The following is a 71,543-nucleotide window of genomic DNA, read 5'->3' as shown; positions in this document are numbered from 1 at the left end:
AGATTTTAATGTCATTGTTTATTAAAAATGGCTAGAAGAGAGAAGTTTAAAATTTTGCATTTTGTTTTATAATAGACCAAGCTTATTATATTTAAATATATATAATATATATATGCATTGATTTTGACATGGTTGTGTTTGTTCAGTAATGCCTCGTAACCCTAATTCGGTGACGGATATGGGTTAACGGTGTTACAGATTCATTAAGTCCATAAAAACAGCGGGAGCATTGGTAAGTCCAAAAGGCATAACCAGAAATTTATAGTGTCCGTACCTCGTTCAGAAAGTAGTCTTTGGCATATCAGAATCTTTAACTCGCAACTGATAGTAGCCTGATCTCAGATCTATCTTCGAAAACGCAGTAGCCCCTTTCAACTGATCTAACAAATCATCAATCCGTGGCAACAGATACTTATTCTTTATAGTCACTTTATTGAGCTGTCTTTAGTCGATACACATTCTCATAGTTCCATCTTTCTTTTTCACAAACAAAACTGGTGCGCCCCAGGGAGAGAAACTCGGTCGCGCGAAACCTCTATCTATCAACTCCTGCAACTGAGCTTTCAATTCTTTTAATTCTGTAGGTGTCATTCTGTACAGAGCTGTCGGTATCAGAGTCGTCCCCAACACTAATTCAATTCCAAATTCAATTTCTAGAATAGGTGGCAAACCTGGTAATTCTTCAGGAAACACATCCGGATACTCGCACACAATAGGTACTAATTCAATCTTTCTTTCGATTACTTTACTATCAAGCACATATGTAAAGTAAGCTTCACGACCTTTTCTTACGTATTTCTGAGCTAACATCGAAGATATCACTACTGGTAAACCATTCAGATCATTAGATTCAATCTGAATAATCTCATCATTCTGACACCGTAAATCAATAGTCTTCCATTTGCAGTTCATAATATCATCATGCAGAGTTAACCAATCCATACCCAGAATTATATCAAACTCGTCAAATGGCAACAACATCAAATAAGCCGAAAAACATGAATATCGAATCATCAACACACAATTCTTGCACACTTTATCAACCAAAACACACTGGCCTAAGGGGTTCGATACTTTAATCACAAACTCAGTAGACTCTACAGGCAAAGTCTTACTGGATACTAAAGTCTCACACACATAAGAACGAGTCAAACCAGGATCAATCAATGCAACAACACTAGTATCATAGAGAGTGAAAAATACCAGTAATAACATCTAGGGATGAGGCCTCCTCGCGTGCGCGAATAGCATTGGCTCTGGCAGGTGCATGAGCCTCAGATCTAACAGCTATATTTTTGGCCCCTCTCTGACTGCCACTTACATTACCCGTATTTTTAGGCGGTCTACCTCGAGCTGTAGTGTTACCCGATCTCGTATTCTGTACTAAATTTTGCTCCACAAACTCTGGACACTCATGAATATAATGATCTGTCGATCCACATTTAAAGCAAGCTTGATCATGCAATCTGCAACTGTCGAGATGTCGTTTACCACAATGTTTACACTCGGGTTAATTTGATCTATCATCACCCATACTAGCTACCGAGGTAGCTCTAGAACTCACAGGTCGTCTATCCTGATCTCGTCTAAAATACCCCGCAGTAGCCTTTAAACGGCTACCATCATCTCAAAACTTCTTTGATGTCGACTGGAATGACTTACTAAATGGTCTCTTACGTGAATTTCTAGCTTCAGAGTCAACTTTTCTTTTTTCTTTCCTAAGCTATTCAGCTTTGCAAGCACTCAACAAGTACCACGAACTCTTTTATCTCAAGTATGCCAACTAATAGTTTAATGTCTTCGTTCAGCCCATCTTCAAATCTTTTACACATAATAGCTTCGGTTGAAACACATTCTTGAGCATACCGATTGAGTCTCACAAATTTTCACTCATACTCTGTCACTGTCATCTGACCCTATTTCAACTCAAGAAATTCCTTACGTTTCTGGTCGATAAATCTCTGGCTAATGTATTTCTTACAGAACTCAGTCTGAAATAATTCTCAGGTTACTCGCTCTTTCAGAACCACCGATACTAGTGTATTCCACCAGTGTTATGCAGTGCCCCATAGCAAAGATATGGCACATTTTAAGCATTCGTTAGGTGTGCAAGATAACTCGTCAAACACTCGAATAGTATTAGCTCAGCATCATCATCATCAGTGGCTCTGAACTCTTCAGCCCCGTATTTTCTGATTTTATCAACAGGAGGCTTAAGAAATCTTAACGGATCACTCACTTAAGGTATAACAGATATCCAAGATGGATTAGTCGGGGTGGAGGTTGTTGTGCAGCCAGATTAGTCTGAATATATTGAGTAAACCAGTCATTCATCATTAGGTAAAAGGCTTATTTAGCCTCTCCCTCCTGGTTACCCGAGATCGATCTAGAATCAACCGGCGCTGTCCCTTAAGAGGGAGCAGACGCTATACTCTCAACATCATCAGCTACGACTCTATCGGGATCCATTACTATACGAAAACACATTTTTAGATGTCAGAAGTCATCGCACTATCGCAGTATATATAAAAAAATATATGACATGTATAGCTAGACTCACGCGCGCTACGTTAGTCCTAGAATCTATTAAACCGCAGCTCTGATACCAATCAAATGTAATACCCCTAACTCATATTTTTCACCAGATTGGGGTTACGAGGCATTACCAAATGAGATACAACTTTCAAACAATTCCGAATGCACATAAGTCATATTCGCATAAATAAAACTAATGGCTGATTAAAATTTAACATACACTATTAATCATAAAAAAAACAGATACATTTCACTTGCATATATTCATAATTATACTTAAAAAAACATGTCACAAAGCCATACAAAAAAATCTACATTAAAAATATTAAGCATGAATTATACACTATCACATTTGTTTTTTAAATCATTCAACCAAAATATACTCATACATTGCCATTTACCAAGTACTCAATTAGGCTAACCCATTTAAGTCTATAAAAGTTAGATCTAAACATGCATCTCTTAATTAACTAACTTTACCCAAATTTATCATGTACATTATTTCCTAACCTTAAGCTCATTTACAAGTCAACTACACATCATTATATAAGACCAAAACATACTTATTTGCCTATTACAAGCTTGCGCATATGTGTATTCCAAATGAGCCATTTTCAAACATCCATATTTCACTATCACTACAAAGCTAAATAATACATATTCGGTCATTGTAACACTCAAACCATAGCATATTTATGATTTCATGATATTCACCAAAACACATACTTATCAATATAAATATGAACACTAAAACCGAATCATATAATCACTTACATTTTCAAATCAAACATATTTTAAATACACCACATGTATATACAATATTTCTAAAAACCAAATTAACACATACTTATCACCTTAATATTCAACTAACATCCAATATTAATCTTATTGCCGAAACACATAACTAAATATCACATTTTTATTCAACTCATATCTCAAGACTTTAATACTTAGCATAAACCAAATTTATCACATACATGTAACTTGAATATCTCATTCGAATGCAAGCTCAAATCATGATCAAATGTAGTCAAATTCAAGCATAAAAACTAAACACCTCGAGCACCCATTCAAAAACACATAAAACCCAACTAAAAGAAAATGATCATGGACAAGCAATTCTGGTAATTCTAAGAAAAATTTGTAAAATTCATTAATTAATAAAAAGAAAAAACGAAACCATACTCTTATTGTCTCTCGACAGTAAACCCTTCCACAGTCGAAGATGCTACTTCCGAAGCATCCACGCTACTTCGTTAGAAACCTGGGCCGAAAGGAGCTCCACCATCGCCTTCATAGACTCTGTTAAGGGAACCCGGGTATTCCCAGAGGATTTGAATCGATTTTCATGACCCCGTAGTGCAATAGACGGTTTCCAACAACCACGTCCACTGCTTTTTCTACCTCTAATTATTATTTTTTATCCTTAGAGCTTGAAGTACCAACACCCACTCCCATAACTTTCTGATTTGAACGCAAATTGTCTTTAAAAGTTACCGCAGAGTGCTTTCTGGGATCAAGAATACCGTCAGTCATCTGAACCTCTACTCTCTCAGGTCCTTCAAACACTGGATTTAAGCACACTTTATTATTTTCCAAAATTCCTGGTGACCTAGAGACCTTACTCCTTGCGTCAAAATTTTCTGAAACAGGAGAAGAAAGACTAGGGTCAAAATTAGGGAAATTAGCAAGGGTATTTAACCGAACCTAGGATATGTGAGTTGTTATCCCATTTTCCACCTTATACGTATGCTCAGAAAGGGCTTGTTCTCCAGTAGAAAAGGTCCCAGTTCACTGTTCGAAACAGTGTTTAAGGATGGGTCCCTTAAATTAATAGTGGCATAAACAACCTAGGCACTGAATTTCGTAGGCCTGGCTTGCATATTTCCCAAGCCATTTTTGCGCTGTTGTGTATGGCCCATATGCTCCCCAAGAATAGGCTTACCATTTCCTATTAATCTGGGCCTTCGGGACACCCTTTTTCCAGACAAAATAGGCTGACCTAAATTTCCCAAACTGGGTCTTAAATTTTTTGTAAAAGTGGACCCACTAGGGACCCCATTTTCAATCGAAATACCCTGACCCAATCCTTCCTTATTTCCTTGCTCTGTTCCAGGCCCGAGAAGACCTTTATTTCCCCCGATTCGATGAGCCATTCCTCTTTCCTTCAAAAATTCACCCTTTTGAAAGGTAACCCTCATGATTGCCCCTCTACAACTGTCGTCTTATGCTCTCTTCCCCTACCCGAAATTAAAGCCTTAAATCGTGACCCTTCCCCCATTAACACCGATTTATTTGGGATTTGTCTCTGATTTACCCGTAAATTTTGCCTTGATTTCCTCTCAACTATCATCCAGGGACCATAAGCTTCCGATGGCTCGTCCAACGTCTTCTTTTCCGATCTGTCCCCCGATGGTGAAGGGATTGTCTCCCCATTAATGGATCTGGGCCCAGCAATCTGGCAACCTTCTTGTATATGTCCAAACCTTCCACATGAAAAGCAAACAGTTGGTAACGATTCAAACTCAAATTTTTGTAACTTACCATCAACAATAATCTTAAATACGAGAGGTTTTTCCATGTCGATGAACACTGCCATTCTAGCAAACTTCCCTCTAGAAATCAAGTTTGACAACTTTGCAGATTAACTTGTCGATTTCCTCCAGAATTTTTCCCCAAACCATAACGTTTTTCGGGAAAAGTTAGAGTAGATTAAACTCTGGCATCCATGGTTGAACTGTGAGATAATGCCCCAAGACAATCCATGGCCCCTGAGTAAGAGCCATTTCATAATCATCCCGGCATTTAAATCTAATCAGATGACCATTTACGACGTCCATGAGACTAAATTATTGTGAGGGCTTCCAAAGACTAGTGATCCTATTGTGAAGAAGCATATACGACACATTCTTACCAGATAACTTCACCACAACAGTGTTCGCCATCTCTCACACCAAAATATTTTAAATCCTTTCGGAAAAAAAGTGATCATCGATATGCCATTGGCGGTAGATTTCGTAATATCACCATCTAAAAACTCTAGATCTTCATCTCGTACACGAACAGAAGAGCCACTCCCCACCACTTTGTCTTTCCAATACATCACCGGAGTTAGAGAGGGATCAATAGCCACTTCACCACTCGAATTGCTGACCGCTTCTCTATTCATATCCACATCCATCCCCTTGAATCGAACTTTTTTGGTAGAACTATCCCTATTCGAGGATATGCCACCACCATCATCAACCACCGTTATCATATGAATTTTAATTTATTGTGAAATATAATATACAATGTAACAACCTGAATTTGGGGCTAGTCTGAACAGTGGTTTTGGGACCACAAAATTCGACTAGAAAAAAATTATTTTCATTATATTTTTATGGTCTATGATTTCACAAAATAATTTTGTGAAAATTTTGTTTGAAAATTTTGACGTTGGAGCACTCAATTTAGTCAAAAGGACTAAATTGTAAAAAATTTAAAAGTTGAGTTCTATATGTTAGAGGTGTCCAATTGTTATGAAATTTTAAATTGGAGGTCTTTATATGGTAATTAGACCATTGGTTAAGTTGGTAGACAAAATGGGCATGGTTAGGCATGTTTCCAAAGTTTTTCATTAAGGGTATTTTGGTCATTTAGTTATTAAAATGAATTAAAAACAAAATTAAAAGTCAATTTTTGCCCATCTTCTCCATAAGGCTGAAAATATCATGGAGAAACCATGGCTAGGGTTTTTCAAGCTTCCAAGCTCGATTGTAAGTCTGTTCTAGCCCCTTTTTAATGATTTTTACATTTTTGAAATCCTCGTAACAAGATTTACCTATTTTTACCATTATTTTGAACTAGGGTTTGTGTTTAAAAATGTACCCATGAATGGTATGCATGTATTTTGATATTTTATAAAAGAATATGAATGTTTGGAGTGTGATGAACGTCTTTTACTAAGTGATTTTCAATACAAATGCCTAAAAGGATTAATTTGTAAAAGTTATAAAATATGTCACAAGTGTGTGAATAAGTGAGAATTGTGGACTGCTATAGTTATGAAAATGGTTCGGCTAGGCCTAAAATACAAGGAAATTGAATAAAAATTATTTACGAGCCTAGGAGCAAAATCATAATTTTGTGAAACTTTAGGGGCAAAAATATAATTTTACCAAAGTATGATTTTTGGACTGGAATAAATAGTGTGAATGTTATATAAGTTAAATGTATTGTTATAAATCAAGAAAGACGAGAAATTAAAATTGATCGATAAAAAGAAAAGTGAGAAAAAGTAAAAAATTCTCGAATGAACCTTTAAAATAAAAAGGGATACGAATGAAGTGACAGAAATGATCACATGTGTGGCATGGACTATGTGTAGGCCATTATGTAATGTGTACTATGTGCGTAGTACTATGTGCAGGCTACTACGTGTACCGGAATTGTAATGTAATGTAATGTGTAGTATTATGTAATGTGTAGGCCATTATGAAGTGAAAGTAATGGTCATGTGTGTAGTACTATGTGCAGGCTACTACGTGTACCAGAATGATAGGTCGCATGTGTAGTACTATGTGCAGGCTACTATGCGTACCGGATAGTTTCGATCACGTGTGTAGTACTATGTGCAAGCTACTACGTGTATCGGATGGTAATGGTCACATGTGTAGTACTATGTGCAGGCTACTATGTGAACCGAACATCATTGATTAGTAAGGTGGTTGCTATGTGCTGAATCCACCGAGTATCTGTTATTATTTTGAAGTGTTCATCAGGAAATTGACTAAGTGTAATTGAATAATGAATATAGATGTGAAATTGAATTGAATATCGAATTAGAAATAGAAAAGTGAATTTTGAATTGAATTGTGATTGAAAGTGAAAAAGTGAAAAAGTGAAATTATGAAAGAGTACATTTAGCAACAAAACAGTTTAGACAGCAACAGTTGTGTGACTTTGAAAAATCACCAAAAAATGGTGGAAATTGAATTAAAGGCTGAATAATATATGAAATTGAAGCTAAATGAGTCTATTTTCACATTCTATTTTCACATAAATGAAATAGAGCAAGCAAAAGAGTTATATATTTTGAGATATTTGAAGTTTAGTTAGACAGAGTCAGAATGAGTTCGGAATCCCCTATTCTGACTTTGGAAAATTTTCAAAAATTGTACAAAAATAATTATGGGATAAAGTTTATATTTTAGAATCCTCAGTGAATCCATTTTCAAGAGAAACAAACGAAAATAATATCCAAATTCTGTACAATGAGATAATTAATTTTTAGAGAAGAGAGGTCAGAACTGTCGAGTAGTGAAACAGGGGAAACTTTAAAAAGTAAACTGTACTATTTGGCTAAATCAAAAATTCTAAAAATTTTATGGTAAGAATATATGTGATTCTAGTTTCGGGGAAAATTAACGGTTTTTAATTTGGAGCTCTGTAGCTCCGGGTAAAAATAATTAAGTTACTCTGACTCGGAGAGACAATTTTAAGTATACATGTAAGTGAATAGTGAAACTATAGAAAATGTTATTTCTAAGAGTGTTATGTACATTAAGGATGTGGAATGGAGAGGAGGAGGAGGAAAATTAGAAGAACATATGAATGATTTGTGTATAATTGGCCATATGCTCGATTATAATCGATAAACGATTGAAAAGAAATGATGTTTATAATTGTGCATTATTAGTTATGGTTAAAGTTCATGTGAGAAAATAAAGTTTCATAGTATGTGTATGTGGTATACTCGGTATATGATTTGGTATGTAGCAATGTCAGAAATGGTTTATGAATTAACTCATGTTGGTAAGTTTGATACATAAATAAATGTGGTGCTTATTCATGCTTATAATGCTTATACTATATGTTTATTTGGCTAGCATGTTTGGTGTGCATGCTTAGGCTTTGGTCAAGTTGTGGCTAGATTACGCCGCATTAAATTTATAAAATTATGCATTGAGATGGTCAATGCCTAGATGGAAATATGCTTGTGATCATAAAAGGGTGGTAAGGTTTAAAGTTTATAATCTTCATTAAAATGGTTTATCATGTGGTTAGTCTTCAAAAAGGACTAGTTTGCGACTATGGTTGAGTGTAATGTTTATATCTTGTGTGATATGCATAGGAAACGGGAGTGGAAAGGAAATGAAATACTAAGTTCATGCTTGAAGTGTAAAATGACGTAAAAAGGGAACGTTAAGTTAAACGATAAATATGTATTAGTATTGAACTTAATGAAATTTATCTGTACGTGAATTAAATGAAAATTGCAAATGATATGATTTGAATTAAATGAATTATCGTGGTATTGAAATGTATATTGGTTTGAGAAATTGAATTGAATCGTGAACTTGAGAATCGTGAATTAAATGAAATGGAAATGAAGTATTGAATTGCATGAGTATGTATTGGGTCTCAGAAGCCCTATTTGTTACAAATATAGTATTTTGAAGTTATAACGTGAAGATTTATAAAAGCATGTTAAAAATTTGAAGAGTTTAAATTTGAATGAAATTTTATAACTCGGTTTAACATGTTTATAAGTGTATGTGTTCTGGTAATGCCTCGTACCCTATTCCGGTGTCGAATACGGGTAAGGGGTGTTACATATAAACTTTGAATCTATGCAATTATATACATGTAATTTTATACTTATTTAATTTTCAAAAAAAAATTAGCAACGGAATCAATATAACATATTGAATCAAAATCTATGTATAAATTTGAGTTTTATCTCTATTTATAACTTTATGTGTTTACTTAGTATTTAAATTATTTGTCAATTAAATATGATATAACGACAAACGGCTTGCATTGTTATTAAGTCATTTGTTGAAGCTTAATCCCAAATTTAAAACCTACTCTCTCCTCTTACTAAAAAAATAAATTTATTTAAATTTAAATCAAATAATTCAACTAATTGAATCGATTAAATTAACATTAAGAGAACTACTTGATTCTTAGTTCGATTGGTATCATTTTTTATGCAATATATTGAAGGCCTAGAATTCAAATGATATCCTCTACTTTAAAAATTAAAGAAATAAAATAATTTATGCACACTACTAGTAAAAGTAAATCACTTATACACATATCACTAACAAGAAATTCTTGCAGTTAGATGAAAATGGGATCATGACTTTTGAGCACTTAGAGTTCAATAAATGTTGAATGATCATGAGGTGGGCTATTTGCTCCTGCTTGAAGACCCTTATGAAAAGTAGGAAGGTTTAGGCAAAATATAGATTTAAAAAATGGGATCAAACAAGAAATAATGTTTGTTTTCTAAACAAGCCAAGCTTCAGGTAGGATCATTTTGCCCAAGCCCGACTTGGCATGAATCAACTATTTTATTGTTACTTCATTGTTGTTTTGCTACCATTTCGCTATTATACTACTACTATTTTGTTGTTATTATTTGGATATTGTATAACTTGTTATAAAATAAAGAGACAAATAATAAAGAACAAAGAAAATAGAAAATGGGAGAACAAAAGAGAGCGTATTTTATTGATCCATGGAATATTTACAAAATTTCTCCAAAGTCTCTATTTATAGGCATAAGAAGTATAAATGAAATAGAGGTCTACTTCTAATGACTATTAGAATTTAAAGTATATCAAAACTTATATTGATTTTTATGGACATCCAGTTAATAAGATATTCATAACATAACTCTTGTTTTATTGTTAATTTTGCGACTATTGTAGAGCATTTGGTTGCTAAATTGTAACTATCTTAGTGTTATCTAAGAATCAAGACTTTTTTTAATATATTTTCAATTTATTAGAAAATATTTATTTTAATATTTTTAGCGTATTTGATGTATTATATTTTTTAATTTTGTTTTTATATAAAAATAATAACCTAAAACAAATTTAATACCGGCGAGTCAAATTGGTCTCAAGTTTAACATTTTTAATCTAAATTGGACTTGGGTAGAATTTTAAATCCATTTTCAACCCAACCTGAAATAACATACTTAGAATTTTGCATTAGACCCTGCCTAACCTTACCCATTATTAGTTCTAAATCCACCCCCACCAACCTTCAATTCATGCAATTAATCTATAGTCAGGAAACTCTGATTATTTCAAGTCTTAAACAATATGATAGATGTCAATAACAAGAAGTGGCCATTTACCTTATTTCTTATTTGTAGACATGTCAAATCTTACAACCTGTTTTCAGCATTTTCTTACATCTAAATTAGACTTTCTTGGACTTTTATTTTGTTTCCGTGATGATAGGATGAATGCAACCCAAGGATAATCCAGTACTTCATGTAGTATGATAATCAAACTAATAAAGATGTCTTTGCTTAAACCTATATGTCCTGAGCTAGACTTGCAGCACAAAAAATTTGATTTTTCAACAAGTCAACTTAGACTTCTAAAGATGATTCTTTTCATTATTCAAATTTAAGGTAAATGTTGAATAAGATATGCATTCAATATACTTAAAATTTTGAAGGTTATTTTTTTCGTTTATTTAAAGGATCATTAAATATATTCAAACATGTTCAATAGAAAAATGAAGATTCTGGGTTTTGAGGAATGTCTGAAAGGGGACGGTGATGGTGGGAACCAGACAATAGTATTTTTCGCCGTATATAAGGTCTGAAAGCAGTCAAGCATTAATGAGAGAACGTCTTATACCAGCCAACTGAAATTCAAAAAACTCTTCGAATAGATTATGTTGAGTTGAACCAAAAGAAAAAAGGACAATGGCTTGGTGATGTTACATCAATTCCTAAGATCTGTCTGCACTCCATTAATTTCAGGACAAGACAATGAGACAAACAGTGAGTCTTTAGTATGAAGTTTCATTGAAGATCACAAGTTGAGAAAGATCTTAAATACCAAAGAGACAATACATCAAATTCCAAACAACTATGCCTGAAAAAATAATCGACTCAGATGTGAGTACCTAATATAGATATGAATTTTGAAACAAAATCAAGCATGAGCCTAATTTGAAACAAGTCTATACAAATCTCTGCCAAAAAGAGCTCCAGGTTTAAACTTCTGTATTAATATTCACAACATATACAAATACCTATTGTTGAAAGGAATCAAGAACTGTAAAGGGGAAAAAAATAACTTCAAGAACCCCCTTTACTGATCAAATGGAAAAACCCCAAAAAATTTGCTCATCAAATAACCAAAAGCAGCTATCAATTATGCCTGATTTCTACATAATCCTGCTCATCATTCTTTTTAAAAGCAATCACATCCGACATATATTCGAATACCCCATTCATATCCGATTATATATTCGAACATGAGTATAAAACAGAGATATGCTCCCCCAAGTATACTCCACATATAAGGAAAAATTCGAAAAAGAATAGCGCATATCCGTATCTGACACTCAAATCAGGTATAATATTTACCTTGGAGCTATTGAGACAGATATATCAGTAGGCAAACCAATATTATCAGCCCAATTCTTAGACTCCAAATACAACTTTGAAACTTGCCCTGCAACTTTGTCCATATCAGGCCTTTTCTTTGGATCTTCCTCAACACATTCCAATGCCACCAACACCATCTTCTCAGCTACATCCACAGGAAAAGAGTCCTTCAACCTCCTATCTATCCAAGTCCTCACCCCTGCACTGCCACCGGCCGCAGCCTCCCTAGCAGTGTCTATAACACTCACTCTTTGGTACCCTCCACTCTCTTCATCAACCAAGAACTTCAAAGCTTCCTTTCCACTCAACAGCTCCAAAATCACAACCCCAAATGCGTAAACATCACATTTCTGAGTCACTAAACCAGTGAATTGAAGCTCAGGTGCCATGTAACCCCTTGTTCCTTCAATTTTCATAACTTTACTCTTTGATCTTCCTAGAGTTTTTGATGATTCCTCATCTGTTGTCACCTCCCCACATAATTCAGCAGTGCCAAAATGGCAAATTTTTGCCATTAATGAACCTTCAGCGACTATGATACTTGTGATCTTTATATGGTTATGAGTGAAGCTAGTTTCAAGACCTGAACAATGGTGAATATAATCCAATCCAGAAGCAATATCAGCAGCAATTTGCATACGAGAAATCCAAGAAGAAAGTACAGTAAAACTTGGGTTCTTGGGGTTTCTCAAACAATCCCTAAGGTTAACTCCATGTACATATTCATAGACAAGATAAACATAATTCCCTGATAAGGAAACACCCAAAAGCTTGATCAAACTACTATGGTGGCTCCTACAAATCACAGATAACTTGTGAACCAAGTCAGCTAACTCAATCGGACGTCTCATTTTCCTTTGGAAAATGACAACTTGTTTACCTTGAAGGTTACAAAGCCATGAGGACGAAGCCGAAGAAGATGAAAACCGGTTCGACCGGAAGTTATCGGTGGCCAAGCAGATGTCTGAGAAATCATAGATATGGGGATTTTCAGGGAGAGAATCTCTGATAGATGAGAGATTTTTGGAGGCTTGGGTTGAAAATGAGTTGTAATATGAAGAGTTGTTATCGAAGTAGCCCGAAGAAAGGACTGAATTGTTGGTTATGGAAGTGGAGGAAGATGGTTGAGACAAAGAAGATGAAGATTTCGAGGTTTTGGGTTTTCGAGATGAAGGTGAAAAAGATGGTCCTTTTGAATTTGATGATCTTGGTCGGATTACATCTGTGCTTTTTTTAGATCTGCACATCAGGAAGCAAAAAATATATATATATATAATTTTTCAAAGGTGGGTTGCATAAGAACTTTAGTGGGTTATAACTTATAAGGTGGGAATTGGTTGTTTGCGGTGGTTGTGACGGTGGCGCTGACGGCGCTGGTTAGGATAAAAAAGGGAAAGTAATCTGTGTTTTTGTTTAAAATGATTTGTTGGGTTTGCAGTGTTGTCTTTATCAAATGAGGTACTGTTTCACGATTGAAAGTGTTGTTATTTGAAATTAGTGTTAGATTTGTCAGCACTCAGCACACATCCAAAATAGAATTTCAATTTTATTTTATTTTATTTTATTGGAAATTTTCTTCATAACCAGAAAACAGAACAATATTTGGTTTTGCCTCATTTTTTAAATTGAATAAAATAAAATTCAAATTTAATTTCAATATTTTTATTTTTAAAATAAAATTTCATGTATAATTATATGTAAAATCATAAATAATAAATCTCTCAATAATTACAACAACAATAAAAGAATAGTTATAACAATAATCAAATTAGAGTATAGATATTCTATTAATTATAACTAAATTATTGAGTAGTGGATTGAGTCTCAGTTCGATTGGTATTAGTATTGTTGTCAATACAAGAGGACGTGAGTTCAAATATGCTGAAGCGTATTATCCTTCCATTTATGGGTTAGGAATGGCCTATAGGTAATTTTAGATATTGTCTCAAAAATAACATAAATGATCAAAACTTATAATGATATTGTTCAATAAAAAAACTAAATTATTGAGCCATATTGAAAAGAAGGTATATACCTAAGCCTAAATTAAAATAATTTTGAATATTATGGTAAAAAAATCACTCTTAATTTTAATATTGAACAAATTGTTTTTAAAAAAGTCAAACAATTTAGTTTCCGTCAATTTCAAAAGTGAGCTTTTAAAGATAATTAATTACAATTTTACCTTTTTTTGTCAATTTATCCTTTTTTATGGATATAATAACAAATTTAACCTTGAATGCTTATAAATTGTCATTTTGGTATTGATTCAGAATAATTCAACAAATTTAGCCTTTATTGGATATAAAAAAAATTACAATTAGAACTAAATTGATAAAATGTATAAATATTTAGGTCTAAATTAGTTGAATTTTTTTAGAATCGGGACAAATTTGACAAAATGTATAAACATTGAGGGTTATTATAGCAATCAAAAGTAGGATAAATTGTTAAAAAAAGTGAACGCTATGATTATTTGTCTTTAGTTGTTCAAATTTAAAATTGAGAGAGACTAAATTGTTCTTTTTTTTTAAGATGGACCAATTTACTCAATATCAAAATTAAAAGAGATAGAAGAGGCATTTTTATCAAACAGCACTTTCCCATAGTGGGATTTAAACCCAAATTAAATATGAAAAGTTTACACAACCGTGAGACTCAAATTTAAGATCTCAATATTTCCAAATATTAACATTATCATTAAGCCAATGTCTCATTCATATGTAATTTTTAAATTTAAATAAAATTATTTTTTTATTATATAATAATTCATAGTCATAGGTTGACATTTTTTTTTTGGTTTTCCAAGAATTCAATGCATTAAGACTAAAGCCTAGAGGTGTCCGTGAGTCGGATTTGAGTTAAACTTATATATGATTACATAAGCTTGGCTCGTCTTAAAATATGAGTTTCAAATTTAGCATAATTTTATTTTTAAACTTATATTATTTTAAAAAAATGTTATTTTAAATTTAATATTTCCTTTTTTTCAATTCTTAAACACAAATAATTTATATGTATTTTTAACATTTACATTATAGTATTATATATCATTATTTATTAAATGTTAATAGTTTTTGCATAATTGTAACTTGCAATAATTCGAATCTACATATCATATTTTATATTAACAGTTTTGTCCGTCCAATATAAAAATATCATTTTACTCTAATACATGAATATATATAATTTTTGAGTTAATATAACAGTTTGTACCTGAGTTTAATTTTAATGTTCAATTTAGTATTTAGATTAAATAATCAATGAATGTTTGATACATGTACTATAATAAATAAATAAATAAATAACAGATACTTAATTGGGAAAAAGAAAATACTGAAGTACTAAATTCAAATGGATTATGAAATAGAAAATTTAAGAAAATATACATGATTTTTTAAATTTAATAAATGGTTTAAGATGTTATCATATTGTATATATTTATTTACTATATCTTTTTATGAGAATTTTTGTGTCTAAAGCATAATTGACAGGTTGGTGCATCACCTATCTTGTCCAATCTTTATTTATTTATTTATTTATTTTTCAAGGTGTTGAATCTTTATTTCTTTTATTTTAAATATTCACGTCGCATAGATATGAATTAAAAAATATACGGATAAATTATATTAGTAGTCACTCAATTATAGTAAATTTCTTTTTTAGTCATCTAACTATGAAAAATTACTAAATAATCATTCGATTATTCAATCATATCTTTTTTTTCTAGTTGGTTAATTGTGTAGAATTAACATAATTGAACATTTAACCCTCAATTTTATAAATTATGTCAATTAAGTCTTGATTCGAAAAGAATTAACCATCAACATTTACACATTGTGTAATTTGATCTTTTTTTTACAGTTTTATTTTTTTTTGTGACATTGAGGGTTAATTTTAAAAGAATGAGAAATGATGAAATTTAGTATCTTGGATTTTGAAGTGTTTCTATTTTTTTTTTGTATATTTTCAATCAAATTTAGATTATAAATTTATTTTTTTTAGCTTTCTAGGTGAAATGATCATAAAAAAGAGAGCAAAATTTCAAAAAAAAAAGCAATGTGTATATGTTAAGGGTTAGTGTAACAATCCGATTTTGGGCCTAGTCGGAACATTGGTTTAGGGACAACAAATCTGACGAGGATAAAATTTATTTTTATTATATTTTTATGGTCTAAAATTTTACAAAATGATTTCATGAAAATTTCGTTCGAAAATTTCGACGTTTGGGCACTCAATTTAGTCAAAAGGACTAAATTGTAAAAAGTGCAAAAGTTGAGATCTACATGTTATAGGTGTCCAACTGTTATGAAATTTTAAATTAGAGGTCCTTATATGGTAATTAGACCATTGGTTAAGTTGGTGGACAAAAATGGACATGGTTAGCCATGTTTCCAAAGTTTTTCATTAAGGGTATTTTGGTTATTTAGTTATTAAAATGAATTAAAAACAAAATTAAAAGCCAATTTTTGTCCATCTTCAACCATTGGGCCGAAAATTGCATGGAGAAACCATGGCTAGGGTTTTTCAAGCTTCCAGGCTCGATTGTAAGTCCGTTCTAGCCCCGTTTTTAATGATTTTCACGTTTTTGAAATCCTCGTAACAAGATTTACCTATTTTTACCATTATTTTGAACTAGGGTTTGTGTTTAAAATTTACCCATGAATTATATGCATGTATTTTGATGTTTTATGGAAGAATATGAATGTTTGGAGTGTGATGAACGTCTTTTACTAAGTGATTTTCGATGAAAATGCCTAAAAGGATTAATTTGTAAAAGTTATAAAATATGTCACAAGTGTGTGAATAAGTGAGAATTGTGGACTGCTATAGTTATGAAAATGGTTCGGCTAGGCCTAAAATACAAGAAAAATGAATAAAAATTATTTTACGAGCCTAGGGGCAAAATCATAATTTTGTGAAACTTAGGGGAAAAATGTAAATTTTCCAAAGTGAGGTTTTTGGACTAAATTGAATAATTTAAATGTTAAACAAGTTAAATGTGTTATTATAAATCAATAAAGATGAGAAATTAACTTTAATCAATAACAAAAGAAAAGTGAGAAAAAGTGAAATTATGAAAAAATACATTTAGCAACAAAACAGTTTAAACAACAACAGTTGTGTGACTTTGAAAAATCACCAAAAATGATGGAAATTGAATTAGAGGCTAAATAATATATGAAACTAAATTTGAATGAGTCTATTTTCACATAAAAGAGACAGAGCAAGCAAAAGAATTTTATATTATGAGATATTTAAATTTTAGTGAGACAAAGCTAGAATGATTTTGAAATCCCTTGTTTTGACTTTGGAAAATCATTAAAAATTGTAAAAAAATAATTATGAGATAAACTTTATATTTTTAGAATCCTGAATGAGTCTATTTTCAAAAGAAACAAATGATAACATTATTCGAATTTTGTACTATGAAATAATTAATTTTTAGTGAAGAAAGGTCAGAACTATCGAGCAGTGAAATAGGAAACTTTAAAGAATAAACAGTACTTATTGACTAAGAAAAAAATTCTAGAAATTTTATGGTAAGAAGATATGTGAGTATAGTTTCGGGGAAAATTAACGGATCTTAATTTGGAGCTCGGTAGCTCGAGATATAAATAAATTAGTGACTCTGACTCAGACAGACAGTTTGAATTTACATATAGGAAAATAGTGAAAGTATGGATAATGTTGTTTAAGTGTGTTATACACATTAAGGATGTGGAATGGAGAGGAGGAGGAGAAAAATTGGAAAATATATGAATGATTTGTGTATAATAGGTCATATGCTCGATTATGATTGATAAACGATGAAATAGAAATGATGCTTATATTTGCGCATGATTGGTCATGGTTTAAGCTCATGTAGGAAAATAAAGTTTCATAGTATGTGTGTATGGTATATTTAGAATATGATATGGCTTGAGGTAATGTCATGAATGGTTTATGAATTAACACATGTTGGTAAGTTTGATACATGAACAAATGTTGTGCTCATCTATGCTTATAATGCTTATGCTATATGTTTATTTGGTTAACATATTTGGTGTACAAATGTTGTGCTCATCTATGCTTATAAGTTATGCATTGAGATGGTAAGTGCCTAAATGGAAATATACTTGTGATCATGACAGGGGTGGTAAGGTTTAAATTATGTAATCTCTAGTGAAATGGTTTATCAAGTGGTTAATTCCAAAAAAGAATTATATTTAAATGCATTAGCTTGCGACTATGGTTGAATGATATGCTTATGTCTTATGTGATATGCATAGGAAACGGGTGTGGAAAGATAATGAAATAGTAAGTTCATATTTGAAGTGAAAAATGACGAAAAAGGGGATGATGAGTTTAATTGATGTTGTTATTTAAGCTAAAGTGATATTTTCATTGCAAAATTGAGAATTTCATAAATGTGTTAATGAATGGTATAATCGATAAACGTTGAGTTAAATGGTAAATACGTATTAGTATTGAACTTACTAATATTGAATTGTACGTGAATTAAATGGAAATTGCTAGTGATAGGATTTGAATTATGAGCATGAGAAATTGTGAATTGAATAAAAAGAAATAAAAAATTGAATTGCATGAGTATGTATCGGGTCTCGTAGGCCCTATTTATTATGAATATAATATTTTGAGGATATATTGTGAAGAATTATAAAAGCATGTTAATAATCTAAAAGTTTTAATTTAGATGAAATTTTATAACTCGGTTCAATACGTTTACAAGTGTATGTGTTCTGGTAATGCCTCGTACCCTATTTACATGTCGAATACGGGTAAGGGTGTTACAATTAGAATTTTTGGAATCAAGACTAAACAGACACAATGTTTAAATGTTGAGGGTTAAAGTTGCTATTATGCTAATTTTAAAATCTATTTGGTGACAAAAAAGACAAAATTGAATAATTGAGTGACTAATTTATAACTTTTCATAGTTGAGTGGACAAAAAATATTTACTAATAGTTGAGTGACTACTAAACAACATTATTTTAAGTTATGAATAAAAAATTAAATTAAAAGCAGAAATAAGTTCATTATTATTTAAATTAAAATTAAATTATATTTAATAGAAACAAAATTGAACCATACGAATTCCAATCAATTTTTTATTTTGTCATTCTTTTTCAACCCTATTATTTATTTATGTTGCAGCACAGCTTCACCACATTACATTCTTTATAAGGTAAAAGTACCAGGGAAACCCCTGTACTTAGGGGTGGATTACATTTTGATCCTTTTATCGAAATATGCAAATTAGCCCTCCATAAATTTTATCCATTAAATGATGACATGTCATGTTAATTTAAATGATTAATTACTAATTCGGTCCTTGAAATATAACTAAAATATCATTTTAGTTTCTTAAAAAATTCTATTAACAATAATTCTAAAAAATAAATTTTATTTTTACAAATCTGGGAAAAAATATTTAAAATAAAAAGGTACATTTTAAAAATAATTAAATCTTGAAAAAAAAAGTAAAATATTTCAATTTACAAATCTGGAAATATTAAGAGAAAAAAAAAACCCCATCGTATTGCTTCATCTTCTTCATTGTTCAACTAGTATTTGGGTTTTTTTAATATTCATTGGTAATCTTTTCACATTCTTTCACCTTTCTGATTTAAAATTTGTGAGTATGTCAAGAAGAAGATTGAGGTGTTTTGAAATTTATTTTCTGATTTTAAAAATATTGAAAAATACTTTTAGATTTTAATTATTTTATTTTTAAAAAAGTTAACGATTTTAAATTATTTTAAAAAAAATTATATTACCACGTGTGAACATGTCACTGGGCTAGAATTTAATAACAAATAAATAGAAGATTACACAAAAATAAAAATAAAAATTAATTGACACATGTCAACTATTGATTGGTACACCACTACCACATCATCAATATATTTTAATGATTTAACTTTTTTTTTCAATTTTTTAGAATTATTGTTAAGAAAAATTTAAAAAAATCAAAATGATATTTTAACTATAGTTCAGAGAACAAATTAATAATTAATCATTTAAATTAACGTGTCAAATCATCAATTAATAGAAAAAAAATTGAACGAAAGGTTTAATTTATTCGTTTCGAAAAGTATAAAATTAATTTACTCATTTTTTAGTAGAAGAATCAAAATACAATATGGTCCTAAATACATTGGATATCCTAATACTTTTACCTTGAATATAACAATTATTTCATGCAATAAATGACTGAATTATATTAATTAAAAACTTTCAAAAGCAATAAAAAGTGGCTAGAATGTGATGATGGACATGGATATGAGAAAACAATCATATTAATTATGGAAATTCAAAACAATCATAAAAGTTGTAATCAATGATCCATTGACTTTCCTCATATTAAAATGATAGAACATAACAGCCTATGCTTACACAACAATAGATTTCATAAATTTTGACTTATGGTTTGTCTTTTTGGCTTTTCACTTTGAATTCATGGTGTAAATAAAGTAATAAACAATTTAAAGCCAACGGCTTTTAAGCTATATTAATGCCTTAATGGCTTCCACCTTCTAAATAACTTACTTTCCTCTCTTTTAGAAGTCCTACACAGAATAATGCTATAATCTGATTTGGTTTTTATTATAGCTTTTCTTTTTGGAGGGTTCTTAGCTGGTGAGCTACAATCCCTTTTCAATTTACCTTTTTGGCATTCTTGATATTTGTTTAATTTCATAACCTGTAAATTATAGCATTTTGTTATTGATTTTATTTTTTGGTTGTTTGAAGCAGAACATTAGTAAAAGGTTGGTTTGTTTCCCTTCTGACAAAAATGGTTTAGATTGTTCTTTGGTCTTTCGAAGTTCAACATGTTCAATTTCATAGTAGCAGATATAAGAGCTTACATCTTTTTCTTCAAGATTTACTTGTTCTAGAAAATGGGTTTTGACTGTTACGTGTAAAAGATGAATTCTTTTTTGATTTAGGCCATGGTGGTTGAATTTTGCTGGAAACATAAAACGCAGACAAAGAACATTGGAAATTTGCTGTCATGTTTGACTTTTAAGCTTTACTGTCGTTTGAGTTCATCGTGATGTTTTGTCTCATGTTCTGATGTTTCCTGGAAATTGTAATTTTGCATTGATTACTTTATGTGCTTCACCAAGAAGTTCATCTGATCTGAAATAAATTTTGGTTGATCCTGTTAAAATGCAGTGAAGCTGTTTGATTCTTTGCGGCAATGAAGTGCTTTCATTTCAATAGTAAAGTGAAAAATGATGAACCAAGAACTACGAAGTCCATTTCAATTCAGTCCTCCACCTCTCCTGTTTCCATGTCAACAGATAACGATGTGAGAAGATCTGGGTCTGAGTCAAATTCCCAGAATGTCTCAGATTTTAGCTCAGGTTCATCCACAACCAAGAACTCGTTTGCTGTTATGTCTCAAAGACGAAGTAATCTGAGAGAGTTCACATTCTTGGAGTTGAAGACTGCAACAAAGAACTTCAGCCGATCCCTGATGATTGGTGAAGGTGGATTTGGTGCTGTTTATAGGGGTCTAATCCGAAGTTCTGAAGATTCCCACAAGAAAATTGATATTGCTGTTAAACAGCTCAGTAGAAGCGGGTTTCAGGTCAGCTTTCTGCATTTTTTAAAAATCGTTGGTACAAAAATGACTTCTGAAACATCACAATTTTATTTCTTTTAACCTAGTACTCTATATTTCTCTAGCTGCTCATATTGCTTGAATTATGTTCTGATATGAATATGAGGATATGATCCTCCAAAAACTTCCGAATTATGTTCTGAGTATATTGTTTCGACTTATTGTTTATAGGGACACAAAGAATGGGTGACAGAAGTAAATGTTTTAGGGGTAGTTGAACACCAAAATCTGGTGAAATTAGTGGGTTACTGTGCTGAGGATGATGAAAGAGGAATACAGAGACTACTGATATATGAATATATGCCCAACAGAAGTGTGCAGGATCATTTGTCAGCTCGGTTTCAAACAACTCTTTCTTGGGCAACCAGGTTGAAAATTGCCCGAGATGCCGCCCGAGGCTTAGCTTTCCTCCATGAAGGAATGGATTTTCAGGTACTTTTAGGGTAATATGATGTAAATTGATCTCTTTACACATTATATGTATGTATAAGAAGTGTATTTTATGATATGATTGCAATAGATTATCTTCAGAGATTTCAAGTCTTCAAATATACTGTTGGATGAACAATGGAATGCTAAGCTTTCAGACTTTGGGTTGGCCAGATTAGGGCCTTCAGATGGATTAAGCCACGTCTCAACTGCGGTAGGTTTAAAGTAGCTATAAATTATTTTTAAATATATTTTGTTGTTTTAGATTGCTATATTGTAGATATGACTATAAGGACATGATCCTCTAAATACGTGAAAGAGGTTGAAAAAAAGTTGTTACAGATGATATTTCTTGAGGGGAGGTTAGCTCTTTCGGGAGAAATCTTCGAAATGTTGTCCGCTAGGTAGCCGACTGAATCCCCAAGATGCAAAGGTATTGCCCCACGAGGAGGGTTTTTATCCCCAACCTTTGTGGAGAGTTGTGTATGGTTCATGGAGAGGGGTGCCTCGACTCTACGTGAGTGTACAACCACCTAACAAGTGCTCTCTACAGAGGCTGGGGACAACAACCCTCCTCGGGGGATAATACCTTCAGTTGTTGGGGGTCAGGTCGGTTACCTAGCAGACGACACTTCGAAGACTTCTCTCGAAAGAGCCGGTCCACCCTGAGCAATCTTTTGTTAGTATGCATGGTTGTTGCAATACTTTAAATACCATGGAATGTATAAATTTGTGCTCTATTATGAGCAGGTTGTAGGAACCATTGGATATGCAGCACCTGAATACATTCAAACAGGACGCCTTACAATCAAAAGTGATGTTTGGAGCTATGGAGTTTTCCTCTATGAACTCATCACTGGCAGGCGTCCATTGGATCGGAACCGTCCCAAAGGCGAGGAAAAGCTCTTGGAATGGGTGCGACCGCACATCTCCAATATAAAAAAGTTCAGGTTGATCATTGACCCTAGGCTTGATGGCAAGTATTCGCTCAAGTCGGCTCATAAACTTGCAGCAGTGGCCAACAAATGCTTGACACGCCAAGCTAAATTGCGACCCAAAATGAGTGAAGTTCTGGAAATGGTGGATGGGATTGTTGAATCAGCTGAAATGGTGATGCCCCAACCGGATTTAAAGTGTTCAAATCTAAACACCAATTTTGAATTGTCGAAAACAGAGAGCTTAAGAAGAAGGCTGTTGGATCTAATACCTGGGGGTAAAGGGTGTTTGATGTGGCGAAAGATTGTGACAACTTGTTAAGAAGCCGTTGTTTCAATTTCGTTAAAACCTGTAAATTACGGTCTTCGCAAAAACCATTGTAAAGGTTTTCTTGAGGTAAGTTATTCGGGTTCGGGACAGTGTTGGCTACGGTTGTGTTGTGATCCAAAGGTGGGTAAATAGCATGCCGAGGGATCATTGCATCCAACATTTATTGGTTATTCATTTTTTTAATGTATTTGAGGATTATTATAGGGTTGTATGTCTATTTTCATGCTTGTATGTTTCTAGGATATAGGTTTTTCCTCTACATAAATGTGGATGCAATGATCCCTCGGCATGCTATTTACCATAAGTAGAACATCATCATCACCTCTTAAAAGCCTAATGGTTTGGTTGATTTCCTCCTAATAGTTCCCGGTATTCGGTGGATCAGGTAAATTTAACTTGTCACATATTTCAAACGCTAACATGGAAGTAAGCAATATCATTCCTTTAAGTTATCCGGTATTCATCCTCACTCGGGTTGGACACGTGATACTTCCAAAAGACATCAGGTGGACGTTTGAAGACGGTTTTCCACCTCCTAGTAATTGAGCCGTTCTTAATTGTTCAATTTCTTAAATTAACCACCTGGTGTGAGATTACGGCCTGTTGATAGAGGGAACATCTCTTTTCATTAGGCTTCTTACTTATCATGGTTTAGCCACTCACTTTTCAATGTGAACACTCTTTTTTAAGGACCACAAGGCCCATTTGAACATAACAACTCGTACTCTTTCAAATGAAACAACAAAATGTGTCCTACCATGCACTCCGCTCCATGATGGTAACTACCCTGTCACATCTCCACTACCAAACAAGGGATATCTCCTATAAATACTATCCAATATGATGAGAAAAAAAAAATATTCTTCTTGACCAGCAACCTTGAGCACTTACTATTAGCATTCAGCCTTCTCAGACTTCACAACAACCTTCTTTCTTTTTTTGTACTTCTTCAGCTCTCTGCTTGTACGGTAAATCGACATGTTTTACACAATCATCTTCTCTTTCTTAACTATTTCCTTATTGAGACTTGCATCAACACCCATCATGATGAATTACAATAATAAAAATCATCTAACTTTTTATCTTCAAATAAAGCGTCTTAATTAAAGAAAAATACATTTCACATGGCAAAAATCATAATGACAAAAATGGAAAATGCATGATCCACGTAATAGTTTTGTATCCACTAAGCAGATAGCAACCATGTCATGCTATTGTTTTTCACTATGAACATATGTTTTACATGACAACAACAATAATAATCATAGAACACGTGTGTATTTTTATATTATTTTTACAACTCAAATAAAATCTTCATAGCAAACAGATCATATCCTTAGTTTCACATGTTTATTCAAATATCATATATATTTATATTCTGCACATGAACAAATATATATATAAAAAAATCCCTAAAAGATCCAAAATCAAAATGGATTTACAAACTACAAAAAGAATAAAAAATTATAATCCAATATATTACAGATATCAGATATAGAACCATGTTTTAGTTAGACAATTGTAAATGAAATTTAAAAAAAAAAATCAAAATAGACAAATATACCTACAAATTCAACATCATTTCACAAAACAAAATAATATCATTTTAAACTTGTTGATACTTTGGACCAGAATTCTGATCCAAGAGCTGAGAAGAGGAGCATCCATCTCCTTGGGATCCCCATTTCTACACAATCCGTCAATCACATATGTCAATGAATAAACAGAAATTTCAAGATATTTTGGAAATTATGCACTCTTTTGAGTTCCCATTTCTCTGTTCCTTGCGAGCTTTTTTTAATAAGCCATGCTTCAAAAAGAAAATTTAGTTTTATTCCCTCTACCAGACATCTCCATTATATCTCTCTAACATAATTATAATTAAAATATCACGTTTAACCTTATATAATAAGATTTTACAAACATCTCAAGAAGATGAATGGTTTTCTTCTTGAATGTTGGATTAGAATTCTTTTCTTTAAATTTCCATATCCGTTGATTCAAAATATCAACAAAACTCAAACTCTAAAAAATCTTAAAAATCATCGCGTAAATATCAAAGTCTTTGTTGAACTAATCGAAAGTAAAAAAAAAAAAACCTAAAATTCAACAGATTTACCCTTAAAGCAACACTCAGATTCTTCAATAAACCATAAAACTAAACTTAATCAACACAATTTAACACTTCCTAAACTCTGTATACAAATGAACCTTTATATTCCTCATTAAAAAAAAGTTAAGGTTAATGAGGTTACGACTTTTTAATTCAATGAACTAATTGAAAAAGAAATGGTAAATGAATATATAAATATTTTAACAAATAAATAAACATAAAAAATTAATAAGATACAATAACCAATTTATATTATTTTCGCTCTAAATTTGACAATTAAGTCCACTTTGATACTTGTAAATTTTTTTTATCCATTTTGACACCTAACTTAACAACTAAATTCATTTGGTTCCTAAACTTGAAAAATATAAAAATTTGATGATGTGACACTATGAGATTGTGACACATCATCACTTGAAAATTAAAAAAAATTATATAAATTTCTGGATGATGGCTTAGTGCAATATTAGAGTGTCACATGCAATGTTCTAATTACTAAACCATGATTGAATCGATTTAGCCAATTAATCCAATCATGTTCCAAAAACACTAGTCACATTATCAAATCTTGACGGAATTTAAATATAGGGATCAAAATGGATCTAATTGTCAAATTCAAGTACCCAAAGTGAAAATAATACAAATATCAAAGTAGACCTAATTATCCAATTCAAAAACCAAAAATTATACTATCTCTATAATAAATGTAATATAATTATGTGACAAAACAAGTGGAAAATATGTGACATATTTATCGTGCCACATCATATGCATGTTACCAATTGACACGTCAAATGGTTGGGTGATCATTTTATAATAATCTAATAACTTTAGTGATAATTTTGCAAGATTTGAAAGTTTGATGACTGAAATATAATTTTAAATAATAACTGTTGGGTATAGTTTATCCAATTTCAAAAACAAAACAAAAAAAACCTTGGGAGATGTTAAACTAAAGGAAAATTCAGATTCAAACACTGGGTTTTAGTATTCGGATTTGTATAAAAAAGCCCAATAAAATTTGCCAGAAGTTAAAATCACGCAAATCCTATTTAAAACAGAGAAACCCCAACTCGACTTGAATCGCCTCAACTCAAACCAGCGGATATGGCTACCGAGGAGGAATCGATAGAGCAAGCAGCTGCGTTACGTCGAGAGAGGCTTAAAGCTCTTAAAGCAGCTCAGGAGCTGTTGAATGCCCCAGATGAAGATTCTTCTCAAGCTGCTGGGAATCAAACGGATGATACTAATGAAGAAAAGTAAGTTAAAAAGCTTACATCTTTTATTTATTTTTATAATTTTCTGTTCTTCTTTTTAAGCATAAAATTAAGATGAATTATGTTTTAATTATTGGTTTAACAATGGGTTTTGTTTATCTTGTGAAGATATTTGGCTGTTTTGCACTATGGGTATACGAATGACTCGTAGAAGTTTACATCTTTTGTTTAATTTCCAACCCAGAAATTTTTTTTCATTGTTTTTTTTTATGGATTATGTTTTAATAGTTGGGTTCATGATGGGGTTCTGTTTGTCTTGTAAAAATCTGGCTGTTTTGCACAAAGGGTATAGGAATAGCATGAATCATAATTATAATTAACTGATGTACCTAGGGTTTTAAAAGGCTCAAGCTGAGTAGAAACATTATGTTAGAAACTCGAGCCTTAAGAGAATTTTCCACTTCATTCGGCTTGATTATGTTGGATTGTCATATACCTTTGAGCCTTAAGAATTGTTTAATTCAAGTATTAAGATACTGGGGTTCTGATTGATCACTTGCTTGACTTGCTTACAACACCAAATAGGACTTGGTGTGAAAAATTACTTCCATATTAAGTACCTGCTTGCTGGTTTTAGGTGTCCTTTTGAGAACTAGAAGAGCAAAGAGGCTAAGGTTTCCTTTGTTTGGATAATTTGGAAAAGAGGAAGGTAAGGTAGACCTTTGGTAGAAAAGACCGGTGATCTTGTCTGTTTATAAAGAGGCTTTGCTTGTTAAGTAGGATGTGGATTTGTGTGGATTAGTGGAATTTTTAATCCAGTGACCATCCATGCTAAGGTAGTAGGAATGAGGTTGTTTAACTCAACCTTTGGAGAAAGTTTCCTATCCTTCCACTTTTCTTTCATTCGCAATCAAGCACAGTCATTTACATCAAAAGGAGAATAAATGAATAAGGCAATGATCCTATTCCTTCAAATAATCTCAACTTTTGTACGTTGGACATATGTGGGATTTTTAGGTATTAAATGGGACAGGTAACCCTTGTTATTCATTCCCTTCCAATAACATTCTTGAAATAGAAGGGCACTGTTCTTCCTTGATTCTCTTCCATTTCCAACCTTCACATAGATCCAAATAAATTTTAGGTTTTCGAAAATGACTCGCAGAATTTATATTTCAATGGTTGTCTATTTGCTTCCCTTGAACTGAAAATTTCAAAAATTAACGTATATAACTTGTCTTTTGAATACCTAGCATGACTTTGCCATGCCAATTCCCATTCCCCCCAATTTGGCGCTAAAATAGTGTTAGGGCATGGAAATTGGTACATAATAGATTTCCATTCTCTTGAAATATCGATGTTTTAGAATGCAGGAATGGTCGGTATGAGTATGAAGTTAAAATTGATGAAAATTACTTTCTTGAATTTAATAGTCAATACAAACCTGCTAGAATAGCCCTAACCTAATGTTGAGAATTAGAAGGGAAAATAAAGCAGATGTAAAGGAGGAACAGTAGGGAAGTGGGGACAGGAGAAGCCAAGGTTTCATTTATTTGGATTATCTGAAAAAGATTGCGATGCGCTTGTTCGGGTAAGGATAGGGAAGGAATGGAGGGACTATAACTTGTTCTTTCCTTTGCAGCTATACCCTTTTCCAAGTCATGCATGGTAGGAAGGATGAAAAGGTTGAAAGTAAAGAAAACATTTTACTTATGGGCTATGTTACTCTATCTCTTCATTTTTCTTGAAGTACCAATATCCTATACTTGTGTTTGATGTGGGATATGGAGATATGACCTCCAAAAATCCTCCAAATACAGGGAAAAACTTAGAAAAATCTGACCATACCTATGTTAGAAACATTCTTATATCTAACACTTACATCTAAGTCCGAGTATTATAGCTTATGGGTAAGAATGTTGTGCAACCTAACCATTGGATTGAAAGGTTCCCTATCCTTTCACCTTTCCATATTCCCTGTCATAAAAAAAATGAAAAGAAAAGGATAATATATTATGATAATTATCCTTTCCATCTTATGCTCTCAATTTGCAGAAACTGAATAAGTTGGGGTTTTGGAGGGGTTTGATGTTATAAATCTGATCCTATTTCTTACTATTCGTTACACTCCACGAGAAATTCTGCAAACAGGGCACAGTCCTTGGTTCACCCCCTGGATTCTAAGAAAGGCGGGATCTTTTTTCTAGCTTAGTGATTTGAAAATATTACAAATACACAATGTCTGTTTAGATGGATGTTTGCCTGTGGTTATTTCACTGATAATTTTGATCATTAACATGTATGCCTTGCTTGTATTTTTTTGTTCTGCAGTAACCCCAGTATGAAGTTTCGAAATTATGTACCTCATGATAAACAGCTTCAGGAGGGAAAGGTTGCTCCCCCAGTGCTGCCGAAATTTGAAGACCCTGTTGCAGCAGCACCTCCAGCATCTGAAGAAAAAGAGGTGCTTGTTTATCTTCAATATCACATTTAATCGGAAACTGCTTTTCTTTCTACTTGTTCTAATTGTGGATTGGTGTAGGATCCATTTGTCAACATTGCTCCCAAGAAACCAAACTGGGATCTTCGAAGGGATGTGCAGAAGAAGCTCGATAAGCTTGAAAGGCGCACACAGAAGGCTATTTTCAAACTTATGGGTAAGCAAATCAAACTATTTTTGTTACATATATTAGCTGACACTTATGTTGGACACATTGGACATAGGTATGGGATATGACTTTCCAAGTTCCAGTAAAACCTTAGAAAAAATTGAACACATCTGTGTCGGTTGCTTACGTGTGTCCACCACTCACACCTAAGTCCAAGACTCCAAGTAATATAGCTTACATTTATTGCGAGCTAAAGAGCATTGTACTGTATGAAAAGAATATAAAAAAGGAAACTTGGTGTGTATTTACTTGTCTTTTCATTGTTTTAGCTTTCATATATAGTTGTATACTATATGGTTTAACGGTGTCAACTATTGTGCATTTCAGAGCAACAAGAACAAGAAAAACAGTTGGATGAAGGAGGAAACGCCATTGAAGAATAGAAACTCGATATTGAACTCGAACCCTTGTCAGATCACTCCGGTCATTAATGTACTGAGAATGAATGTTTGTCCAATGAAGCAGTGAAACAGTTGTAAGGTTGCATTTTTGTTATTCAATAGTGTGAAATGGCCAACTAGAAAAAAAAATGTTCAAATCATTCTGAGACTGAAATATAATGTTCAGTTTATGCCCCTGATGGTACATTTCTAACTTAGTTGTATGATCCATGTTTGCCTAATCTTTTTTCTTCACCAGAATTCTGAAATTGTAGCAAACACGATTTGTGTTTCGAATTACTTTCCGAGGATCGAGCTTTAGACATTTTTTTTTTAAATTGATGCTAATTTGTGTTGGAGGTTTTTTGTTTGTTTTAGCCACAAGTGTACTGAATAAAGATTGTTTTATGAATCATCTGTAACACATCATTTTTGGTCTCTACCAATTAAAAATAAACACATCTATCTTTCTTTTCACATCAAATGTACAGTTAGACTAACGAAATGTGATGTGTTTATTTTCAATTGATAGATGAATCATGTGATAATGAGGGTTCATAAAATAATTTTTCTTTGTTCAGGTTTGAATGGTATTTAGATCAAGATAGTTAGTAATGTATTGATAGACATTATTTTTCTACTGGTATTGATATTCATCTGTTTTGATGCACTGTTTTAGATTTATTCTTATTTTTGAAGAACTTTATATATATATATAATATTTACAAATATCAAATAATGAAATTAAATAAATCTTATATATATAATATTTGCAAATATCAAATAATGAAATTAAATAAATCTTAAATATAAAATTCATGACATTTTTAAAATTTTGGTTGAAGAGACAAAATATTTTTAAAATATTGGTGGCATGGGTAAAAATAGCATCATTTATAAATTTTACAATAAAAAAATTCATCAATTATATATAATATTATTTAATAAATTTGCCAAATACAATTCATCATTAAACAAATTTAAAATAAAAAATAAAAAATATTCTATAAATTAAATAATAATGTCATCTCAGCTATACATATACATATAATATCTATACAAAATAAACAATAAAAATTAAAATTAAAATTATTTTTGGTACAAATAAATAATAAATAATTAAAATTAAAATATATTTTAAAATTATCTTTTTACTAATCTGTACATTATATTTTGATCATCAGGAACAAAATAAATTGATACGATTTATAATTGAAACGAAACATTTTACTCAAATATCGAATAAAATTTGACAAAACTTTTCCAACAATAATTTCCGAATTTGAAGTTTAGAAGTCCCTATTACTTTTTCTTTTGACAAAATTGTCTGATTTTGACTTTTCTTTTTTTATTTTGGACAGAATTCCCCGATTTTGACTTGTAACAATAGTGAAGCCAGTAAGGAGTCCACAGCTAGATTTGCATATATCATCTCTGACAAGCTAAAAAAGTATGGAATGCATTTGTTTGAAGCTTGGGAATTTTCAACCTTCACTCCTAAGTTTCCCTTCTATTGACATGGAAGCAAATGGCCAACAAGACATGGACATTTTCATTATCGCTTGACAATCCCCCTCTCTCTCTATATATTTTATATATAATGGTGGAATACAAATACCTTCAAATTCTCTCTCTCTCTATGTATAATAAGGAAGAAGGGAATAAGACAAGAATTAAGTAGGAAGTTGTTGGCAATGGCATGTTGTTTGTTGCATTTTATTTACCCATTACCTAATATTTAACGTATTTTTAGTTTTCAGCCTTCTCTTTTTTATTGTTTTCCTTTGGATTGGATTAGGTTTGTCTACTAAATTTTATTATTTTAGATTTTATCTCCTAAGTTTGAAAATCTCCTCTCTCTTTTTTACAATTTAAAATATATTAAAATACTATACAACTTTTATGTTTAATGCACAAATTTACTACCTGAAATATATCATTTTTATCACTTTAGTTCTTAAATTTTTTTAGGCTCAATTCAATCCTTAATGTTATTAAGTATTCCCGATTCAATTCTTTAGATGACAAAACCCAACGATTAAAATTTTTGTAGTTTAAATTTTTTAAACAATTATGTTTTTTTATAGTTTTATTCATATTGCTTTATAATTATTTTGTATTTTTTTTTATATTTTTAAAGAGTTTTTATGTTTTTTTTTTTCAAATGATGATGTCATTACAACACCAATGTATGCCGATGACAATTTATGGTTGATTGGATATCCTAACCAGTTTTCCTCAAATGTGCAGTGGACTACCAATAAAACTTTAAGGATCAAAGTGAAAAAAACAAATATATTTTATAGACTAAAATGTGCATTAAGCCAAATTTTATACTTATATTTATATTTTATGATTAAATTTAAATAAAAAATTATTAATTAAATAATAATTCCAACATAATCGGATTTAACTGCAAAATATCAAGGCTCATATTCATTTTAATTAAACCTATCAAATTATTCAAATTTAAAATGTCATGTTGAAATTTACTCCTATTAGATTGCCGATATGTTTATATACTACTATGTAACTATTATCTAGTAATTGTTGACTTTGCTATTAAAATACATTAAAAATAACACTTCAACATATTTAATAATTATTTTTATTTAATATTTTAAAATTTATAGTGAAAAAATTTTTAAAAATAAGTTTTTTATACAATTATTAGATTATTTATAAATTCTTAAATCAAGCTCAAATAAACTGCTTTAAAATTCTAAATTACTACATATATCAATTGAGTTAATATTCAATTAACAATCATTATAACTATATAATAGTATCATTATTACATTAAGATACTCACATTAAAATATAGATTTCTCGAAAAATTAAAATAAAAGAAAAAATATTAAAATGTTTTTCTTGATTTTTTATTAAATGTTTATTTTTATCTATAATCTCATAAGAAGAAAAATATGTTTAAGCACACTCAAATCCATGTTCTCTTAATTGTTGTATTAACAATAATGCCATTTGAGCTAAAGCTCAAGAAGCTAATATCTTTGTTTTTCAAAATAGTCGAATTCTAGAGGTGTCCATGGGCGACGGCCCACCCGAAATATGAGAGGATTCGGGTAAAAAATATAGGCCCGAAATATGGCTTTGAAAAAAAAAATGAGGCCCGTTTTCATCGAACACCATTTTTTGGCCCGGGCCCAGCCCGAATATAATAAATATATATTTTTTATTTTTATTTTTTAATTTTAAAATATTTTTAAAATACTTTTATTTTTATTTTTTATTTTTTATTTTTAAAATAATTTTTTGGTGTTTATTAAAAATGGGTCGGGCCGGGCTGGGCTCGGGCTTAGGATTTTTCCCGGGCCGGGCCTGGAAAAAATTTTAGGCCCATACTTTGGGCCGGGTCAAGCTCGGGCCTAGGAGGCTGGCCAAAATTTTTTTTGGGCCCGGCCCGAACTGGCCCGACCCATGGACACCTCTATCGAATTCTGCTATTAGACCATATACTCTGCATAACTTGTAGATTTGTTCATATATTTTAATCTGATCAAATTTAGTTTCTGTATTTTTTTGAATTGGTTAATTTCATTTCCTATACTCTTTTGAATTTTTAGTTCAAAGTTCTAACCAGACGGTAGTAGTTACATCCATTCAACTAAATTCTACTATTGCTACTCTATTATATGTAGTTATAAATTCAGTCCATACTCTTCAATTCGATAATTTTTAGTCATTATATTTCTCGAATTTCAATATTTTAATTTTAATGCAAATAACAATTGTCAATTTTATTACCATGTTTAATTTTTGAGTAATATTTATAAATAACAAGTTGACATGACATGGCATTACATATATGATAATAAATTTATTATATCAAATTTTAAAAATAATGTAACTTAATTCAATGAGTTTAATAAATACCATTTATTTTTTAATGAATTTAATAAATATAATTTATTGAGAGCTAAAAATTTAAAATTCGAAAAATAAAAAAATTAAAAATAATTAAATTAAAATAAAATACAAAATCCTCAACTTATATATAATACAGTGAGTAATATCAAAATTTACGTTGTTAAATTTATTTATATTTACTGTCTACAACATATTAACTTTGGATTTGAGTTCCTCAACCAAAAAAAAAAAAAAAACTTGGGATTTGAGATTGCTTGATTAATAATTATTTTATCAATTATTTTTTGATCGATATAAAAAAGAAATCGTTAATAAAATAATAAGTCGGAGGGAGGTCGGGTCGATATAAGTATAAAAGGTCTTAGCTTTTGCTTCGGCTTCTCCTCCATGCTTACGTTTCTCTTCATTCGCTTCTATCATTTTATTTCAGGTATTTTTTAATTATTTACTTATCTTTTTTTTTCAGATTAAATTTCATTTCGTTTTTTTATTTCAAGATTCTATTTTTAATCCCCAATTTCACCATTTTTTTTCTGATTCTTTGTTAATTCGTTGTTCAATTCCTTTTTTTTTTCTTCTTTTTTAAAAATTATCCCTTAAAGTTTCTGATATTGGAAGTTTTCGTAAATTTGATGGAAACCTAGAACATTAAATGAGTTTTTGTTGGAATGAGAAAAGAAAGATTGAAGCTTGGAACCTTTGAAGCATGCTATATTTAGAGATATGTAGGCAAAACTAATGGTATTTAATTTAATAATCTGTTAAAAGAATCGAATCTAGAAGGATATTAGAAAATATGGTGGGATTGATTTGTCTCTTTTTAATTGTAGAACTTGTAGTATAAAGATGTGAGGAAAAGAATGATTAATGAGACTGTGAGAAATGAAAAGAATCTAAATCCAAAATCTCTTATTTGGAAAAAATATATTTATATATATTAATTAGATTATATTGTAATTTCAACATTGTGATACTATTGAAATGGAGACATAAATCTGGACTTAATAATTCATTAATTATTATTAAAGTGTAATTCATCACAATTCTTATTCGAATGAGATTAAAATAGTCAAATATAAAGACATGATGAAAAGATTAAATGTTGAGATTAAGATTTATTGTATACATTAATTTTCACTGGTTCTCTTTTAAGAATTTAGAGTTTGGAGTTCCGAAATTGGTTTTGTGTTTTTATTTCTTTAGGGTTTTTTGTTCTTGCACGAAATGATTGCTTTTTCTGGGTTTAGGTTATTTGTGCTTCTCGAGTCTATGTTAAGAAATTACTAAGTTAGTTTCTTTGGACATTTTGCATTTGTTATTATTGTTATTGTTATTATTATTTGGGATGGTTTATATTATCATGTGCTAATTATGATTAATTTACTTTATGTTATTGTCTGCAGAATTTCTTTTGGGGAGTATACAAATTCAGTTAGGAAAGTGGACGCTGCTCTCTTACAAGTTTTAATAATGCTTACGTGTGATATAGATCCTGATGTTGTTCGATGGGGTCTCCAAGACCTACAAGTTTGTGTATTTAGCCACTCTGGTGCCAGTGGAAGTGTAACTGAGTATGAAAAAGACAGTAGTCAAACTGGGTATATTAGAGAGGGTTATCATGAACCTGAACTTGTAAATGTAGAGAATGATGCGGTTATTGCACATGCGCTTCAAGAGGAACTTTCACGAGTTGCTGCTGCAGAGGCATCCGGATTTAACAATCCTAACCAAGATTCCATTCTTGCTCAAGATTGGGTTGGCCTTACAGGAAGGCGACATAGTCCTGGTAGTGGAACTTCTGAAGTTGCCATTCTGACTCAATTATTATATTGGCTTTTATTAATGTAAAAGTGTTGAATTGTGTAGATAATGAAGATGACCAAAAAACCATAGATGATAACCAGGGACACGGAAATGAAGTTAATCAGGGGAAGTGCGATTTAGATGATTCTATCCTAAGTAGATGTGAACAAGGTGGCACCTCTAGCATGGGTGACAAAATTTCTCTTGGTGAAGATATGTTGCGTATTGATATAATGGATCAGTCATCTGATCTTGATGGTCAAGTAGAGAAGAGGTTGAATGACATGGTTGCTATTCCTGTGAGTACAAGTCTTGGAAAGTTGTGTTATTTATTAGGATTTGAAGGATTTTCTTGTTATTTTTTAACTGAAGTTCCACTGCATGGTAGTGGAAGCATCACTTGCCACATAATTTGCTTTCAATATCTAGTTGATTTTATCTTTATCATAATTTTGATGAAGTCATTGTGTTTTTAGTTAGGATTGAATAAAAAGTATGTGCTTAACATGTTCAATTTAATTGATCAGTGTAATTTTTTGCGAATTTATAACCAAACTTTCTGATGAATGCCATGAAATTTAGTTGAGTTGGTTTATGCTTTTGGTACACAATACTTTGGGAATGGAAAGATTTCTGTTTATCACATGCTGAATTTAACTCCTTTGATATATTTTCTTCACATGAATTTAGCATTAGTAGTGTTTAGTAAGTTGGCACTGCTTGAGGTGTTTCAAGGTTTGCCACTACCTTATATGGATGTAACTAATAAAGGCAAAATTCTATTTGTGCATATGGATGTCATTTCTTGACCTTTAACCCAATAACAATGAGTTGGATGAGAATTGACGTTGCTAATTTGGTGATTTGCACTGTGCAGCATGTACCTAAAATTAATGGAGTAATACCATCAGTTGATGAAGAGACATCTGACCATCAAAGGCTGCTTGATAGGTTTGGCTTGAAATTTTCCTTTATATAGCTAATGGCATCTTGGTCTATTTTTTTTATTCTGTTATTTTGTGGCAATTAACTTTATCACCCTAGTTCTCCACTGGTGGAAGGGGGGGGGGCTTTGCACCTTATTCCTTTTTTCTTTTTCAAAGTACAGTGATAGATTACCTTTTTAGGCGTTTTTTCTTGTAAATTTGTAAAATATTTGAACTCTTGTATTGGGATCCATTTTGGTAAAGTAATTGCTTTTTTTTCCCTTTCCTCTACCGTTTTTCAACGGTATCTTTAGCCAAAAATATTATCTGATTGAGTTGTTTTACCAAAATGCATCTCCACTTCTCCTTTTTCCTAAAAGAAATACTTTTGCAGTAATGTTATTTGGTTATATTCTTCCTTCTTCTGAATGTTTGATTTTAATAGCATTTTAAATTTAGGACTAATTATTTTATCATTCAGGTTGCAGTTGTATGGTCTGGTGGAGAATAAGGTTCAAGGTGATGGTAACTGTCAGGTTGGTTTTTACTTTATTTCTCTAATAAAAAGATACGTCATATGCACAAGTATTTTCTCTTCTGAATTTGTGAGATATAGATACTAACACATTGGTTGGAAGCCGCATTAATTAGGCATAAACACATTGGACGAAGGTACTATTGAAAAAGTTTTGTGCTAATACCATGAATGTGTTGAGATACTTTACTGTTTATAATCTTCATGGTAGTTCTATAGTGTCTGCATAGTATTATTTCAGGATGGTGGAAATCATGTCTTCTAGCAATCACTTTACTGTTCACAAGTTAGTGGACAGTATTCAAATGCCAACAGTTTGACCCTGAATTTGTACAGACTTCTAAAATAATGAAAATGGGGAAACATCATTTTCGTTTGTCTTCCTCTGATTCTTTTCTACTAGGTTGAAGAGTTCTGTATGTTTCTTTGAATCCTTGACAATATCTACGGTGGTTCTTCTGGTTGTTAGTTACTGAGAATTTAGATCATACATCTAACAAACTAGAACACATGGAAGCATATATGTGTGTGTGCATGTGCGCATATAACTAGAGGAATCAGTTTACAGTTCTTGGTTTCATTTGGTTTGTCTGTAATTCCCAATTGAAATGATATGCCCTTTTACCAATTTAGTTATGAAATAGTGATACATTGTTTAGGGCCTATTTCTCAATTCTGTGATTGATGCTTATCTTTTACAAAAATGAAGTTGTTGACCACAGAGCCTCACTTGTAATTTTCATTAGACCTCTTTGTCAGTTCATTAACTAACTTCTCTTATTTTACATGTTCCAGTTTCGTTCTTTATCAGATCAACTTTACCGTTCTCAAGATCACCACAAGTTTGTGAGGCAGCAAGTTGTTTACCAGGTTGGTTGGCCTTTTTGTAAGTTCCACTTTAGCCAGCTAATTTTGTTCTTTGGTGTATAGTTCAATTTGTTGGTCTTATGCTCTTTTTTTCCCCTCATGATATGTCGATTTCATTAGCTTAAATCGAATTCAGAGATGTATGAGGGTTATGTTCCAATGGCTTATGGTGACTATTTGAAGAAAATGAACAAGTAAAAAATTTCTTTTCAGTGCTATTTTATTACTTAAAAAACTTTCTATGAATACTTTCATGCTTATTATAGTTATTTATATTGATGAAGCAGGAATGGTGAATGGGGTGATCACGTTACATTGCAAGCAGCTGCAGATTTGGTATGCAATTGACCGAACTCTTCAATTTCTAACATGATTGTACTTTAATTCTTTACCCCAGTTTGTTGAGCTGCAAGAGTTTGAATGTAGACCATTACTTTTGTACAACTGTAGGGCTTAAACTTTGCTAGTAGATGAAACTGAATTTTCCTTTTACATTATTTTTTATGAAATATTTACAATTTCAGTTCTATATGCATGTTTAGGTTCTGACAGAAGTATTAACATGTAGCTTTACCTATGCTGGTGAACTTTGTTACCATAATGAGTTTTATGCTTTCCAATGGTTGGAAAATTATCTGAGGGCAATGTTTTGTTCATATTGCCTAAAAACATGGAAGTGGTCCCAAATTTGTGGATATGCTGCTCTAAGTTTTCATTTTTCTTGAAATGCCCTGTCCAACCTCCAAGGACTCTCCAAATACATGGGATCTTGGAAAAAAATGAACATGAGTCTGACACATACCCATGTTAGACATACACTTTATAATCAATGTAAAACTCGTTTCAATTTGTTAGATTTTAAGGCTATTAGGATTGGGTGATAATATAGCTCATAGTGTAATAATATTTTTTTTATCAATCAATTTCAAGTTCTATTTTAGAAAATAACGGAGGATTGAGTTTTTTTTTTCCCAAGGCATTTACTAATTGTGAAGTGAAATAGTTAGGTTCATGCTTGGGATGCTTGACAAGTTTCTATGAAGAGTGATTCTTACAGATATATATATATATATATAGAATTAAGACTTAACATTTCATATCTCGCATCATTTTTGCAATAGCATGTTTTGCTTATTCTGATTTGGACCATTTAATAGATAACTAATGTAAACTTTCTGTATAATTGCAGTATGGCGTAAAGATATTTGTATTAACTTCATTCAAGGATACATGTTACATTGAGATCCTTCCACATGATCAAAAGTCTGAACGAAGTAAGATCTTGATGCTTATATCCTTTTCTTTTTCTTGGGTCTAATATTGGAGAAGTTGCAATAATATTTGATCACATTACTTATAGGTAAGATGTTCAGGTATATCATTAGATTTCAAAATTTCAAAGCCGAACTCAAGTTGCAATTCTTGTTAAATGCACATACAAATACAAAACTAAAAAACCCAAAATTCAGATGTGTAAAAGAAAAGTATACCCATACTTTCTAAGCCTGTGAACGTTGTAGGCTGTTGAAATCTTGGATGCTCTTGATCTTTGCATAAAATTAATTTTATGTAGTTTATGTTTCCCAATTATTGAGAAGTGGATGAAGTTCTGATGTGGTTAGAGTTTTGCAAGACTTTCATTCTCATATCAGTTATCACGGTCCAAATTGATCATCAATTTGCATTCCCCCCCTGGCCCCCTTGAATTTGTATAAAATATGTTTTCGACTTTTCTGCAGTTGCTGGAAATCATAGTACCATGTAGTTTTTTTAGATATTTCTGCCATTAGATTAGATGGAGATTAGCTGGTTATGGAACTCTGCACCTTGCCGAATTAAATTACATAATGCTATATTTCTCTAATATGGTTGTTCTGGATATTTTGATGTCATGTACTTGATTTGATACTTGCTTCAATTTTGCTTGTTTATAATTTGTGATTTTTTGCAGTTATTTTCTTGAGTTTCTGGGCTGAGGTGCACTACAATTCAATTTGTCCTGAAGAAGGTAAACAGTAAACACAGCAACATACATTTGTTCAAAATCAATTGCGGTTCTTAATTTAAACTTAATATATAGATGAAAACTGAAAACATAACCCTGAAAATATTTGTATAATTTTGGTGAATCCTTGGAGTCAACATTATAACATGAATCTGGTATAAAAAGAAAAAACAACCTAATTCAACTCCTTTGAGAAGCGAACATGGGCTTTTTGTTTCTCCAGATAGACTTATGCAATGTTATCCAGACTCTTCATATTTTGAGATATCCATGTCTGACTTATGTCCGACATATTTATAATCTGAGTGCTGGGCATAAACCTCCAAATATATTGAAACCCTTCCAAAAAAGTGAGCATACCTGTACCAATACTCATATTCAAGATTCATCTGGGTCCCAATAACATAGGACTTATTTTCCAATTACAAATTCGTTCTTTGTCTTTGGACAATATCATGTTGTACTGAATTGTGATGCATATTTGTATTGACACAAATGTTGCTTTTTCTACATCCAGAACTGCTGATGTTAGAGAGTAAGAAAAAGAAGAAATGGTGGATGCTTTGAAGCTAAGAGAACGGCTAATCTGGGTGGCCATAAATTTAACTCTAAACCTCTTTTCAAAGGATCCTTTTATCTTTGGTCTCTTTCAAAGTGTTGGTTTCCCTTGGAGAAAGGTACCTCAATTCTTTCCTTGTACATGCAAATATATATATACATACATATATATGACTTTTCCAGACCCATTTATTCCATTATTTTCTAATTTTTCAAATTGGTGATAGGCTAGTAGTTTAATAGCATCCTGATTGTAAGTTTGTAGTGATTCTTTCTATTTATTCATTCATTTATTTTTACTAGTATTTGAGTTAGAGGAATGTTAACGTATTTTGGAGATGAACACGACATGTTTAATATTATGAAAATTTTGTAATTAATACGACACGGTCATGTTTGAATACGATTAACACCGTACATTTAATAATGTATCATATTTATGTAAAGATAATGTTTATATTTTATGAGGATTTTTATCGATTTTAAACCAGGTTTTAAATGATTGTAATGTTCAACCAGAAAAATACATCTTTCGCCTCTATTATATATCATTAACGAAATAGTCAGCTACCTTACATACATGTAGATTGTATATTTGGCATTGAGACTAGGCCTTCATTTGTAGGGAGTTTAAAATTTTTGTCGGCGATGTGTACCATCTTCCGTTTGAGATTTTAATTTCACATGACAACATGTTCATAACTGCACATGTATGGTTTTAACTTTCTGAGCACGTGTATCGTAACTTTTGGTACCCATTTAGTATGCTTTTTTTTTAATCCTAATCCTAAATCGGTATCAACTAATTTAAAGTCCTTTTTCTATCAAAATTTTAATGCATTTCGATTGTTTTGGAATGTTTAGTCTCTTTTGGTCAATATATCTTGGTTGATACTAGATTCGATATTTAGACAATTTTTGTTTTTCAAAAGTATATTTAGAGATAAAATATTATATTTTTTAATTAATTAATAATTTTAAAATTTATATTTGATTTATATGCATGTAATTGAAGTCTATTTGCATTTTTATATATTATGCACATTGGTAAACCAAAAATATTACAACGGAAAACATTGATACCGATACGTACTAGTACAAAAACAGAACACAATGGAAACCTGTATGCTGCTTTTGCTAGAACAAAAAATTTCATAGGCGAATCTGCAGATTTTTAAGTCTCTGAGGAATACGTAACAGCGGAAGGGTTTAGTATTGCATCCTTATAATCAATTCATGGCATTATATTTGAAGACATTAAAAGAGAAATAAATTGAAGTATATGATCAAAATTTTTCCCATGTTACTCGGATTCAGAGATGAGCATCATATAAGGTACGTAACCAATACGGGTAGACTCAATTTTTCTTTAAAAAAAAGTGCTATCATTCATGCGGCACATTCGTTTTCGATCATTTGGCGTACTTCATTAACAACCAAATATGCTTTGTGGCCACCAATCACCTCAGCCTGTTTCTTGCTATCTCTCCATAACTGTAATAAACACCATTATTAGGTTAAAAACCAATGTATCCAAGACTGCAAGCAAATCAAACTATCTTAAAGTTCAGCTGAATTTTGCTTTGCTAAAGTGCCAAGGCGGATCTTTAGGAAAATAAATGTGACCTGAATTAGGGTGCAATGCCAGATACATGTATGTATCTGAGAAGAGTATGTTCAATTTTCGTTTTGAGTTTTTTTATGTATTTGGAGGGCTTTTGTAAGGTCATATCCTCGTACCTGTATCCATATATGTGCTGGACACGGGTTTTTCGATAACATAGAAATCAAGGTAGAAATTATGATTTACCAAGGAATTGATACTAACCTGTATCGTTGGCATTTTCTGCAGAGTTGTTGATGAATCGAAACATGCATAAAGGAATAATCAGTTCAGTCTAATCATAATTTCATAACTTTTGTTAATAAAACAAATCATGCATGTATTAGAAGAGATCCTTTGAACTCATAGTGGGTAAGTGTTGAAACAAGAAAATGCCATGAACATTCAAGGGTATGATCGCTGTCTTCGTAACATGAGTTTTCAAATGTTAGATGCTTTTCTATCTCTGTTTAAGAGCTTGTATAAAAACGATTGTAGGCTATATCATTCGGACTTGGGTGTGAATGTTGGGTACATGTATGTATTATATAGGTGTGTGCAGTTTCTTCTAAGTTTTTCCATGTATTTTAGGGGTCCTTGGAGAATCATATCCCATATCTATATCCAGAAATGAGACGAGCATTTCAAAGGAAAAAATGAAGTCAGAGTAATGGAGGTTGTAGGATACATGACTTTAGAATCTAATGTTATTCTACCCAAAGGATTGAAGAACAAGTTTGGCAACTGTGATTTTCAAGATTACAGGCAATTGCTTTTTTGTATTGTTACATTACGCCAAAGATTTGAGTGATTTATCGGTGTTTTAACTACAGAAAACATAGTTGTATTGACAACAGACAGTTCAAAACATAATTATTAAGCTGACAGATGTCAGAGTTATGTGACACTTACAGTGACTCCGGCCCGAGCAACAAGGTTGTGCGGAACAGTATTGACATCTACACAGTAAAATCGCAATCTGCAAGAACCATTCAAAAGGAGATTAATGTCCTTAATCACCAAGCTAGCTTGTTCGATTTCATACATGAACAACTTCAGACAAGAAACAAAATCTACATGATAAGGACTATTTTTTATACATATGAGATTGCAGAATTCCGGTATAAATTTTAGCCATTGGATCACCTGGGGATGTAGAAGCAACAAACAAAAGGAAAATTGAAAAAAAAAGAAGAAGGAACTGATGAATTGAAGCATTTAAGTAGCCTAGAAAATACTGCAAAATTCAGAGGCAACAGCATGCAACAAATTCGTATATCAAAAGTTTAAACTTCAAAGTTAGGCACTACGAGATTCCCACTCTGCTCCTTGTACTTTAATGGAAGAGACATCTCCGGATTAATCAACAAGCCAGAAAGATGGACTAATTGCAAGCTTTTGCGGACTATCTAAGGAGAAAGAGGATCGGTTCATGGCCTGACGTTCCACATGAAGGAAGCAATGCAAAGCTGTACTTAAACAAGTCAAAGGCTCACAATCTGAACCCTTAATTTATATGAATCTGGATACGTTGTTGCTCAACTCCATCATCTATCATATGTGGTAACAAGGATTAGAAGAAATAAGCCGTGTGAATGAACATCATGAGATCATGAGATGCTGAATTCCTCCAAATTAGTTGCAAACTAAGGATGAACTTTTTGGTTTGCTAGTTCTCTGGAACAATTAGAAAGCAACTTGTTTCACTAAATGAGTCGAGAGAACCTGGTCCAAATGAATTGTCAGAAAAGATTCGGCTCCCCTAACTAACTTCAAATTAAAGCCAGAACAGGGAGATTTAAATACTTATACAAGATACTGCTTATGAATTTAGCAAGGAGATGGATGAAGTTGATCAAGGTATTTACCAGCTTATGCCAAAAATCTACAAGTATACTCCTTTTTACAGGTAAGTTAATAATTATACATCCAAATACATGTGCAGGAACAAAATAGTAACTATACCTGAATCTATGTTACTCAAATTTGGGGGTAAGTGTCGGATATAAAATGTCCTATATGGATATGTTCAGCATTTTTCTAGGTTTTTCCACATATTTGGAGGGTTTTTAGAATGTCCTTGGAGAGCTATATCCCCATATCCATGTTTGAATGTACATAGGACATAGATATTTCATGAAAAATAGAGTTCAAGTAACATACACCAAAATGATTTGAGAAACAAGGAAGCTACACTAGGTTCGTTGCGATAGATCAGATTAATAGTGTTTGCTGATTTAAAATGGAATTTAGCTGACCTTGGATGGAAATCAGCTGCCAACTTTTCCAATTTTGGTTTCAAATATATACACTTTCTGCACCAGCTTGCCATCCTACAAGTTCAAATCACTTTGTTTTATGATCAAACTCGATACATTAATAAGAAAATTAAGTGCTAAATATTTTGATCTGCATTCTGCAAAGAAGAGAAGCTTTTTGTACATTAATTCAACTCAATATTCTGTATTGGTAGTTTTCAAGATAACAATTAAGCTTTGAAACAATAATACCTTTCTACACTGTTCCAACTCTTTATCTTTCTTAAATTATCTGTTTTTAACACCCATATTTGACACCTATGGATATTGGTATGGGGTATGAGCCAACAAGGATCCTTCAAATACATGGAAAAAACTTGAAGCATAAAGAAAGTTGAACATATAACTGTATCTAACGTTCACACTGAGTCCAAGTTAACGTATTCTTCATCTAGGTGTAGATAACATCATAGATGAGACTACTTGTTTTTCAGTCTCATCTACATTAGGCCACGTTACCAGGACAGGAATGGCAGAATATCTCCAACTTTAATCTATTTTTTATGTTACTCGGACTGGAGTGCAAGTGTCCAATAAGGGTATGTGTAGTTGTACAAAGGTATGTATGTATCTATATTCAACTTTTTAATGTTCTTCTATGTATTTTAAGGATCACAGGGCAATTAAAAAATGAAGGGTGCGAGCAATCTAGTTATTTCCCCTTCACTTTCTTTGTAAACAAACCACATAATGTTGATCAATCTCATTAAATGGGAAAATTCCATGTTTGGAACTGGAGATACCATAAGTTAAAATATGGCGGATGAAGTTTAAGGGTTGGGAAAAGATTTATCTAAATGCTCACATTAAATGGGAATAAGAATTGATTTAATGAATAAATCAGATTCTCAACAAAAACTTTCAAGCATCGACATTTTCCTGGGAAAATTTAACTTTCTCCGATTCAACAAACAACAAAAAAGTAGACAAATTCGTATCAAATCAAAACAAACCCAAGAAACCATATTATAAACAACCCAGAAATATACATACCACAGTATAATCAAAGACTCAAGTTGTTGAGCTTCTGCAATGACTCTATCGAACTGACTCTCACTGCAAATTTGCTGTAATTCAACTGTCAATGGCGCATCATCCAACTCCTCCAATTGCCCTTCTTCTCTCCAAGCACTAAAGATCCCAAAGTTCCCTCCAAACCCATTAATTTTCTCATCAAAACCCAATATTTTTCTCTTCAAACAAAACCCAAAGCTTGAAAAAGGGATTTTTTTCGAGAAGGATACTGAGAAATAAGGTAAACAGTCTCCTGAAGAATTGGAATTTATCAGAGTTTTAAGAGATGGAGAGAAGCTTAAGGTGAATGATTGAGAAGTCATTGCAAGAAAGAAATTGTTTGTTTTATTTGTGAATCTATAAAATTTAAAACCCTGTTTCAGGATTTTTCAGGAAATGATATTTTAGACGAGGTCGTGGGGTCGTATGTTAGATTGGGCAGACATTAATCAACATTGAATTGCACTGTTTTTCTGCTGTCAGATTGGGCTTTTCTTTTGTCTGTTTCTGTTGGAGAGAAGCTGTTTTTATCCGTATAAATATATTCTTCAATATTCTTCAAATAAATGAAGAAAAAAAACCCAAACTTGAATATAATGATATAATACATACAACAAATCCACATCCGAGACTGGGCATTTCAGTCTGGAAATGTAGATGTATGTTATGGTTTCGTATGTTCTTAAAAGCTCCAACTATGTCAATTACTTTTTGGAGACTAATTTAGGCATAAGCTTACAAGAAATTAACAATTAAACAGAGAATGAAATTGCTAGCAAAATTCTGTATATAGAATAAGAACCCAGAATCGACATCTGAAATTCAATCACATTAGCAATTCAGTTTCAAAATCTGCAATACAATGTGTTTGAAATAGACTTTCTTCCACCTTTTTTCTTGATTGAGCATGTATTCATATCTGACACTTACATTTGGGTACGAATAAAATAGCTCTTTAATGTTCGAAAATGACTTGCTTGGCACTGGCATGGTCTTTTGAAGGTGGATGGTGATTGTTATGGACCTCGGACAGTTCCGAAAAGAACAATCTTCGAATCATAAACCGATGTGAAGAGTTAACAATATAAGATCATCCTCCATGTTGCTTTCGACCAACTTGTTACAAAGACATTCAACCCCCTGCTGAAGCCAGTAGAAGACCAGTTGACATTTTCATGGTGCAAAACGTTTAAGACAAAGCAAACTTTCATGTTAGATCCAATACGGAACTCAAATAAATAGTACTAATACACTAAATTTGCATCGATGTCTTCAATCACCAGGAAGCAAGTGATGAGACATACCTCAAATCTAAGTTGCTTCCGTTCTTCAAGAAACGATGTCCAACATTAGATGCATATCTGTATACAAATACGGGAATATGGCCTTCAACAATTCTCTAAATATATGAAAATCTGAGGAAAATAATAGAGCATACCCGTGTCAGACACGTACCTGTATTCACAGTTTCATACTTGAGCCCAAGTAATATAGGTAGTATGAACGTGTAAGCATTTCAAAGAGAAAAGACCTGAAACTTTGAGACCAAGTTCATCAGTCTCTCCCAACCTAAATCTAAGTTTTGTATTTTGTTTCCTCTACTGAAAAAATGGGCAAATTAGTCCTTACACGTTAGATTATAGAGAAAATGCACCATATGAATTTAGGGACTAATTTGCATTTTTTGAGTAAAGGGGGAAAAATGCACAACTCAACCTCTGTATACCATATGAATTCAAAAGAAAAAACATACTAAATATCATATTTCACGTAAAGAGGAGAATAATGTTTGGAGTTAACAAAGGGGTGATTGTAAATGAGAAGGCCATGTTATGATGTATGATAATCAATTATTGACAGATAAAATTTCTAATCCATTATAAAAGTTGAAACAAAGGGCTTCAACTTTTTAGTTTAGAACACTACAAGAAACGCGTTGACAGAAAGTCTTCAGAAAGATTCCAAGAAATTTGAGGTTGATGCCTGTCGTGATTGTGGATCAGAGTAGCTAACACAAGATTGCTGAAAGGAAAAAGAATATGCATCAGATAAGCATTTCAGTATCTGTTTTCATGCATTCTGTTGGATATGTTGGCATTTTCCTGTGTGTTGCATGCCTGGAAACTAACTGCAGTTCTTGTTGTTATTGACCTTTTATAGTGTTTGAAACTCCGAGGAACCGTTGATGTACTGATTTCAAGGCTTCTTTATCAGCTCAAGAACACAATGCACAACCATTGAAGATCATTGATTGCAGGTCTTCCATTTCGCGAACGACTCTGTTTCTGTATTATGGAAACTAATGAGAGAAGCATCAATATTTATTATCCCAACCATACAAAGTTCAAGCTAACCTAGCAATGCATACAAGGTTGACAAAAACAAGAAATTGTTTAAAAATGGTGAAGAAAAAGTGCTCTTAATTGACATACACAAAAATGTATAGCATGAAAATTACCAAATTGAATCAGGTAGCTAGCTATTCATATCTTTATGGGCATGATGATTCTGAGCAAAATCTCGACCTTTTCACCTTGTGCATATGCGAAATAGTCCCTCAAAATGCAGTCAGATCAGATTCCATGAACTCCAATTTACAGAAAGCTGGGAATGGAAATTAACCCACAAATCACCCACATTTATGATCCCAACTTCCATCAACTTATTCATTTCTTAAGTTTCTGATCTAATTCTGTTGAAAAAAAGGAAAAAGTACTTTTGTAACGAAAGTAAAGGAATCAAGAAATAAATTAGAGAAGAAAAAGAAAGGATGAGGGTTAATGAAAATGAATGGTATACCTGCGGCAGGACATTTGTTTTCTCTGTCACTGCCCCTTCTATATAATGAGTTGACCGTCAATTCAAATAAAGGGAGGTGGGAAATGTTGGGCCAGTCTTTACCTTTCTCCTTTTCACAACGTTCCTTCAGCAATGGACATCTCTTAATGTACAAACGAGAAAGAGAGGGAGGGAGCATGTTTGGTGGCATGGAGTGGAGGTTGGGACAGTCTGAGATATACAAATTGCAAAAGGAGGTGAGGGGTTGAAACCCCTTATACTTCAAACTCCTTAGATTTGGAAGATCAGAGATCCTGAGAGATATAAGTGAAGAGGGAAGCAGATGTTCATCTGGAAAACACTCCACCTCTATTTCTGAATATGGGGAATTTGAGGTTGATGGCATGATTGCGGATCATGGTAGCTAACACAAGATGGTCAGAAGAAATTTGAGCCTGGTGTCTGTTAAGAGCGTGTTCAAAAACATTGAAGAGAAATAAAATAAGGTGCGAGTAAACATGGGCAGTAGTTGAAAGCCAAAATGATTCAACTAAAAACGCCTTTACATTTTACAACCAAGTTTAAGCTCATTCACGCAAAGCTGCGATTGGAAATTATCCAATCACCCACATTTATGATCCCAACTTTCCTTAAGAGCATAATAATAATAACCTTAATTACCTTTGGATTCTAAGATGATCCAATTAATGTCCAAACAAAAAACCTTCATTTGGACGACAATCATGCAAATCAAAACAAGTTCCCTTAAATTAAACATATTGTGCAGATCTAATTCTATTTAAAAAAAAAAGAAAAAAAGAAGAAGCAAAAATACATTTGTCAATTGTCATGAAAGTAAAAAATGAATGGAAATACCTGCGTCAGAACATTCGTTTTCTCAGTCACTGCCCCTTCTATATAATGACCTCATAATCAATTACAATGACAGGGTTGTGGGAAATGTTGGGCCAATCTTTACCTTTATCCTTTTCACAATGTTCCTTCAGCAAAGGACATTCACTAACGTACAAATGAGAAAGAGAGGGAGGGAGCATGTTTGGCGACATGGATTGGAGCTTGGGACAACTTCCGATCCACAAATAAGAAAGAGAGCGTGGAAGCATGTTTGGGGGCATGGATTGGAGGTTGGGACAATTCGAAATCCACAATTGGCAAAGAGAGGTGAGGTGTTGAAACCCCTTATACTCCAAACTCTTTAGATTTTGAAGAACAGAGATATGGAGAGATGTAATCGAAGAGGGAAGCAGATGTTCATCTGGAAAACACTCCATTTCTACATCTGAATCCAGGATTGTGAAAGATGTAAGAGAAGGGAGTGTGTGCAAACTCCATTCTCTTTTCCTAATCAAGCTCTCAATTAGTTTATGACTCTGTCCGATTGTAATTTCTTTTAATTTGGAGGGCAAACTCTCTTTTGGAACCCACTCTATTTCCGGACAATCAGTTATTGTCAAATACACAAGGATGGAAAGACGGAGTGCATTTGCTGTGGCAATGACTTTAGACTTTTGCAACGGAAAAGTCGAAGTTGGGTCAAATTGGTGAAAGATAATCCATCTTCAATTTGAAAAGATATCAAATTTTGGCACCTCCATATATACAAAGAATTCAGACATGTTAGATGCTGGTGGTGAGAGCCCTCTGAAGCAGCACTAATAAACTTCAAGTCTTTACATCTCCCAATATTAACATGCTTTACCATAGGAAACGATCCTAATGGGAAAGATTCCAGTCCATGACATTTCCAACTGTTTATATCCTTCCAACTGTTTTTATATCCAAGGATTCAAGGGATGTATACAAGAAGATATTGGAATAATCCAAGTTTTCACATGAATTGATGCTAAATCCCTTCAGCGTGATGGGCACCCTAACTTCGGGAAGGGATTTAATTTCTGAACACTTCCACAAACATAACTTTTCAAGAAGTGTGCATCGTTGCAACATTTGTTCCAATACGGAATCATCCATATTGATTAGATATTTCTTTCCCGACAGTTGCTCTTTGAGTTTAAGTTGAAGCTGATTTATGTTCTGGTTTCCATCACAGCTACATTTGATCTCTTCAAGAATGGTTTTGGTTACCTTGAAAGCATCAAATTCCTCTGAAATACACACCCATGCTTTGCGGTCAAACCATTTATCCACTCTGGGGTCGTTGTAGATCAACTGGGCAAGGGTGGTTTTGCCTAGCCCACCCATACCCACAATGGGAACCACAGCTATCTGATTTTCAGACAGATTTTGAGGATCCAACAACTTCATTATTTCTTCTTTTTCATCATCTCTGCCATAAACATCAGACTCGTCCACCAAAGAAGTTGCAGACGTTCTTTGAAATGCCTTTTCTCCTTTATAGTTTTCTTTCAGACCCAGAATCTGTTTTTGGTTGAGTAGGTAGTCTAGTCTCCCACGGATCTCCTCCAGCTTCGACTACATCCCATCTTTGAAAGGATTGGAAGAAGAGAAAAAGCTACTAACCTTCTTCATAGCAGTAGTTTGATATTGAGGTTCGATCTTGTTCCGAAGAGCTTCAGTAGAGATCTCGTCCAGGAGGTCCTCGGCATCATAAACAGAATCTTTGAGCTCATCAGTCCAACTTTTGACACTTGGGTTGGTAATCTGCTTATTTCAGCATCATCCAACACTGCTTTCACCGACATCAAGGTTGGCTTCAGTTTCTTCAGCAGCACAGGTTCAAGTTTCTTTCCTTTGATAAGCCTCAGAACATCTCCAGAAACAATCCTATCAAGCAGCACCTCAATGGAAGCAGAGAGAAAAGCTTCACCCACCATAGACTTTTTTTTTTTTGCAAAGAAAGGTTTAAAAGAAGATGAAGAGGAAGTAATTGGAAATAATGGAAAAGAAGAATGCGTAAACTCAAAGTGAAGAAAGTTGCAGAGATGAAGGATTTGAAACAGAAGAAAGTAAGTGAAAGTGAAAGCAAATAGAAAAGACGCGAGCTAGAGTGAAAATATGAGATGAAGATGATAGGGGGAATGCTTTAACTTGAAATACTTTAATTTCAATAAAGATGAATCTCCATATTAAATTTTTTTTAGTATCTCAACTTTTATAATATTATTAGTTAATTTTGATTAAAATGTTAATGTGATTTTAAAAATGTTAACATTCTAAAATTTTTTTATTAAATTTAATTTTTTTATTACATAATTATCGAGTGAGTCTTTTTTTAATTTCAAGATATCACATCATCAAATTTAGAAGAAGAATTTTAATGGTATTAGGCACTAAACTTAAATTTTTAAACTTAAAAACTAAAAAAAAATTTAAATTTTTGAATATATAAATATTAGGATAAGTTTCAAATGTATAAAGAATACAAAAATTTGTTCCAATGAAAGAATACAAAATTTAAAACATATTTTAACTTTTAAATTTACTCTCTCTCTCTATATATTGGTAAAAGAATCAAAGAATTACATAAAAATGTTCATAGAATGTCAAGAATACTTCTTTTTTCAGAACCTCTTTAATCTTCATAAGGGTCCTCAAATATGTGCAATGCTTTATCAATCGAGAGAGTTATTTTCGCTAATCATATTAATTTTTTTTTTTTTTACTTTTCACATCTATTATACTATATCATTATTCGAAGTTTATGAATGTTGAGAATATAAAGTAAAAGAAATAGTAGGGTTTTTAAATTAAGAAAAAGAAAGTTAATAGTTGCAGGCCATTGTTTTTACTTGCTTTCGGTGTTAAAGCTATGAATTTATTTGACTTTGTTTTTATATGTTTGATTCATCATTTAATTCATAAATTAATGAAAAAGAAAGCAACGAATTTGCTTGAATTTTGCAGCAAAGTCAAGAAAGTAAAAGAAAAAATTTTGGTTGATATATTAATTCATCATATTTTGTAACAGAAATTTCATAGGAAACAACAGATTGAACTTGAGAATTTTGATAGATGAGTATTTGATATTTTGACAGTATATTTTAAAAACTTATCATGTCTCTTCTTTTTAATATTTTATTATATTAAAAAATATTACACAAAAGATGAAATGATATGAAAATAATTAAAACCTAGCATATGAAATGACACCTTGAAGAAAAGAAGAGTACGGAATGCCATAATATTTATATGATATATCAACATATTTATAAATACAAAATTGGAAAATCCAAATGCAACACATATACACCAATGGTTAGTTCTCATGACACCTTAAGTAGTTTTCTTTGCCATCCAAATGCTTGATAATAACCTATGATCTCAACATACAATGGATTCCAGTGTCAAAAATAATTACTTGAAGAAAAAGGAAGAGTGCTCGGATTAGCATAAATCCCAATCAATGAGTACGAACAATGCTCGGAAATCCTTATTCTTTGTAAAGTTGAAATTTAACAACATCATTGCACCTCTTCAAAACCAAGTACGCAGAGCTTGATGCCAAACCTTCGAAGCATTGAAAACTTTAATGCAGGTCAATTCGGGGACTGAAAATTGAGGTCCTACATTGTCATGTAAAAGGAACTTCATTTGCAAGGGAGTCATGAATTATATTTGCAAATGAAGGGAGGAGGCAGGCTAGAAAACAATTTGCAGGAAAATTAAGCATCAATCAACCTTGATGCCCTTATTGCCCCAACTTCAGCTTCATCAGCATTGCAAATCCCAAAGGGATACGAGAACACTGCAAAAAAAACCCCCTCATGGTTCCTGAGAACCCACTACAATCTGCAAACTCTGATTACTAATGGAAAAGACATCCGAATTAAAAATCAACATATCAACGCCTGGAGGCTGCCAACAAGACGTGATCATCCTAGTAACACTTGCCAGATGATAAAAGCTATTGTTGGATCTCTTTGAATTACAATTATTCACAGAAAGCAGTGCATTTTTGGAGGCAGATCAAAACACAACAGCTGCTGCCACTAGATATTAGGAACCTCTTGATCAGGTAATTATAGTAAAGCGGAAAATTTTTAACAGCGTGAAGCTGAACTGATCAAATTTACTACAACAATAAGATAATTATTGAAATACTGACAACAAAACTGTGTTTGGGGGAGAAAAGAAATGTAAAAATAAACAACACATGCAATTCACAGCAAATAGTATAACAAAGTCAAAAAACTTTAACAAGGATGAGAATACAGTATTCAACGGTTAAGAATTTCTGAAAGAAAAAATAATTAAGTAAAACACTACAATAAGTAGTGAAAAGAAAAGAAAATGGTGTACCTGAGTTTGGCTGCTTTAATAATGGCAAAGGGATACATTTATGACACTCAGCTTCTGAGTCTTGCTATATGATGAGCTCTCCATGATTGTGAATGACAGGGATGTGGGAAACCTTGGGCCAATCTTTGCCTTTCTTCTTTTTGCAACGTTTTCTCAGCAAGGGGCAATTGTTAATGGACAAATAAGAAAGAGAGGTAAGGAGACTCTTTTCTGGCATGGATTTGAGCTTTGGACAGCTGTTGATAATCAACTCACAAAGAGAGGTGAAGTGTTGAAAGGCCATATTGTCCAAAAACTTTAGATTTGGAAGATCAGAGATGGTGAGAGATGTTATAGAAGATGGCAACATATGTTCATCAGGAAAAGACTCCATCTCTAATTCTGCACCTGAGAGTTCAAAACCTCTAAGTGAAGGGAGTGTTCGCAAACCCCTTGCTCTCCTCATCATGCTAGCAATTAGCTTGTCAGTTCTTCCGATTTCAATAGTTTTTAATTTGGAGGATAAACCCTCTTCTGGAAATGACTCTATCTCTGGACAATATCGTATTGACAAATGCTCAAGGGATGGGAAAAGGGAGCACATTTGCTCAGGCAATGACTTTAAAGTCATGCAATGCCAAAGTGTAAGCGAGGTCAAATTGGTGGCAGATAATTCATCTTCAATTTGCAAAGATGTAAAATTAGTGCAATGGTAGATATACAGATAATTGAGACGTGAGAGATGCTGGTGAGAGCCATTTGATGCACAGATTGACTTCAAGTCTTCACATTCCCAAATAGAAACATAATTTAGCATAGGCATTGATCCTAATGGGAAAGACTCCAGTTTATGACACTTGCCTTCTATTATCAAGGATTCAAGAGCTGTATACAAGAGGATCTTCGAAAAATCCAAGACAGGACACCTTTCAATGTTCAATTCTTTCAGAGTGATAGGTAGCTTACCTTCAGGAAGGATTTTGAGTTTAGAACAATCCAACATAGCTAACTTTTTTAGACAACTGCAGTGTCGCACCATCTTCTCCAACATGGAATCATCAATATTCAAATCTCGAATTTGCAACTTTTGAAGCCCACAAGGCAATGGCCCCAATCGCAGTGCATCACATCTCCGTAAATTAAGTTGGCGAATGCTTGTTGTCCTTGGAAGCAAGCTTTCAAGATTCTCGCAATTTCTAATCTCCAGTTTCGTTAAAGACCGGAGGTGTTTCGGTAGATTCTTAGTTAGCTTGGGACAATCTATTATGCTAAGCTCTTGGAGAAGGCAGAAAGCTTCAACTTTGAAACAAAACCACTCTTCCCACTCCGGCATATCCTCAAATCTCAGATTTTCAAGAGAACCAAATGGTTTAGTCAAAGCATGACCACTCCCATAGAACTCATCACCGACTTTTACTACCGCACTAAATCCAGAAATGGAGAGAGATTTCAATGATGATAATTGCCCAAGCGGTGGCATGGAGTGGCAAAATTTGCAACCTCTTAAGTGCACAGATACTACATTTAAGAATGAAGAATGTCCCACCCATTCTGGAAATCTTGTGCCTCTATAAAAACCAATTACAAGATGCTCCAAGTTTGTATGAGGCTCCAGTTGTTGAAGAACTTCTTTATCAGCCTCAAATTGTCCAAGTACTTCACTACCATAAGTATGCTTCTTCCATCTAAATTCCAGCTCCTTAAGATTCATCTTGTCCTTCAAATTGACACTTTTGGCATCCCTAGCACATGCAACATTTTTTAGACCTGAAATGGCAAGTTGTCCATGTAGGTGCTTGAGCTTTCCCAACTCTTCAATGCTTGAACAATTTTGCTCACCTAAAACAAAATCTGTTAATGTTCGAAGATCTTTCAACTTGCCCATTCCTTTTGGCATCCTTGCTAACATTGTTCCCCTGATATTGAGATAATAAATGTTGATCAATCTCCCCATATCTTTAGGCAGTTCAACAAGGTTGCTACAACGAAACAAAGTTAACATTTGCAGATTATACAACGTACTTAAAGAATTAGGCAAACTTTTAATTGAAGATCCTGACAGATCCAAACTTCGCAGATGCTTCAACTTACTAATTTCTTTGGGTATTTCATTGATATTACAATATTTAGCCAAAGAAAGCACTCGCAACCTTGATTTCAACAACAAATCATGCATTACCTTGTTGGTAACATAAGAATGCCAAGGCAAAGACTTTAAGCTTAGGAATGTGCGCAGCCCTTTGGCTTTAGGTAAAGTCTCAAATTTCTTTCTCACATCATAATTTTCTTGGACATTGGATAAATGACGTGCCTTCTGATTTATTTCACATAAATTATCACAACCTTCCAATCTGCAGAAGAACTCCCCAGCTACAGATTTAGCTAAATCACTAATTAGATCGTGCATGACAAAACAAGATTTATCTAAGCTTAACTGGTGAAAAAAAGATCTTGATGCCAAATCTTTGAAGTACTCTTTACCTTGTTCTTCCATCTCTTCTTTTGACTTGAAATTCAATAAAAGATCTTCAGCCATCCACAATCGGACGAGTTCTTCTTTCTTGAACTCATAGTCTTTTGGAAAAAGTGAACAATATGCAAAGCAGCGCTTCAAATGTGAAGGAAGATAATAATAACTTAACCTTAGAGCAGGAAGGATACCATCTGTAATGTCCCACAGGTTGCTGGTTGAAATTTTATTCCATTCATCAACATCCAGGTTACACCGTAGAAGACCTCCAAGTGCTTTTGCTGCAAGGGGGAGGCCTCTGCATCTTTTGACCATTGCTTCACTGGTTGCTATCAAATTTGGATGCATGCTCGGGCTTGTATCAACAAATGCATGTTTTGCAAATAACCCCCAGCAATCTTCATCGGATAAGATATTAAGATGATAAGTTGGAACTGTCCTCATAATGGATGCTACACTTTCATTGCGAGTAGTTACAACAATCTTGCTGTTTTTCGCCCCAAAACAGAAAGGACTTCTCAACTCTTCCCAATCAACATATTTCTCATTCCAAACATCATCCAATACAAATAGGAACTTCTTTCCCAACAGCTTCTCTTTTAGTTTAAGTTGAAGCTGATTTAGATTCTGACTACTATCACAGATAGAAGTGATCTCTTCAAGAATGGTTTTGGTTACCCTGAAAGCATCAAATTCCTCAGAAACACACACCCATGCTTTGATGTCAAACCATTCATCCACTCTCTTGTCATTGTAGACCAATTGTGCAAGTGTGGTTTTACCAACCCCGCCCATCCCCACTATAGGTATCACATCCAGCTGATTTCCGTTAGCATTTTCTAAGCACAACAACTTCATTATTGCTTCTTTTTCATTGTCTCTACCATAAACACCAGATTCATCCACTAAAGAAGTTGCAGGAGGTCTCTGAAATGCCTTCTCCCCTCTACAATATTCTTTCAAACCCAGGATTTCTTTTTGCTTGACTAGAGATTCTAACCTCTCAAGAACATCTTCTAGCTTAGATTCCATGCCTCTACTGAAAGGATTGAAAGACGAAACAACGCGAATTACCTTCGTTGAAGCAATTTCATCCTCAGCTTCCAACCTGGCTCGAAGTGCTTCAGTAGCAATTTCATCGACCAGGTCCTCTGCGTCATAAACAGCATCTTTAAGCTCCGAAACCCAATCTTTGACATTTGGATTGGTAATCTGTTTGTCTTCAGCATCATCCAGCACAGCCTTAACAGACATCAACGTTGGCTTCAGTTTCTTCACCAATCCCTTTTCCAGTTTCTTTCCCCTAATGAAATCCAGGAATCCTTGAGAAGCCATTCTATCGAACAGAACCTGAAGAGCTGCCGAAAGAAAGGCTCCACCAACTGCGGCCCCCGCCATGTCTGGTACTCGAAGGTAAGAATTGAAGAAGAAGAAGATGAAAGATGGAGAAATTAAGTGTTGATAATTGTTAACTTCTGATTGCTTTCGACTGAAATGTTTGAACTTTTTGATTAACGGTTTTCAACAGGCAAGTTTGTCGGTAACCTAGAATAATTATTTTTATATTAAATTGGGTTTCTTTTTTCCCGAAAATAATGGGTGTGTTTTCGCCCTTTTTTAAGGAAAAGTATTTTATAAGTATTATACTCTTTATAAATTTAAAATTAATTTTATATTTTTATTTTTAAAAATTTATAATTTAAGTTTAATTATTAACATTATTAATTTTTTTAAAAATTTATTTATATAACATTTTAAAATAATAATAAAAAACTACACTAAATGCCACTAATTTTTTTTTTAACATGAATGTTTGCCATCAACCTTTTAAAACTTACAAATATGCTACTAATGTTTCATGTGTTTACAAAAAATGCTACCCAACCGTTTACGACTACTAAAGTAAGGTGAATATGATGCGGCACGTTTAGTTGTCCGTATTGCAGACGTGGATTTTCATGTAATAGAAAAAAAATGAAATAAAATAATTATTTTAAATAAATATAAATATTCTTTCGATTGTTAAATAAGCATAAAAAATTATTTACTTTTAGGACTTTTAATTTTTAAATATTATTACATTAGTCTGAAGTACATGTGCAATGGTGGAGCCAAGAGGCTAACACCCTAAAATAGAAAATTTTCTATTTAAGCCTTTTATAATTTATAAGATTTTAAATTAATAATGATAAAATTATAATTTGCCCCTTAAATGATAAAATTTTGATTTAATCCTTTAAAAATTATAAATATATAAACTATCAAAATAGTAAAATTAAATTTTTACGATATAATTACTCTATTAACCATGTCAGAACTCAATAGTAAAAATGGATGGAATCCATTGCCTTCCTTATGTTTGGAACCTGTGTAATAGGATTTAAAAAGAAAATTTTTTGGCTCTATGCATCATATTTTATTGAGAAATCATAATGCTTGTTATCAAGTTCGATGATGATAACTCTTCTTCAAACTTGATTTTCCTTTCTTAGTGGAGTTGCATAATTTTGTCTTTCAACATAGAGAACTTCTTGAGAGGATAACTAATTAATCAGTGGTATTTGCAATAGTTGGGATCAATTACTCGATCGCCTTCTTCAAGTCTTTTCTTTCTTGGACATCAATTCACTTAGCTATTAAAAGTTCTTCAAGCATGTTTGGAGCATCAGCATAAGGAAATGATACTTTTTTTTCTTATCTCCTTCAATGTGACTCTTGTTGTACCTTCAAATTGAGCATAAATAAGCTTCACATTATAGCCATGGATTGATCGACAACTTCATTATCAATTAAAATTCCCCCCTTTGTGAACTACTTGCTCAAGAGCTTCTTGATTTTAGCGTCTATCATATTTAACTTTATGTCGTAAGCTCGAGTAGCTAATTCTTTAAAGGACTTCAGTTTGATGCCTTAGAGAATGTAGCGCAAGCCCCAAATCATGCCTTGTATGCACATGTCAATGGCAAAGTATTATGATAATTTCTTTTTGCATTGTAAACTTTGATTCCTCTAGTGATGGATGTAATCAATGATTGGCTTGTGTTTCCTCTATTTTGAGCTTGTGAGCTCAATCACACTGACAATGCGACGAGTGCTATAAAATCGATTGAGAAATTGCCGTTCAGGTTCTTCTTACCTGCCAACCATTCTAGACTTAAGATCGATGTACCAACCGAAGACATTTTCTTTTATTGATCGAGTAAATTGTTAACTATGAGATATTCATCAATATAGACACTATTACAGGTTTCCACGAAGTGAACAACATGTTGACATAGATTTTCTTTACTATCAAACTGTTGGAAATTTGGAGGTTGATAATTTTCAAGCATATTCAAATGATCAATCCACTAAATGTATGGCTTTGAATATGTATATCAATGTGGAGCAACAGTTTCAACTTGATCTTTGATAGGATCCTTGAGTTGATAAGTCGTTCTTCAACAACTTTGATTTCACCAACTTCTTGAAAAGTTTGGTGTTGAGTTTCATTGGAAGAAGTTTGGTTGCTTCCACCTAGATGATCAATTTGAGCCATCATGAAAGCGATTTGATCATCCATTCATTTTATGCTTGTAGTAAGACTCTCCACTATTTTTGCTAAAAATGTGATAACTCTAGGATATAGAGTTATTTTATTATTTTTAAGCTTACATTTCAATCAAGATAAGAGTGGTTTAAAGTGTTTTTGTAGTTATTTTAATTATGTTTATATTAAGTAGCTAATTTTTTAAGCTTTTATTTTAATAATGAATTTCTACCAAATGAGATATTGAAAATGTGAATTTTTATCCTTTAAGGTGGCTAGTAGAACATTGGAAATGTGGAGAAAAGAATATGCTAAATTTCACTAATTGAAGCCTCAATGCTGCAGCAAAACCACAACATCGAGCTTGATAGGAACAAATTGGAAACTTTATATTTAAAAAATGCCATATCAGCTTTTGGGCTTAACCCCCTCTCTTAATCAAGTGCTGTTGATAACCAAGAATCAGAAAGAATGGGTTATGTGAAAAATGTAAAGGCCTAAACACTTCCAAGAGGACAAAAATGGATTAGGAAAAGGAGTTGACCTAGCCTACAATCTTTTGGGGATATAAATACCCCATTTTCAGAAAATATAAGGTGGGAGTCACCTAGTACAAAAGAGAACATCAATTTTCAAAAGAAAGGAAATCAGAAAAGAAGAAGATAAGAAGAGGAAGAAAGAAAGAATAGCGACTTGAGGAGAATCCCCTTATTTAGCTCAACATCTCTTCACTTTTCTCTTTTGCCTTCTATTTCGTTTATTTGCTATTTTGAACGATGGTTGAGTTCTGTTTAATTGTTGTTAATTTGACAATTATGGGCAAAATGTTCATTAGCTAGAATAATTATGGAACTCTAATATGAGATTATTGGTACTTTGCTAAGGATGCATGTTGCAATGTGAGATTTATTCATTCAAGTGTTATTCATTTTTAATGTTTGCTATTGTGTGATCAACATTAGTGGGTAATTGAGTTAATTGCTAATTCTGAAAACGTTGTGATTAATGGACATAAAACTTCAATAATGCATGTTTAACTTCTTTGATTTTACATTTGTAATGATATAGACATATATTGTTACTGTGCAAAATCTTGTAGGTATGGTGCTTGCAAGTGTAATCTTGACATTAAATTAACATAGACATATGTTAAATGGACTAAAAAATTGAACAAAGTGGCTTCGAGAGAAGCCTATAAATTATTGATTCCAGATTAATAATGTAATACCCCAGTTTTGGCGAGTTCTAGGTTTTTGGCAGGTAATCGTAAAATAATCTATTTGGTGAAGTGTTATTCACCCAATTGTCTCATTTGACATATGGAATGGGCATATAGTAGTGGTCAGGGTTGAAAGTTGAGACTTATATCATAATGCGTTGTTATGCAAAAAGGAAGATTTTGGCGATTGTAAAGGGACAATGATGATTGGAGACAGCGCCAAGGGTATTGAACACCATGTTTGTTTTGAGTTACTATAGTAGCTACGTTGTAAATATTTTGGTTAGGAATAAACTTCGTAGAATAATTTGATTTTTTTTATTTTTTATTTTCATTAATGTTACTCTTAGCAGTGGCAGAGCCAAAAAAATATTTTTAGAGGGGTGAAATTAAGTTGTATATCTTTAAAATTTTATAAGTTATAAAATGACTTAGATGAAAAAAAATTTCCATTTTAAGGGGCTGGGGCCCCTACCTGCACCCTTTGGCTCCGTCACTGACTCTTAGAATTTGTAGACTATTAAGTAAGAAAAACTCTTAATTCAAATGACACTTGTTGAATTACGGTGAGTTAAGGCTATATATAAATAGGTGGAAGAGTTCTTTAAAGGAGTTTTTTCTTCCTAATATTATAATATTTTTATAGTATATTTTTTTTATAAAAATAATTTGAGTAAGCTTAAAGTGGATTTGAGTTAGTCATTTACAAATTTAAATAAGTTTGAAAAAAATTTAAGACCCATATTTAATATAAGACTTGACTTGGACAGCCATAAAATGTATTAATATTGTATAGGTAGGCCCGAACTTAACCTGACCAATAATCATCTCTATTCACTCATAGTGTACAAATTTATACACCCATGATATATCAAATATAAAATCATCTTTTAATTTTATATTTGTACAAAAGTTAAAATGCAATTTTAATATTTTAATATTCTATATTTTTATAATTTTTTTAAAATTTAAAATTTTATTATTTTAATAATAAAATCTAACTTAAATTTTTATAATTTATAGAAATTGAAAAAGTTAAAGTTGTAAGTACAGGGCTGACCTCTGCTTAAGTATACCTCTATGCAAAATGTTGTGAAAGTCTTATTTATCTTTTGTTGAAGTTTTAATTAAAATATTGGCAAGAAAAATAAACTAAAAATATAATACAAAATATGATAATTAATGTACATTAAATATGATTATATGAAGCCAAAAAAATATAAATACAAAAGTAATCGAATTATTAAATCTATTGAAGCATAAATTTTTTTCTTTTGTCCTTTTGGTTTTTTCAGTAGAGGACTTATTACCATCCTAACTTTTTATTTCATCTTAAAATACTTATGTTCAACACCAACACCCATTGTTTGAAAAGTTTTAAAATATTAATATATGTTTTTTTGAAATATTTATTTAATGTTATAATTATTGATTAATTGCAATACTTTTGAGCTGAATTGGAAATATTTTCATCCTAGCTCAATTCAATTTATGTAAGTAATGGTTAAATTTTTTGGTGGTCTATTCTAACACTAGAGTTCAAACATCCCCTCCCCAACCAATATATATTTGGGCAATTTCTACATAAAGTCCTTCTACTATTTAGTTTTAACAAATTTAGTTTCTCTATTACAATTTGGTCATTTCTAGTTTTTCTATTTTCGGAATGTGTATTTTCACTCGTTAGTTCAAACTTTTTCCATTAACTCTATCAAATAATTTGACATGGTTTATTTTTTATAAATGCAATGACATGGCATATATATACACTCTCGATTTTATTTTTTTGTACATTACAAAAAGAAAACTTGTATAAAATAATGGGAAAATTGTATTTTGAAAATTCATGAGAATAAATTTGTCAAAGTATAGTGACTTTTCATACAATTTTATCTATATAAATGACTTTAAGATAAATCAAGGGTTTTATATAAATTTTGAAAGAATAGTGAAAATAGAAATTCAACACAAAAAGAGCATCCTAAATAACGTCATGACATCTCTAGATTAGCAGAGGAGAAAAATAAAATCAAAAGGAACTTCGTTTTTAAATTCCTTATCATATAATTCATCAAATATTCGTTATATATATCTACTTACATCTGCATTCATTTCTTCATTATATATCTTCATATATCACATATCTACTTTGAAGGAAACTGTATATATAACACAAACAAAGCTTATATTCTTCATCTTCGATCTAAATTGATCAACCTTCTCATGGCTTGGTCGAGACATCCGAGGTCGTCGAACACATTGTCGAACCAAAAGTATGACCGTTTATGTACCGGCTAGGCGCGGACGTACGATGAAACCCTTTAGGCAAGCAACCCTTCACGTCTTGTTTCTGGAAACCATGTTTCGTACTGGTTTCCGGCTTGAACATGACCAGGTCTTGAGCCTTGGACGCCAACGGCCTCATGGCACCCGCAACGATTGTCCCAGAACTCGGTCCAGTCATCAGAGAGGGGGGAGATAAAAGAAGGGAGAAGTAGAGCAAAAACATGAAGAAAAGAGTGGTAGTAGACATCGTTGGTATTGAAGATAGTTTTGAAAGGGGAGGGAGAGGGGGTGGCTTTAAATAGGGTATTGGGACCGACTCAAAATATATTTGCTAGCTGGGTCATAGGGTACAACTTGGTGCGGTGGACAATGGGGAGTTTTTGCTTTTGAACGATGCAAAGTGATGAAGCTCGTGCATTTCATAAATCGATATCTTCTTAAGGTTTGAAAGTCCAAAGTCAACCACTCTTCCATTGCATTTATTCCTTTGGTTTTACAGTTTATCCTCCATATATATATATTACCATATATTTGTTAACCACTTGAGAACTATTTGAGTCCTTATACCCTTATTGTTCATAAATTTATATAATATGAGTAAATCATGAGATCACCCCATTAAATAAACAGGCTTTTATATTTACTTCTAAAACCTAGTAATGAGATGACATTATCGGTTTGGTTTAACACCGTTAATGCATATAAGCCCTTAGCCTTTATTTCTATTTCTCTCTTTTAAAAAAAGAAAATATTGATATTATATATTGAATTTACTTGAAATGTGCTGCGTGTATGAGGAACCAACCTTCCATATCGAATTGCAATAAGAGAACCTTATATAAAGGAAACAATTTTGTATAAACTCTTTCTTGGATTTTTATTTTAAGGTAGTTATATTGACGAAAAAATTATTCAGTATATTTCCCCTAAAAGTTTTTAAGCCTGGTAAGTAAAGTGGTGATAATGATAAGTGTATTATAGGAATATAGTAAAATGTTAATATATAAATATATAAAAAAGGGACATAATCAATTTTTTAATATTGTTTGTGAAATAAAAAAGTATACTACTAACCCAAATATTTAGAAGATGTACTTAAAAGTATTTATGGATTAGATCCTATTGACAAAAAAAAAAAAGAAAGAAAGAAAGAAGAAGGTCAAAAGCACATATGGCTTGACCTCTTAGCAAGAGGCGGATATAGGGGCATTGGAGGGCATCAGCCCCTAAATTTTGTAAAAAAAAATTTAGGCCCCTTTGAATTTTAAACTTTTTTATTTTAATATTAGAATTAGTGTTTAAAAAAGGAAAAATTAGTGTTTGGCGCCCAAAAGTTTTTCAAAGTTGATTTCTTTTATAGGATTTATAATTTTTAATGATAAAATAAAGTTTAATAATTACAATATCTAAACATTAATTAGGTAAAAAATAAACTTAAATAATTATAATATCTAATACAAATTGAACATTTAATTTGTTTTATTTTTCTTAAATTTTAGTGATTAAGATTATCTCAAATTTAAAAACACCTTATTCAAATACTTTAACAATATATTTTATATTGTTAATTTTTTTAAATATTTTTAAACGAAAATATTCTTAACTAAAAAATAAATAAATTTAGCCAAGGTAACTTATGGAATAATGAAAGAAAAAGACATTGTATATATGGAAAATTATTTGATACATTGCTAGTAGAGTTTTTAGACTCCACAAACAATGTTAGAGGTTAATAACTATCCTATAATGGTATAATAAAATATTAAAATAAATATTAAAAAAAAGAGGTATATGACCATTTTTAAAATTATTTGTAAAATGAAAAAGATTAGTTGGGGTTATAGATTCAAAACATTAATTTTTTTAGAAAGATTTTTTTATATCCAACATTAATTTTTAGAGAGATTTAAAACATTATTTCAATTTTCGTTGTCTTTTACGAAATTTAGAGGGAAGAAAAAAAGAGAAAAGAAAATGAATAAGTCAAACATTGTCCCATGACCTTAGATATCATGCAATTTTATTTTATTTTTTTGAATAATATCATGCACTACTTAGACGTGCATTTGAGGGAAATATAAATATAATCAACCTGGCAGACAAAAAGAAAAGAAAAGTCAACCATTTCAATGTCTTATACGTGGGTAGTTTTGATTGGCCCACGTGGGAGAAGTAGCTTACCCAATTCGGGCAGCCCTCATCTCCTTCATCCTATCTGCCTTATTCTTATGCCACGTCTCTGTAAAATATTGAGAGAATAGAAAAAGCAACATGCCAAGATCTCAACGACTACCCCTAAAATCTTAAAAATTAAAGAAGCCAGGATCATAAGACGTGTAGATTGAGGTGGCAATTTTTTGGATATTCACAGATTACGAATCTTTGTGTTGACGTGGCCAGTTGATTTGGGTTGGTGGTGAGATAAAATTGTGTTTGCGTCTACTGTACACACTTCGCCGTTTCTAGAGCGTCCTGTGTCATTTTACGGTGGTAGTTTTGCCGGATGGTTATACGGCTTATGTCTTCCAAAATATATAAATAATGGCTGCTCGGTTGGAGATTTAATTTCCGTTTATAAGAATAAAATATATTTCATAATTAACTGTTTATCTCTTCATAAAACACATGTAGTAAAGATATTAATTATTACTGTCAATAGAAGATACCCTGATGATAAAAAAAAATATAAGAACAAAGGGTTAAAGTTAAATTAAAATATAATTTTATCATTATATTAACTTATAATTTTACTATTTTTAGAGGATAAACCATAATTTTATTATTCTTGAAGTAACAAGTACAAACTTAAACTTTATGAATTTTAGTGGGGCCAAAGGAAATTTTTCCTATTTTAAGGGGATATGGCGCTTGCTTGCACCCCTGACGTGACCCTTAGATATACATCATATTGATGCACCTTGCGACTAGACATGGGCCGGATGGTTTGCCTGCCCCAGTCCGTATGGGTCGGGTTTTTGACATGTTTTTTTTCTTCTAAATTTTAAATTGATTCTATTTAATTTGAATTTAAAATATTTTTGTTTAAATTTCATCTTGAAAACATATCAGCATTAATTCTTTTTTAATTATTATTTTATATACCCATGGTGAAATAAAATAATTTGTTTGTTAATTGTATTAAATAATGATGGCATAAAAAAAATTTAAGTTGAAATTTACTGGTTTCCACCGATATCACGGTATGTCAAAGTTAATGTAGATGTAACTTTGCCCTTAGAAACAAACTATCATGCTGAGTGATTATCTAGGATAACGAGGGCCAAATTTTTGTCTCTTGTTGGAGAAAAAACTATTGTATTTGCTCCACCTTGGCGACAGAGGCTTTAGCGGTGGTGCACCGAAATACATAAAGGATTGGTAATGGAGATTATGCAAATTATATAAAAATATGCTTCTGGATAACATAAAAAGAATACTAATTGGGGCTTTAAATTCGTAGAAAAGATTAGGCAGTACTTCCCATGATTCTGGTCTAGAGTATCCTCCTATCTGCCGATTAAAGTAATGACTATCATGAACGAAAAAATCCTTTACTATTTTTTAGTTTAAGCCCCATTCGTGGTTTTATCAGATCTGAAAGCAGAATAGGAACAAAAAAGAAACAATAAAGAATAAAAAAGAAATCTTTTTTTATTATTATTCTTTCTTTCATAGATATAGAAAGATTTAATCCGTGTCATGATTTATGAGCTAATAGAGTGTTTCATTTTTTTTTGTAATAGAAAACAATGGGTTGAAATATCTATTGATATTCTACAAGAAGATTTTATTGGGGCTACAATTTGTTATTGACTTAGGCTTCTATCTTATGATAATAGAAAGTGACTTATTATCAATTATTTCGAAATTAAACTCGCAGGAAATTGACTTATCGAAGATAAACTCATTTACTTGTTATGTGAAGAGACTCTTAAAACGCTTCATTTCTTGTCGATTTGAGTTTATCACCAGAAATGGTAACCAAACTGCACATGCAATGGCATTAGAGAGGATGCTTAGGCAAGGGGAGGCTTTCTTGGTAGAAGATGCGTCATCACTAATCTTGAATCGTGCTGCAACCGATCGTCAATATATGGACCCACCTTGATGATCAATTATACATGTGAAGTTTTTGGGGAATAATCTTTAATATGTTTTCCTCGTTTCTTTTCTGGTTTTCTTCAACGTTTTATGATACTGGCCAGGGAGGTTAGTGCCGATTGAACTTAAGTTTTGCTAAAAAGAGGGGAAGTCAGTTCATTTCTCTACAATTTTTATTCTGTTCTTGAATACTATTTTACTTTTTCGATTTTTCAAGGTTCTATTTCTAAGGACTGAAAATTTGTTTTGAACCCCTCTTTTCCTCAATAAACTCAATAAACTATTATTATCCAAAAATTTATATATTCTTTTAATATTTTATAATATATGAGTTATATAAAAACTCAACTCAACTCAACTCCCACATTAACTCCCATACATGGATAGGAAAGTTTTCATCTCCACACTCAACAATGATTGTTTCCTTAAACAAGTTTCAGTTTATCGGTGATTATCAAATTGCACCCATGACTAAAATCATTCATTTTCAATATATCAGCACCATAGCAGACTACTTCCTCTCATACTCGTGCAGTTCTTTTGAAAATAGATTGGTTCCAAGCTTGTAATACCACGAGCCAAGTTGGTCTTCCTGACATAAAAAATAAACTTGACCATGGTTCCACCTTAATAAACCATTCTATTAACCATGCCCACCTCCATCTCTCCATCTCCCTTCTCGTATTATCCTTCCAAAAGATAATGAACTAAGGTTCATTTGGCTTCCACATTTAGAACACCATTGATGTTGAAATCCTCTAGTGGTAAACATGTAGAGTTAAATTAATAGAATTTGTAAATATGATAAATTAAATTTTTTGAATAATTTAGAATTAAGACCAATTTAATCAAATATGTAAGTATTGAAGACTATATATGTTATTGTACTAATTATAAAACACCACAACATTTTCATTAATAATTTAACAGGGTGACCAAAACAGAATTAAATGATTACGTTAGTGATAAAATTGAATTTTTTTATAATTGAATGATCAAAACAGAAATATGTTAATAATTAGGTGAATAAAAATTATTTACGAAGATTAAGCATTAGATGCTCAATAGCTCAAATTACTTAAGCACGTTAAGAGATAAATATGAACTTTTTAAGTTGGTTTAAATATAACTCAAATCTCAGGTTGAATTTTAAATTTAATTATTTGTGTTTAAGTTTGAATTTAAGTGAATATAAAATAAATAAATTATATATTAAAATAAAATGCATTAAATCATTAAACTTATAACCAACAAACCAATCATTACAACACTCGAATTGAGTTCATTCCTTAGCTTAAAATTTTGAATTCTACCCAACAATAATAGAGCTCATTTAATTTGTCTCAATAGCTCCAACTTTCATTCGATAAATATCAAAATTATATATAAATTTTAGTTTAATGTGCAATTATATACATAAATTTTGATTTTATGTAATTTTATATATAAATTTTTTTGTAACACTCAAAACATGACCTAGACTAGATCCGAAAATGTTATTGTAAAACATTTGAAAGCCCCAGAACAGTTTGATTTATAAGGTGGACGCTAAGTAAAAATTTCTTACTAAGTAAAAATTCAGACTATTAGCAAAAATTTCTTTCTTAACCAATTCGATAAAACCATTGATTATTCTTACTTTTAAAACATTTAAATTTGCAACCGAATTCTTAATTTAATTTGTTTTAGAAAAAAAATCATAATTTTGCAAATCCAATGAGTATTACATAAATTATGTCGAAGTAATTTAAAACAAAAATCAAAATAATATCCAACCTCAAAAACAGTCCAAAAATTACCAAAACAAAATAAATCAACTTTTTTTAATTAATACTGAATTAAATCGTTAAATTGAGCTCCCGTCGCACCGACTCGTCTTAAGTCTGGAGATTACCTGAAAGTAACAGACAAACAGAGAATGAGTTTCGAAACTTAGTGTGTAACATATCATAAAATCAACAGAAATAATTTCAAACATATCTCAAATACAAAAACAATGTCAAAACATATAAGATGAAGATTTATATTTCTACCCCCATTTGCTACACACCATCTCTAACCATCCCTACACACTAGATAGGGCATTAAATACACATCCAGCCCTACACACCGCTTAGTGTCAGTATCACACTTTTCAAAATATTTGCAGCTTAGTTGCCTGATCAATAGGCGAATTATCGCCAAATATAGAGATACAAATGGCTGAGCCACCAAAATTGGTAGGCAATTATACTACCCATTCCTCCATAACACATATCCCACCCCAATTAGAGGTGAGTATTCGATCGAGTCGAATCAAATCAAGTCAAAAAATTTTAAGTTAGTTGAGTTGACGAATCCTATTTTAGCAACCGAACTCAATTTAAATTTTTTCGAATCGAATCAAATCAAGTCAAAAAATTTTGAGTCAATCCAGTCGTGTTAACGAATCTTATTATTTATACTCAATGTTGCATTTACATGGACCAATTATTTAACTAGTAGACGGAATACAAGATTATTTAACTACATAAACAATATAATGATTTTTCCTTTTAATTTAATAGGTAAATATTTATCAAAATGTTACCTTTTAACTTAATGGTTTTAACTTTTAACTTTAGAAAAGGTAAATATTTATTAAAACGACGTGGTTTTACCTTTTCTTATTCGAATTTTCGGATAATACGAAATTGTGTAATTCATATTCGAGTTAAACCGAAAAACTTGATTTTTTTTATTTGAGTTGATCTGAATAACTCAATTAACTCAAATAACTCGAACTATTTAATTCAAAATTTAAAATTTTTATAGAGTTTTCGAATCAAATTGGATTTTGCTCACCCCTAACCCTAATGCACATACAAAAATAGCAAATGTCAAAATTTACATATCATACATGTTTATATAACATATGCAAATCATGCTTGATGAATAATAGATCAGACAAATCGTATAACAGATCATACATATTGTATCACTACATATTAATTACACATACTTTACAAGTATTTATATTAAGTTTTATGCTAACATATTAACATAGATCATGTTTTATAGTCTAATTTATAACATACAGACCCTACAGAAGGTCTACATTCAATCCGAATGATGTTTACGACCTTAGGAAAATCTTTCAGATTTTGGGTCCACATGCCCGTGTGGCCCACATGGCCCAATTGGCTTAGACTGTGTGAGACACACGGTCCAACATACGGCTTATCACACGGGCGTATGGCGTCGACAGTTCAAATTTTCGACTTTCGTGGTTCTCTATTTTCTCAAATTTTCGTTACACACCTAATCCGATTTTGACAAATAATCAGGTACGAAATTTTCAGTACCTAAAAAAGTCATACAAACGATCAATTTAGCATTGAATCACCAATTTCCAATAATTCATCCAATCACAACCGGTGGTATTACACCTTAATAGACCGAAATTAAGCCTTCTATTGCTCAACCACTTACCCGAACAGACACGGTAGTCCTAGAACCACTAAATTGTAGAAGGAAAATTCTGGCCTTCTTGATTAACGCCTAAGAACGAAAGATTCACGAGGTTAACTCATGCTCCAAAAGAATAATTAAGCCATTAATCAAAAGCCCTTACAAAAATCTACAGAAAACACTTACGAATACCCGGAAAAAATAAAATCGTAAGAGAGAGTAGAAGATGATCCACACCAAAACGCAAGAACGCAATTGGGAGCAATGAGACAAGAATCAAGAAAAATTGAAGAAGATAGCAAGAAACGAAAGAACAGAGAAAAGGGAAAGAAAAAAAAAGAAACAGAACCTGAAGAAAAACAAAATGGGGATACGTGGGGGAAAACGTGAGAAGATAGGAGCAGATTTTTGAAATAAAAAATAATAATCTTTAATATAATTATACTATTATTAATTTAAAGTAAAAAAAAATCTTAACCAATAACTTATCATCTTTTTCAAGAGTTTTAATTCAATTAGACCTTTGAGGACTAACAAAAATAATGTCAATTTTTCTCAAACAGGGACTTAAACACGGAATTAAAGGGTAAAGCTAACACCTTATCATTGAACCAACGGGCTCATTCTAGCACAATTTGACCGAAAATAATATTTAAACCCAACGAACAGAAATAGGCTTAAGAACAAAAATAATTGAATTTTCCTAAAAAATGCAACTTGAACCCAAACCTTAAACACACAATCAAGGCACTTAACCACTAAAACAAATACTTATTTATTATAAAATTTAAGAAATCAGAAATTAGAGTTTTGGGGATCCAATCCTTACAAATTATTAACAATATTGTTGATATTGCATCATTTTATGTTTGTATATTGCACCCAGAAATCATTATATTTATTTGATATAATAATAAATTGATGTATTTATTTCTTTAAATGTGCTTGATTGAATCAAAATTAAAGTTTCATACATATGTTTGTACTATAATCAAAGTTTTATGTGTATAAATGCACAAAATGAAAATTCATGTATCAAATTACACATTGAATCAATGTTGATATATAATTGTGATATTTATCCGTTTAAATTTTATGGATCAGGGATAAATTCACTATATCCAAGACAATTGAATCAACTATTCAATCCCTAAAGGCCCAAACCATAAAAGAAATATATATGATCACATGGATTGTGCAGTCCAGATTAATTTCATCCATAAAATATATTTTTTATATATTGAAATAAAATGCTTTGATTATTTTAATTTGATGAAATCAACTTGTTTTAAATAAGAAAAATGTTAACACTTTAATAATATTAGTGTTTTTATAATTTTTAAT

At 32.0% G+C, this 71,543-nt stretch overlaps 7 protein-coding genes and 1 long non-coding RNA gene across 14 annotated transcripts; 3 read left to right on the top strand and 5 right to left on the bottom strand.

The window, feature by feature from the left end:
* Window positions 1–11,318: 11,318 nt before the first annotated feature.
* Window positions 11,319–13,415, bottom strand: LOC107942766 (lysM domain receptor-like kinase 3). The gene is made up of 2 exons (XM_016876482.2): window positions 12,822–13,415; window positions 11,319–12,524 (listed from the first exon to the last, which is right to left on the bottom strand). Exons 1-2 carry the CDS (start codon window positions 13,186–13,188, stop codon window positions 11,917–11,919), a joined length of 975 nt encoding a protein of 324 aa, XP_016731971.2. The 5' UTR covers window positions 13,189–13,415; the 3' UTR covers window positions 11,319–11,916.
* A 6,931-nt stretch (window positions 13,416–20,346) lies between these two features.
* On the top strand, window positions 20,347–23,502 carry LOC107942767 (serine/threonine-protein kinase PCRK1). Its single transcript, XM_016876484.2, has 5 exons — window positions 20,347–20,585; window positions 21,126–21,543; window positions 21,748–22,008; window positions 22,097–22,219; window positions 22,756–23,502. The coding sequence occupies exons 2-5, from the start codon at window positions 21,151–21,153 to the stop codon at window positions 23,260–23,262; spliced, it is 1,284 nt and encodes a 427-aa protein (XP_016731973.1). The 5' UTR covers window positions 20,347–20,585; window positions 21,126–21,150; the 3' UTR covers window positions 23,263–23,502.
* Window positions 23,503–26,290: 2,788 nt separating this feature from the next.
* Window positions 26,291–29,971, top strand: LOC107942765 (coiled-coil domain-containing protein 12). Its single transcript, XM_016876481.2, has 4 exons — window positions 26,291–26,643; window positions 28,933–29,065; window positions 29,144–29,258; window positions 29,598–29,971. The coding sequence occupies exons 1-4, from the start codon at window positions 26,492–26,494 to the stop codon at window positions 29,651–29,653; spliced, it is 456 nt and encodes a 151-aa protein (XP_016731970.1). The 5' UTR covers window positions 26,291–26,491; the 3' UTR covers window positions 29,654–29,971.
* Window positions 29,972–33,817: 3,846 nt separating this feature from the next.
* LOC107942769 (OVARIAN TUMOR DOMAIN-containing deubiquitinating enzyme 9) lies at window positions 33,818–40,534 on the top strand. The gene is made up of 11 exons (XM_041094715.1): window positions 33,818–33,968; window positions 34,942–35,324; window positions 35,405–35,640; window positions 36,219–36,292; window positions 36,749–36,803; window positions 37,598–37,672; window positions 37,790–37,863; window positions 37,957–38,005; window positions 38,859–38,943; window positions 39,621–39,677; window positions 40,192–40,534. Exons 2-11 carry the CDS (start codon window positions 35,009–35,011, stop codon window positions 40,239–40,241), a joined length of 1,071 nt encoding a protein of 356 aa, XP_040950649.1. The 5' UTR covers window positions 33,818–33,968; window positions 34,942–35,008; the 3' UTR covers window positions 40,242–40,534.
* An 888-nt stretch (window positions 40,535–41,422) lies between these two features.
* On the bottom strand, window positions 41,423–45,684 carry LOC107942770 (thioredoxin-like 3-2, chloroplastic). 3 transcript variants are annotated; one of them, XM_041094716.1, is made up of 5 exons: window positions 45,147–45,684; window positions 44,094–44,168; window positions 42,748–42,814; window positions 41,973–42,078; window positions 41,423–41,726 (listed from the first exon to the last, which is right to left on the bottom strand). In XM_041094716.1, exons 1-5 carry the CDS (start codon window positions 45,488–45,490, stop codon window positions 41,713–41,715), a joined length of 606 nt encoding a protein of 201 aa, XP_040950650.1. In that variant the 5' UTR covers window positions 45,491–45,684; the 3' UTR covers window positions 41,423–41,712. The 3 variants fall into 3 exon arrangements, with proteins under 3 accessions (XP_040950650.1, XP_016731977.1, XP_040950651.1); XM_016876488.2 differs by having other exon boundaries at window positions 42,061–42,078; window positions 45,147–45,656; XM_041094717.1 differs by lacking the exon at window positions 41,973–42,078 and having other exon boundaries at window positions 45,147–45,675.
* A 3,652-nt stretch (window positions 45,685–49,336) lies between these two features.
* Window positions 49,337–50,959, bottom strand: LOC107942768 (putative disease resistance protein RGA4). Its single transcript, XM_041094718.1, has one exon. The coding sequence runs from the start codon at window positions 50,229–50,231 to the stop codon at window positions 49,719–49,721; it is 513 nt and encodes a 170-aa protein (XP_040950652.1). The 5' UTR covers window positions 50,232–50,959; the 3' UTR covers window positions 49,337–49,718.
* A 1,141-nt stretch (window positions 50,960–52,100) lies between these two features.
* LOC121217953 (putative disease resistance protein At3g14460) lies at window positions 52,101–57,175 on the bottom strand. 5 transcript variants are annotated; one of them, XM_041094714.1, is made up of 3 exons: window positions 53,187–57,175; window positions 52,566–52,632; window positions 52,101–52,450 (listed from the first exon to the last, which is right to left on the bottom strand). In XM_041094714.1, exon 1 carries the CDS (start codon window positions 57,031–57,033, stop codon window positions 53,251–53,253), a length of 3,783 nt encoding a protein of 1,260 aa, XP_040950648.1. In that variant the 5' UTR covers window positions 57,034–57,175; the 3' UTR covers window positions 52,101–52,450; window positions 52,566–52,632; window positions 53,187–53,250. The 5 variants fall into 5 exon arrangements, with proteins under 5 accessions (XP_040950648.1, XP_040950645.1, XP_040950644.1 ...); XM_041094711.1 differs by having other exon boundaries at window positions 52,566–57,175; XM_041094710.1 differs by having other exon boundaries at window positions 52,101–52,876.
* Window positions 57,176–68,518: 11,343 nt separating this feature from the next.
* Window positions 68,519–70,554, bottom strand: LOC121217952 (uncharacterized). The gene is made up of 3 exons (XR_005914225.1): window positions 70,386–70,554; window positions 70,221–70,289; window positions 68,519–68,664 (listed from the first exon to the last, which is right to left on the bottom strand). It is a non-coding gene; the product is annotated as an uncharacterized lncRNA (long non-coding RNA).
* Window positions 70,555–71,543: the final 989 nt, after the last annotated feature.

This window comes from Gossypium hirsutum, chromosome D05, assembly GCF_007990345.1.
Source record: "Gossypium hirsutum isolate 1008001.06 chromosome D05, Gossypium_hirsutum_v2.1, whole genome shotgun sequence".
In the NCBI taxonomy this organism is placed as follows: domain Eukaryota; kingdom Viridiplantae; phylum Streptophyta; class Magnoliopsida; order Malvales; family Malvaceae; genus Gossypium; species Gossypium hirsutum.
The sequence above is the reverse complement of the archived record's forward strand: the minus strand, read 5'-3'. Positions and strand labels throughout refer to the sequence as shown.

Bases quoted from the DNA above. Each gene is read 5' to 3' on its own strand.
- LOC107942766 (XM_016876482.2), bottom strand. From the start codon at position 13,188: ATGTGCAGATCTAAAAAAAGCACAGATGTAATCCGACCAAGATCATCA. The intron at 12,525-12,821 runs GTAAACAAGTTG...ACCATTGTTCAG, and splicing joins ATGGCTTTGTAACCTTCAAG to GTCTTGAAACTAGCTTCACT.
- LOC107942767 (XM_016876484.2), top strand. From the start codon at position 21,151: ATGAAGTGCTTTCATTTCAATAGTAAAGTGAAAAATGATGAACCAAGA. The intron at 21,544-21,747 runs GTCAGCTTTCTG...TATTGTTTATAG, and splicing joins TCAGTAGAAGCGGGTTTCAG to GGACACAAAGAATGGGTGAC. The intron at 22,009-22,096 runs GTACTTTTAGGG...TGATTGCAATAG, and splicing joins ATGAAGGAATGGATTTTCAG to ATTATCTTCAGAGATTTCAA.
- LOC107942765 (XM_016876481.2), top strand. From the start codon at position 26,492: ATGGCTACCGAGGAGGAATCGATAGAGCAAGCAGCTGCGTTACGTCGA. The intron at 29,066-29,143 runs GTGCTTGTTTAT...GGATTGGTGTAG, and splicing joins CAGCATCTGAAGAAAAAGAG to GATCCATTTGTCAACATTGC. The intron at 29,259-29,597 runs GTAAGCAAATCA...TGTGCATTTCAG, and splicing joins GGCTATTTTCAAACTTATGG to AGCAACAAGAACAAGAAAAA.
- LOC107942769 (XM_041094715.1), top strand. From the start codon at position 35,009: ATGCTTACGTGTGATATAGATCCTGATGTTGTTCGATGGGGTCTCCAA. The intron at 36,804-37,597 runs GTTGGTTTTTAC...TACATGTTCCAG, and splicing joins AAGGTGATGGTAACTGTCAG to TTTCGTTCTTTATCAGATCA. The intron at 38,006-38,858 runs GTATGCAATTGA...GTATAATTGCAG, and splicing joins TGCAAGCAGCTGCAGATTTG to TATGGCGTAAAGATATTTGT.
- LOC107942770 (XM_016876488.2), bottom strand. From the start codon at position 45,490: ATGACTTCTCAATCATTCACCTTAAGCTTCTCTCCATCTCTTAAAACT. The intron at 44,169-45,146 runs GTATGTATATTT...TTGAACTTGTAG, and splicing joins GAGTCTTTGATTATACTGTG to GATGGCAAGCTGGTGCAGAA. The intron at 42,815-44,093 runs GTCAGCTAAATT...TGGTTCTTGCAG, and splicing joins GCAGCTGATTTCCATCCAAG to ATTGCGATTTTACTGTGTAG.
- LOC107942768 (XM_041094718.1), bottom strand. From the start codon at position 50,231: ATGAAGTTGTTGGATCCTCAAAATCTGTCTGAAAATCAGATAGCTGTG.
- LOC121217953 (XM_041094711.1), bottom strand. From the start codon at position 57,033: ATGGCGGGGGCCGCAGTTGGTGGAGCCTTTCTTTCGGCAGCTCTTCAG.